Here is a 72,089-nt window from a genome sequence, read left to right as displayed (position 1 = left end):
ACACCAGGTCTATTACAACCTTTATCCATTCCAAGCCAACGTTGGGAGGAGGTTTCAATGGATTTTATCACAGGTTTACCCAAGTCTGAGGGAAAGAGTGTCATCATGGTGGTAGTTGACAGACTTACCAAGTATGCACACTTTTGTGCATTATCACATCCATTTAAAGCCAGTACAGTTTCTACTGCATTTATGGAAACAATTCAAAAGCTACATGGAAACCCAAAGATTATTGTAAGTGACAGAGATCCCATTTTCACTGGAAATTTTTGGACAGAATTATTTTCTTGTCTTGGTACTCAGTTAGCTCATAGCTCATCTTATCATCCTCAATCTGATGGGCAAACTGAGATAGTAAACAAATGTTTGGAAGGATATCTTCGTTGCTTTGTATCTGATAAACAGACACAATGGGTCAAATGGTTGCCTCTGGCTGAATGGTGGTATAACACTTCCTTCCATACAGCAACAAAAATGACCCCATTTATGGCACTTTATGGGTATCAACCACCATCCATCACATCATATTTAAAAGAAAATTCTAAGGTTCAGGCAGTGGAACATCACATCGAACATCAACAACAAGTCCTCCAACTCTTAAAGGATAACCTCGTGTTGGCACAAAATAGAATGAAACAACAGGCAGATCAACATCGCAGTGAAAGAAGTTTTGATGTAGGTGATTGGGTATTCCTACGGCTACAACCATATAAGCAAATGTCCCTCAAGCAAGCTAAGAAGGATAATAAATTATCACCAAAGTATTATGGTCCATACAAGGTGTTGCAAAAGATTGGTACTATGGCATACAAATTGGAGCTTCCTACAGCTTCTCGATTGCACCCATTTTTCCATGTTTCATGTTTAAAGAAGGTTATAGGCGACAAGCTCCCAGTTCAAACAATATTTCCAGAACTTGACGAGGAAGGAAAAATTATATTGGAACCGGAAGCAATCACAGAAACAAGAACTCGACAACTACGAAATCGTTCAATTTCAGAGTATCTTATCAAGTGGAAGAACTTATCCACTGAAGATTCCACATGGGAGGATGAGAATTTTATGCAGAAGTATCCAGAACTACTCAAGCGTTGAGGACAACACTTTTTTGAAGGAGAGGGGCATGTTGGGTCCCTATAATACTAGTGATTACCCCATTACTATTGTAGTTATACCCCTTATTAATATTGTTTTGCCCCTATTACCCCCATATTGTTACTACTGTGCCCCATAGAATCCCTCTATTATTATTTTTGTGGCTTTATATTATTATTGTTAGGTCAGCTGGATTATATTGTGACTCCTTAGACTCCTATATATAGAAAGGAGGTTTTGTCATTTGAATCATCCAAGAATTGTTCATTTATGTAATGTAAAGGAGGTTGCCCCCTCGAAGAGGCTGAATTCTAAGGCATTGATCTATCTTTTCTATCTTTTCTTGAGCTGGTTTCATAACAATAAAACATGAGAGTACAATTTTTATTAACAACTGATATACATTTATAGTACATTGTTTGACCTTTGGGTTTCACATCCCAAGGTCTCTTGGACTTCTTTTTGTCTATTCGGCTTCCACACTAACCCATTGAGGATTAGGTGTCCAACATTCCCCCCCTTAATCCGAAGGGTTATGTATGAGTCCAAGAAGAGAGCTATAATACAAAATGTGAAAAAATGCAAGGCAACACTAGGCTGAATGTGCTCTCTGAAATGTTGGTATGAAGGGCAGTGGTTTAAGTATGACCACCAACACTAGAATGCTTAGTGCAGTTCCCGGAACTCTTCCAAAACTGGCAAGAAGCTGAAGTCTTCTGCTAGAGGAAGTGCTCCTATTGTTTTTAAGAGGGAAACCTTCAACCATGAAAGCGAGGTCTCACCCCGCATAAAGGGAGAACTTCAACCTGAAAAGGGAAGTCTCAACCTGTGATGGTTTAAGGATGACCAACAACTCTGGAATGCTTAATGCAATTCCTGGAACTCTTCCAAAAATGGCGAGAAGATGAAAGCTTTTGCTAGAGGAAGTGTTCTCAATTTTGTTCCTGGAATTCTTCTTAGGCTGGCAAGAAGCTGAAGTCTTCTGCTAGAGGAAGTTTCTTAGATTACCAACTAAAGGCATGCTCAGGGGCATCTTTGTTTCTGGCTACAACTCTGAAACTGGTGTGGCAGGTTGTGGCTTAGGCTTGCTTGATGTGACTTTGAAGCTTGTAGATGACCATCATTTCCCCCCCTCTCAGATACAAGGTGAGATGATGGAGAAAACTCAACTGCAAGACTGTTCAATACTCTGGAACAAGTTCTGACATGTGTTTGGAATATCTTCTTGGCTGTTGATGCCCATTGCCAAGAAGCGATCCATCCAAGATGAATCTTTGTTCTTGCAGGACGTTTGTTTTTGAAGCATCTGTGTGAAGAATGGGTGGTTTTATGACAGTGCTTACATGGATGAAGATCAAAACAATGATATTTCAAATGGCCAACTCGGTCACAGTGTTGGCATTTCACAATCTGTTGTTGTTGTTGTTGCTGTGGAAGAGGGGCAGAATCTGGAACAACTGGATGTGAACTGTCATGAATGAATCTAGCACTCTGAAACTGAATGGGCTTTGAGTAGTCTGGAATATGAAAGGACAAGTCCTTCTCATATCCAAGACCAGTTTTGTGCTTGTTGTGGACAAGCTGTTCCCAAGGTCTGATGATGGGCTTGGGAAGTGCACACTGAGTTTTTGCATCTACATGTACAACTGCTGCTTTATTGGGTACTAAATCTGAACCAACTATAACATTATTGACTTGCTTCTGATGGGTTGCAGTTTCAATGTTCTGAACAGAAACATGTTCAGAATGACTCCTCTGTTTTAGTTCTTCTTGCTGTAGCTGAGTTTCGTGCTGCAAAAATTCTATCTTCTCTTGTGCATTTTGCAGACAAATTCTAATATCAGCCAGAGAGGATTTGTTGATTTTTACTGTGTCATTAGTAGTATACTGTATCATAATTTTCAAAAATTCTAATACTTCATAAGCTTTCCCCATTTTCTCCAATTCAAGAGTGCCAAGAAAAATGCAAAATAATGACAACAATTTTAAGCACTTGAATTCTCTAGAAAGAAATATGTAGACACTTGCAGCAGGGTCGATATAAAACAATCTTGTCCTCTTTGAAATAATTCCCTTCCTCCTTAATTTAATGGCTTCATATTTCGAGTATTTGAAGGAAATTGAAAGCACTTCAAGTTAGCACACGCTGGAATTTATACATGTGTTTGTCCTTTACTGTATTGCGATGTCGAAAACAACAAGCAAAATGCTCATAAATCTGAATTGTTGTTGCAAACAAATAGCAGACAATCTGGTGCATATAATGCTGATATCACCCCAACAATTAAAGCAACCTTCTCATTAGAATCTGTTGAGAAAAATAAATTTGTTCAAACCACACCATTCCAACACGCGGTGATGGAAATGAACTCAGGACTATTTTGTTCATTCCACGAGTGAGAGAACTTTGGTCATTTGCTGTGGTAAAAAAGCTTAATATAACTTCATAACTTGCTGAAAGTAAGAACCTTGGATTGGCTTCCTTTATTCCTTGGGTTACAGAAACTGCTCTTTAATGTGGAGAGTAATTGCAAAATCTTCCTGACATATGCGCTGCTGTAGGGTTCGCGTTTCACGTATTTGATCCCGATATAAAACTTAGAAACAAAAGCAATCGAAGAAATGTAGGCCATCCACTGCCGAGAACGGGGACGACATCACAGTTGCATTTAAGAAACAATCGCCCTAAGAAAACATGGTTAAGGAATCATACAAAGCATTAAATGCCCTGTGCTTATTAGCTTGGTGCTTATTGTTTCCGTTTCATTGAACGCTGAGAAACCAATGGGAGAATAATAGCAGTCCCCGTAATCAACCAGCGGAAAGATGAAACAAAACTGAAGAAAACTTCCATAAAATCAAAACCAATGAATAACTGTATAAATTTTGAATAATAAACACTTATTCACAGAGATTATCCCGATTATACACTATTGCGGAAAACATGCATAATACATAACCTCCTCTATGTTGATCATCAATTTAGCAGCATTAAAATCAATGAAACATCAATCGCATGCACACATTAACACAATATGTAACCCGGGGAAAGCTTATAGCTGAAAACCCCACACTATTTGTATATTAATGATTGAGAACATGTAACAATACATAGTACAATACTCCTCTCAAGTATCCAGCACTGTCTCTACCTGTTACACACAAAACTAGCTCAGATCTGAACAAGTCACAGGTTCAAATCTTCTCCACTGCTTTGCCTGCCTCTATTGCACAATACTAGGTGAAAATCACGTGAGCACAAGCTACAATTGCCTTGATATTGGCCCACACTGCGCAATCCTCATTGGCATTACTCAAATCCATGCATGTGCAAATCTCATGCACAACTGATAGTCACAACTCACCCTTTCACTTACCTCTAACACCTGTCTCTGTTGAACTGTCCATGCACTGAGTTAACTAATGTATTCTTTAGTTTCTTTATGAGTTAATAATTAGTGAATTAATTAACAATCAATTCACACAACTCATCACTAGTGTATTCTTTAGTTAGACTAAATACAACTAGTTCAACTAAGTCAAACTGAACACAACTCCATCAACTCCACATCCAACTCCACAAAACTCACATGCATGAGTTCTAACTGAAGTCCTCCATGCAATAGCTCAACTAAAACATAAGAAACCACGTGATTCCTTCTGTCAGCTGCATGTGCCACATCCGTAGCTCGGACTGAAGTGCTCCAAGAGAATAAGATAATGTTTAGAGTCCAAATATTACTAAGGGCTAATAATATTTGACTGTTTCTATTTTTAGCCTGGCAGTCTAAAAATAGACTCTGATCACTCCGCTGTGAACCAAAAATAGAAGTCCATCTATTTTTCCCAACATGACCAATCATCCATAAATAGCATCCTGCAACTCATAGACCATGATCCATATGTCTAAAAATAGACATAGTCTAAAAATAGACTTTGTGCCAAAAAATAGCCTGCGGACTCACTTAGTGAAGGTGACTCCTTTCCACTAAGCTCCATCATCTTGTTGCATTTTCAACAATAACGACAGCCGGGGCATATCTATATTCGAGAAAAGAACTCCTCGAACATACCATAAGTTATGTGTCATATGTTTCCAACACCACAAGTAGTAGTATTGACTATGAGATCAAAAGCACATTCGAACTGCACTGGTGTATGAAGCTACCTAAATCTACGACAGCTTTTTCAAGTAGATTTCATTATATTGAATTACTAGGTGACACACTCCGAAGTTTTGGAGACAGATTTCGAGCACTGGGTGATAAGCTTGCACGTGTAGGAGACCTAGCAGGAGGACTAGACTGATCTGGACTTCGCGGCTGTGGCGTGGCACTTGTAACGAGACTGACTGTGCCGAACTGGGGAACCACTGTCTATAGAACGACTCCGAGATCTTTTCCTTCTCTCATCATCCCTACTCCTGCTTCTACTAAGACTGTATGAAGGACTCACACTACGGCTTCGTCTTCGACGGTGATAATATCACTCTCTCTCATGATATCTATGATGTTCATATCTATCACGACAATTAGAAGAGGAACTGCAGCGACACGCCCGAGTGTCAACACATTCGGCATGTAAGAGACTCGGGCGTCGAAGAAATTGGATTGCAAGGAGCATATGGAATCTGATTATCAAAGCGTATGGAGCTTATGGCAGCATATGACATGGAATATGGACTAAGCGTATGTATTACTACTATGGATAGAACATCATATGCAGTGCGGTGTTAATATGAACAACATATGAATCATAAAATAAATAGACACTGCAGAATAAACTAATAGTCCTGGCCACAACTTACAGACCATTGAGGAGGGCGTAGAGACTTCCAAGTGTGACTCAGAGCCACCACAACATGGATAACTGGGACAGGTGCGGTATCACATGTTAATGAACAACCACGCATATGTCAGGCCACTGGATTGATCCTGACACCTGTTCTATTACTCCTCTTTGTCACGACAACAATGAATGCAGTTGGGCAACAATCCGGCAACCGATTGCATTTCTCGGCATCCAAATGAAATTTTTCGATACCCAAATAAATCTTCACCAGCTCCAGATCGGTTCTCGTGTCCAAGAATGAGCAGTAGGTCCAGCGTGGAGGCACCACGAAGGCATTTCTCCGGTTTCTGAATATGTGGTTATGGGTGGTAGCGTCGCTGGGTCTATGCTTTGCAGAGTTATTGCTCAGCACTGTGACTCATTTGGTTTATGGTATCAAACGCCACAACAGAGCTGAATCATCCTCAACAAACGATACTAGTTCTCAAAACTTTTAGGTACAGAGAAGGAACAGGTAAATAACCAAAAGATAGAGCTGTTACGAGAGCCAAGTGCTCAGGGGATTAGCACCAAAACGAAAGGTATAAACACAACGACTTTCAAAGCTTAATGCACAGAGAAATGGACCAGGAGTTTCAATGCGCAAAGATGTGGAGATTCAATGCTCCTCTTCTGGAAAACTGAGAGTAGAAGTGGGTAAGGAAACGTTACACCTATACAAGAAAACCGTGCCAACTGTTAGGAAGATGGCACAGACAATGATTATGGCAGAGAGGTCAGAGATGTCAGTCAGGAGAGGCAACGGATTTCTGGCAGACAATGAATTAATGAAGCTTTACGGGTAATGGGCAGAAATGGCAGGTTTGAGATGGCAGGTCTGAGCAAGGAGCGGTTTTAACGCACACAGTAAAACGCTTGATAAGGTAGAAATTCTGATCAACTCTGATTAGGAGAAAGGCAGAACTGACATGTATATAGAGACCACAAAACAAGTGGCTAATTGGAGCAGGACCAATAATCGCCCGCTCTGATACCATGTTAAACACACATAGGCAACAAGAATAATCTGAAGGATAAAACATGAGAGTACAATTTTTATTAACCACTGATATACATTTATAGTACATTGTTTAACCGTTGGGTTTCACATCCCAAGGTCTCTTGGACTTCTTTTTGTCTATTCGGCTTCCACACTAACCCATTGAGGATTAGGTGTCCAACAAAAACCAGGCCCGAGCCGATCTAGAGGTAGAAAGTCCTAGATCTCTAAGGAACAATTAAAGGCTTGTAACGATATTGCTGAAGGGTAGCATAAATATCTTGATGGGGTGCTTAGAGAAGCACAACCCCCTAAGTTGGTTCCCCTATGATTGTTATTTATTTCAATTGTAGGGGTTTGGCAAGTCCCAAGAAGAAATCAACGTTGCAAAGGTTGGTTCAAACTTCAAGTCCAGACATCTTGATGCTAGAAGAAATCTTAGGATATGGTGATAAGATCACTGAAGCTCTGAATAAAATGTTCACTGGATGGTTTTTATTCTCTACTTATGTGAGAGGTCACTTGGGAGGCATGACTATGGGCTTCAATATAAAGTCCATTAGAATGTCTAGCACGTGGGATACAAAACTGATTCTAGGAGCAGATATATTCTTATCCAAATTAAGCATGGATCTTTCTGTAGTTAACATATATGGACCATGCCATGAAAGAGCTCATTTTTGGAAAAAATTAGTGAGAAAATATTTTATGAAGAAAGACAAACTCATAGTTAGGGGGGATATAAACTTCTCATTGGGTTCCTTAGAAATCTAGGGACCTCAAGCCCTTCTGAACCCTATGGTGGTTTTTTTTATACGGAAACTAGTTGAAAATCATCTCATTGATGTTAATCTCATCAAATACAAACCTTCTTGGAGAAATAGGATAAATGGTAATGCAATGGTATCCAAATGTCTTGAAAGATTCCTCATGGGGAAGAATTGGTCAGAAGGCTTCCCTTGTTTAGTTAATGGATCAGAATTAGTGGAGCTTCTGATCATCACTCAATTTTCTTGGAATTGAAAGGAGGTCATTAGAAACTAGAAAGTCCTTTTAAATTTAATCCTTCTTGGGTGATTGATGAAGGTTTCATGCAAATGGTTAAATATACTTGGATCCCATTCAACCAAGATCTGGGGATTCTGATTGCTCAATAGTTTGCAAACAATTTAAAAGAGGTAAAGGGTGCTTCCATACAATGGGTTGTGTAGAAGAAATCCAAAGATGATGCATAACTCAAATCAGTTGAAGAGGAATTGGAAAGACTCGAATCTCCTAAGGGCGACGACTATGAATTATAGGAAGCTAAACAATGGATTATGTAGTTGGAGGCATCTAAGAGGGAACTTTTGACCGAAAAGTAAGAATAATAGAGATTGAAGAGTTGAGAGTTATGGTTAAAAAGTGGGGATTAAAACACCAAGTTCTTTCAAAATTATGCCAAAGGTTGAAAAAATTGTAATACGATATGAAAAATGCTAAAACTAAATGGAGGTAGAGCAAACAATTTTGATGAGCTAGCCTCCTTGGGGAAGGATTATTTCAAAAATATTTTCAAGATGTCAAAGGATGTCACTATTGTTGAAGTGGTCCAGTTGGCTCAATTCTTTCCTCGTTTTGCAGATAAAGAAGACAATCCGAGCTTGATGGAACCTATCTTGTCTGAAGAGCTTGAGTCTGTTCTAAAAGGAATGCAAAAGTATAAGAGTCCCAGACTGGATGGCTGGACTGTGGAGTTCTATATAGGCTTCTTTGAATTGATGGGGGGTGATCTACTACGGGTAGTAGAGGATTCTTGCTAAAATGGGAGAATTTATGACCCTTTCAACTCAACATTTATCACCCTTATCTTGAATATAGATTATCCCCAATCGTTTAAAGAATACATACCTATTTCGCTGTGCAAATGTATCTATAAAATTATTGCCAAAATCATAGCCAATCACCTCAGACCAATTCTATCCAAGAACGTTTCTAGAGAACAATTTGGATTTTTAGAAGGGCGTTAGATTCATGGAGCTATAGGAGTGGCATAGGAAGGAGTACATAGTATTAAGATCTGAAAGATGAAAAGAATCGCTACCAAAATAGACCTATCAAAAGCCTATGATAGAGTCAACTTGGTTTTTATCTAATTAATTCTCACCCACCTGGGGTTTGAAGTCCCTTTCATTAATTGGGTATGAGTTGTATGACATTTGTCTCTATTGCAATTTTAATTAATGGATTGGCATCTCCCTTTTTTCACGCCCAAAGAGGATTGTGATAGGGATGTCCATTGTTCCCTCTCCTATTTGTTTTAGTGGCAAAAGGTTGAGCAGGTTATTACTGACAGCTAAAAGACAAGGTGATCTCAAGGGTATTGAGGTGGATGATAACCTTATTATCACACACTTATTTTTTGTGGATGATATACTAACTTTTTTGTAATGACTTGAGATAGGATTTGGACTCAATAAAGGATGCTCTTAATTTGTTCCAGAAAGAAACTAACATGGTTATAAATGTGCAAAAATCCACACTTCCTATGATGGAGTGTCCTGAAGAGAGGTGCGAAGGGTGCAAACACTCTTTCCCTTCACTGTCAAAACATTTTAAGACAATTTAAATTATTTTGGTTTTTATTTAAAACCTAATTCGTACTTAAACCTTGATTGGATGTGGTTATTGACTATGGTATAAAAGAGGCTAAAGCATTGGAGCTACAAATGGCTTTCACATGCAAGGAGATTGGTATTGATTAAATCGGTACTCAAAGCCATTCCAGTTTACTGGATGGCTCTTACATGGGTCCCTAAAGGTATTATAAAATCAATCAGAAAACTATGTGGGAATTTTCTTTGGGCAGGATCTAAGACAAAGTTGTTCTCCCGTGGGCACAATGGGACACAACATCCCTCCCAAAAGCATGGGGTGGTTGGGGACTAAAAGATCTCACCGTATTTGCAAAATCCCTTGCTGCTAAGGTTGGGTGGAGGCTACTATTAATAGACAACTTATGGACATTTGTGGTGTATAGGAAATACATCTTCCCTCTCTCTCTTGACGAATGGGTAAGAATACCAAACAAAAGGATGACAAATCCTTCTGTTATCTTGAAAGCGATCATCTCTTCTTTTAATGTAGTCGACAATGGCCTTGCATGGAAATTTAGGAATGGGGAAGAATTCAGAATAAGAATGGACCCCTAGGATCGTTGTTTTGAAAACTTCTGTTGGGTCCCTATAATACTAGTGATTACCCCATTACTATTTGAGTTATACCCCTTATTTATATTGTTGTGCCCCTATTACCCACATATTGTTATTTCTGTGCCCCATAGAATCCCTCTATTATTATTTTTGTGGCTTTATATTATTATTGTTAGGTCGGCTGGATTATATTGTGACTCCTTAGACTCCTATATATAGAAAGGAGGTTTTGTCATTTGTATCATCCAAGAATTGTTCATTTATGTAATGTAAAGGAGGTTTCCCCCTCGAAGAGGCTGAATTCTAAGGCGTTGATCTTTCTTTTCTATCTTTTCTTGAGCTGGTTTCATAACATTTGGTATCAGAGCTTTGGATTCTAGGGTTTCGCTGCTCCAAACAGGTCATAGTGGAATTTTCGCTATAACTTTTTTTCCCTGACGTTTCAGAAGTCGCAAAAAAAACCCATTTGAGAAGAAATCACGCTGAACCTTGGGTCCAAATTTCAGAGTTTTTTGCGCAATATTTTCGGAGATATGATCTGAGGAAGTTGGTCTTTTTGCAGACTCCTGAATTACACTCAAAACAGGTGACCTGGGGAAAATCGTCATAACTTTCTTTCTGAGCATCGGATTGAAATTTCGTAAGAAGTTACAGAAAGAGGACGGACTGTAGTTTTCTTTTATATATTTTTCAGAGTCAAAGGTTGAAACAGTGACACGTGGCACGTCGTACAAGTTCGCTCTACTGAACTAGTCTATAATCAAGTCACTGTGGGAGATTTCACATAACTCTTCCTTGGAGAATCCAATTTGGGTCAGACTTGTGGCATTAGAAAGAGGACACAGAGGGCTACTATAGGTCACAAATTCAGAACTAGATAATCAAAAAGTACAGAGATACATCGGAGGCAATATCGAGCTCCTACAAAGTGAAAAAAGGTGTGTAGATTTTCTTTAATTTTTGCTTAAGCTTGGTTTGAAAATTTATTTTGAAGGAATTCAAAGGGCATATTAGAGAATTATTATCGGTAACTGATGCCCCGAGGAAAGAAAATGCAAACACCTAGTAAGGAACCTGAAAGCTCTAGCATGACTCATGAAGAAGAAGAAGAAATGCTATATGATATATCAAAATTACAAGAACAAGTGCAACGAGTGTCACTTGCACAAAAGCAACAGAATCTAAAATGGATGGTTTAAGGAAAGATGTAGAAGCTAAGATGGATGGTTTAAAGAAAGGTGTAGAAGCTAAGATGGATGGCATGGAAGCTAAGGTGAATGGCATGGACGCTAAAATTGATGGCATGGATGATAAGATGGATAAGTTGCTACAAGAAATGGTCACTAAGGTGAAAGAGTACTAAAGGAAACTCATGATGAGAACAAAAGAAATGTTAATCATGATTCCATAGACTCTAATGTTGGATCGAAGACTCACCATGTTCCAAAAATCGATATGAGGAAGTTTGATGGCAAGGATCCCGCCACATGGATATTACAGATGGAGCAATTCTTCGATCTCAATAATGTGCAAAACACACAAAAGGTACGTATGGCAACTTTATATTTGGAACCAAATCAGTTTGTATGGTATCAATGGCTTTGTTCTCGTAAACAATTTATCACTTGGGCAATTTTTACGGAAGAATTGATAGCACATTATGAGGATACAAAAAGCAACACTTTTTTTAGCCAATTGATAAGTCTCAAACAAAAGGGTTCAATAATGGAGCACATTGAGGAGTTCCAAAAATTGAACATAAGGGTAAAAGATATTCCAGAGGAGCATAGGATTGATGTGTTCATAGGGTCTTTAAAGGATAATATCCAACATGATGTGCGCCTTTGGGAACCTGATTCATTAGAGAAGGCATTCAGGTTAGCAAGAAAAATGGAAAGCAAAATTATGGCAACTAGGAAGCATACCATTCACAACTATAAAGACGGAAGTGTTGTTGCCCATAGTCTTCCACAACCTACAAGGTTGACACCACAACAATTGGAAGAAAAAAGAGCAAAAGGGCTTTGTTACAATTGTGATAGCAAATACACAAAAGGTCATAAGTGTGCTGAGAAGAAATTATTCTACATAGATTGTGAAGAGGAAGAAGAAAAGGAGCAAGAAAGGTCAAAAGAAGAGGATATATTCCAGGAACAAAGCCTAGATGAAGAACAAATAAATCCGACCATATCTTGTAATGCATTGGCGGGAATTACCACTCCTCAAACCATCAAGATAGAAGGACAAATCAAGAAGAAAAAGGTAATAGTGTTGATTGATTCAGGAAGCACCCACAATTTTATTCATTGTAGGGTAGCAAAAGAATTGAATTGCTTCCTATATCCAGCACCAGAGTGTCAAGTGATGATTGCAAATGGAGGAACAATAAATTGTTCTGGAAAGTGCCATAATATCAAGCTATCCATGGGAGAATATGTATTGACTAGCCCAATGCTTTCCATTCCAATGGGAGGTGCTGATGTTGTACTAGGAGTCCAATGGCTACAATCCTTGGGTACAATAGCTTTTAATTTTCAAGAACTTTTCATGAAATTTTCTGTGGAAGGAAAGGAAGTTGAATTAAGGGGTATTGCAGGGAAACCAGGAAAGATAATCAGCTCTAATGGCATGACAAAGCTTCTAAAAAAGGAGCAAAGAGGTGTAATTGCACAATTATGTTCGCTAGATGTTTCCACATTGGAATCATCTATTTCTCCAGATCTCCAAAAAGTCTTGGACAATCATTCCAAGGTATTTGAGACTCCCAAAGGTCTCCCACCTATGCGTGATCATGATCATGCTATTCATCTGATTCCAGGAAGTGTTCCTCCAAACATCAGGCCGTACAGATATCCATATGTCCAAAAAAGTGAAATTGAACGTATGGTTGCAGAAATGCTAGAGGCTGGTATAATTCAACCGAGTCAAAGTTCTTTCTCAGCTCCAGTAGTATTGGTGCACAAGAAGGATGGATCATGGCGCATGTGTCCAGATTATAGGGAGCTCAACAAGCTCACTATTAAAGATAAGTTCCCCATTCCTGTCATTGATGAATTACTGGATGAATTGCATGGATCAATTTACTTCACCAAGTTGGATCTTCGTTCGGGATATCATCAAATCAGAATGAAGATTGAAGACATTCCGAAAACGGCATTTAGAACTCATGAGGGTCATTATGAATTTTTGGTCATGCCTTTTGGCCTTACCAATGCACCTTCAACATTTCAAGGTTTGATGAATTCAATTTTCAAACCATTCCTTAGAAAATTTGTGTTAGTATTTTTTGATGATATACTAATCTACAACAAGTCTTGGAAGGATCATGTTGAACATGTTGACAAGGTGCTACAACTATTGGAGGAGAAACAATTATATGCAAAAAGATCCAAATGTTTCTTTGGAGTCCAGGAGGTGGAATATTTGGGTCATATTGTATCTCATGAAGGAGTTAAGGTAGACCCTAGCAAAATTAAAGCCATTAAGGAATGGAAAATCCCCACATCCATAAAGCATCTGCGAGGATTTCTTGGGTTGACAGGGTATTATCGCAAGTTTGTTAAGAATTATGGGAGAATAGCAGCACCTCTAACAACATTATTGAAGAAAGATTCATTTTCATGGACTCCGGAAGCAACAAAGGCCTTTAAACATCTTAAAGAGGCAATGTGCCAAGCACCGGTCTTAGCTACACCGGACTTCACAAAAACCTTTATTGTGGAATGTGATGCTTCAGGAAATGGAATTGGTGCTGTTCTAATGCAAGATGAAAGACCCATTGCTTTTGAAAGTCGTCCAATCAAGGGAAAGTTTTTAAGCAAAGCTATTTATGAGAAGGAAATGTTGGCAATACTCCATGCACTTAAGAAATGGCGACCCTACCTAATGGGAAGACACTTCAAGGTAAAAACGGATCATGATAGCCTTAAATACTTTTTAGAACAAAGATTATCCTCTGAAGAGCAACAAAAGTGGGTCACAAAGATGTTGGGTTATGACTTTGAAATCATCTACAAAAAAGGGAAGCAAAATGTGGTGGCAGATGCACTCTCAAGAAAGGATGAGGATATGGAAGCATTGTTGTGTGCCATTTCTATTATCCAACCAGATTGGATAAACGAAGCAAAGGAGGAATGGAAGAATGACGAAGAAGTGTGGGCACTTATTCGAAAGCTACAACAAGATTCCAGTACTTCTGATACATTTAGCTGGAAAAATGATTCGTTATGGTACAAAGATCGCTTATACCTCTGTAAGAATTCCCAGCTAAAACAAAAGATTCTTATGGAATTGCACACTTCTCCCTTAGGAGGGCACTCAGGATTTTTAAAAACTTACCACAGGGTTAAGAAGGAATTTTTTTGGGATGGCCTTAAATCAGATATTCAAAAGTTTGTGGCGGAATGTTTGGTTTGCCAACAAAATAAAGTTGAAACAATTAAAACACCGGGTCTATTACAACCTTTATCCATTCCAAGCCAACGTTGGGAGGAGGTTTCAATGGATTTTATCACAGGTTTACCCAAGTCTGAGGGAAAGAGTGTCATCATGGTGGTAGTTGACAGACTTACCAAGTATGCACACTTTTGTGCATTATCACATCCATTTAAAGCCAGTACAGTTTCTACTGCATTTATGGAAACAGTTCAAAAGCTACATGGAAACCCAAAGATTATTGTAAGTGACAGAGATCCCATTTTCACTGGAAATTTTTGGACAGAATTATTTTCTTGTCTTGGTACTCAGTTAGCTCATAGCTCATCTTATCATCCTCAATCTGATGGGCAAACTGAGATAGTAAACAAATGTTTGGAAGGATATCTTCGTTGCTTTGTATCTGATAAACAGACACAATGGGTCAAATGGTTGCCTCTGGCTGAATGGTGGTATAACACTTCCTTCCATACAGCAACAAAAATGACCCCATTTATGGCACTTTATGGGTACCAACCACCATCAATCACATCATATTTAAGAGAAAATTCTAAGGTTCAAGCAGTGGAACATCACATCGAACATCAACAACAAGTCCTCCAACTCTTAAAGGATAACCTCGTGTTGGCACAAAATAGAATGAAACAACAGGCAGATCAACATCGCAGTGAAAGAAGTTTTGATGTAGGTGATTGGGTATTCCTACGGCTACAACCATATAAGCAAATGTCCCTAAAGCAAACTAAGAAGGATAATAAATTATCACCAAAGTATTATGGTCCGTACAAGGTGTTGGAAAAGATTGGTACTATGGCATACAAATTGGAGCTTCCTGCAGCTTCTCGATTGCACCCAGTTTTCCATGTTTCATGTTTAAAGAAGGTTATAGGCGACAAGCTCCCAGTTCAAACAATATTGCCAGAACTTGACGAGGAAGGAAAAATTATATTGGAACCGGAAGCAGTCACAGAAACAAGAACTCGGCAGCTACGAAATCGATCAATTTCAGAGTATCTTATCAAGTGGAAGAACTTATCCACTGAAGATTCCACATGGGAGGATGAGAATTTTATGCAGAAGTATCCAGAACTGCTCAAGCGTTGAGGACAACACTTTTTTGAAGGAGAGGGGCATGTTGGGTCCCTATAATACTAGTGATTACCCTATTACTATTGTAGTTATACCCCTTATTTATATTGTTGTGCCCCTATTACCCACATATTGTTATTTCTGTGCCCCATAGAATCCCTCTATTATTATTTTTGTGGCTTTATATTATTATTGTTAGGTCGGCTGGATTATATTGTGACTCCTTAGACTCCTATATATAGAAAGGAGGTTTTGTCATTTGTATCATCCAAGAATTGTTCATTTATGTAATGTAAAGGAGGTTGCCCCCTCGAAGAGGCTGAATTCTAAGGCGTTGATCTTTCTTTTCTATCTTTTCTTGAGCTGGTTTCATAACAACTTCTAATTGCCCCAAAGCTTGTGACAATCCTAAATGATCAGGGGGTTATCTTTCTTAACCAAATTGCTAATGAGGATAGGACAACATTTTGGGCACAGGGTTGGAAAAATGCCACTCAATTGGATTTACATGGTGATTTTTCCGACCTTTGGACAAATTATATAATCTCCCTTAAACTATCTCATATTAGAATTAGATATACAAAGGAGTCTTTATGCAATGTACATTCGCCTTTTGGGATTTCCACGCTAAAAACTGGTTATAGTTTCAAGATTGTTACTAGAGAAAGGGTAAAACCTGAATGGTGGTGGAAGCTAATATGGAAGCTTTCTTTCCTTGCAAATTCAAGACTTTTTCTTTGGTGTCTCATCAAAAATAAAGTATCAACATGGGAAAACTTACAAAAGCGCCACAAAGAGGGTCCAAAATGGTGCACTCTGTGCAAGGATGTAGAGGAGTCAGTCTCTCATTTTTTTCTACTTTGTCCTTTTACCCTGAGTATATGGTCTAAAATCAAACAACTCCTTTGTTTAAATTTGGAATGGAAGGGTGACAATTTGTTTGATTCTTGGAAGTATTGGTGGGACTCATCAAATGATGAAGCTCTTATAAATTTTTTGTCCCTCATTTGCTGGGTGGTATGGTTGGCTAGGAATAAAGCCATCTTCAGGGACATTTCATCCACTCAAGATCTCATATTATATGAAATATTAGCGATCTATGCCCTCTTACCAATACAAGAATTCCATCATGTTCCTTGCATCATCTTTGAAGAAGTGATCAATAGACAAATCCCATGGTCCTATTTTGATGAAGCATCCAATGAAGATGATATATGTGGGGGTGGTATTCTTATTTTCTTCAATAAGCAACGTTTCTTAAAATCAAAGATTGGTTTGGACAAGGGTTCAAACAACCATGTAGAACTACTCTCTCTCAAACTCCTACTTTGTTGGGCTCACGAAAAAAACTACCGCTCTCTACAATTTTTTTGGATTCCTCGAATGTTATAAATTGGTTTAATACCTCACAAATATGTCACAATGACACATTACTTCCAATAATTGAAGAGACTTTACAGCTAAAACAAGATTTTGACTATATATCTTGTTGTCACATCTACATGGAAAGAAACACTAAAGCAAATATTTCGTCTAAAGAAGGCTCTAGGTAGCATATGGGTTTTTGGCAGATCTTGGAGCACATAGATGAGACTATTTAGGAATATTAACATCAACCATTCTTTTTTTTGCTGAAGCAAGAGTCGGACCTTCTATTTAATTAATCAGTAAATAAAATACATATATTACAACATTCCACGAAGATCTGTGGACTAGGGAAAAAACCAATCTCAATCTATTAACGGGCCAAAGGCAAAAGCCCTGACCCCTACAAACCAAGCCTCAAAACTCTCAAAAGAAAAACCATGCTGAAGCGGCTAACAAGAATAAAGAATCAGACTCAAAGAGGAAAAAATGTCCCAATCTATAAGGAAATCATGTCCGAATATCTCACAAACCCGCGAACCTGTAGAACGTACAAAAAACAATGATTCCCGCCAAGAACATTTTGCGTCCCACCAAGAATAAAATGCATAAACGCCTCTCGCCGTCTTCCTGACACGCATCTTTGATCTCAACCGCCGAACCTCCTCACCCGATCCAATGGCTATGGCTGATATCGCAGTACTTAGAAGCATGATGCTTACCCACATGGACCCACCAACATGCTCGATCGATCCCAACTGTAGATCCGCCTTGCTTAATCTGACAGCTGAGGATCATATTGCACAGGTATACATCATCAAACAATAATGCGCGATGAGGGCAGTATTCTATCTGACCCCACTGCCACGTGTAGCTCGCTGAATGGAATCACTCCCATTTCGAAAAAACCACTTCCCACTTGCAAGGTCTGCAATCACCGAAAAACCGCCCCAGACACGGTATTGCGATCAAAGAAGGAAAACCCAGGGTTTTGAGGCCACCGAGAGTTCCCAGATTCTGGCCTCTCGCTGTATCTACTCTACTAGAACCAAAGAAAGATGTAATTCCCGCCATCCTGCCGATCATCCAAAAACCAGAGTCTCCCAGGCTGCTACCACTTGGAGCCTCTATGAATGTACTTACCTGGGTTGTGAAGGTCGATAATGGCCTACAACCCACTAAAGACCCGACTATGAAAAAACCGTTAATCATAAAGCTACTGAGTCATCTGGACCCTGTCTCCATGGCTCTGTTCCGAAACACCATCCTATCTTCATCTGCTTGGTCGTAACAATTCGCCTTTAATCTGTTCTGAGGCAACTCTTGCCAACTCATCGCAACCCTATTTTCTGTGCAGATCACTCCTTGATTGGCCAGAAGATCCGCCAATTTATTGGCCGTTCTTCGCACATGTTTAAAACTTACTGTTCGAAGGCACTAGAGGTGATGTTGAATCCATTGAAAGACCTGGATCAGCCTCCAGTTTCTTGAGGCTTTTTCCGGCTTTATACCCCAGCTGATTCTCTTAACCGAGTTAATGATTAACTCTGAATCAACTTCAACAATCACATTTTGGCGGTTATCCTGTTCCAGGAAATCTAAACATTGCTCCATAGCCATTAATTCCACCATATTGTTGGTGGCTCTTCCTAAATGGCCATAGAAGATGAAGAGAATACTTCTGTTCTCATCCCTTAACACCCCTCCATAACCAACAATACCCGGGTTGCCTTTTTAAGCCCCATCAATGTTGTATTTCAAAAAACCCTTAGGGGGAGGATGCCGAAATCTTGCTCAGATTCCATTGTTATTGCCTTCCTATCCAGGCCCTGAGGAATAAGTCCCTGCAAACCTAGCTTATTGAGAATCCACAATTCTGCTGTTGAAGGTGGGTTTTTAGGGAGATTTAGCACTATAGTGCCAATTGTCTCCTTGAGCTGTTTTAAGATCTGCTCATAAAGGCGTTGGAATGGCTTCTTTTCATTTTTGAAGATTCTATTGTTCCTTTCTTTCCAGACATTCCAAATAATGAAGCTTGGTGTGAGAGTCCATGCTGAGCCAAGAACTTCATAATCTGAAAAGTTTCTTCTCTATTTGTTTAGGGTGTTGATAATACTCCCTTTGTCCCTATCAGTCTGTTGGAAAATGGTGGCAAAAGAATCCCACAACCTGGAGGTAAAAATGCAATTGTTGAGAAGGTGCTCCATTGTTTCCTCTTGGGCTTCACAGAGCTGGCATCTGGAAGGCCCCAGGACACCCCTCTTCCGAATGTTATCCCAGGTCAAAATTTTCCTATGCTGAACTAGCCACATGAAGAGTTTAATTTTCATCCAGCCTTGATGCCTCCATAGGTCTTGCCAAATCCTATCCGGAACATGGGAATCCAGTTCAAGGAGAATGAGTTTTGCCTCCTTAAGATTAAAGGTACCCTCATTATTGTTGCCCCATCTCAGTTGGTCATGCCCCCCTGACATAAAATCTTCCTTTGTTCTAACATTTATATTAGTGTCTCTGCTTTAGCTTTCAAGGGGCTGTCCTCGCTAAAATCAAAGTTCCTCCAGGTTCTCCATTTTCCTATACTGTTGGTTTGGTCCCAAAAATCTTTTACCTTAGATAACCCTTTAGTATCTGTCTCTTCCTTGAGGTCCCTCAAGTCCTCTTTTAACAGTATAGGTTCTTGTTGCCATTTATCCTCCCAGAATAAAGCTAAGTCTCCCTCTCTGATTTCCCAGAAGCTGTTTTCTTATACTAAGCCCCTGTTCTCCCAGGCCTTATTCCAAATGTGTGAGCCCTTTATATTTCCAGACATCCTTATGTGATCATTATTTTTCCAAGTGTTGGCATATTTTTCTTTCCAAATAATAGCCCACTGAGCCTCTGGGTCTTTTACCCATCGCCACCATAATTTTTCCCCTAAAACCTTGCTTAGAATCTCAGGATCATCCAATCCAAGACCCCCATGGTTTTTAGGTTTGTAAATTTTTTCCCAGGCAACCAAGGCCCATTTATTTCTTTCTTCCTCCTTGCCCCAAAGAAAGTCTCTTTATATGGTTCTGAATTGTTGCAGGACTCCTTTTGGTGCTGGGAGAGCTGATAGCATGAAGACTGGGATTGATTGTAGGATAGCCTTAGTAAGCACCAACCTACCAGCCAAGTTTAAATATCTAATAGTCCATTTCCTGATTTTATCTTGCAACTTATTAATCACCGGCTCCCAGATGCTCTTGTGTAAAGGTTTGGCAGTTAGAGGAACTCCCAAATATTTTGATGGGAGGATCTCCCTTTGAAAGCCCAGAATTCTGGAGATATTCCTCTAAATAGCAATATGAGTATTAAAGAAAAAAATCTTAGATTTGGAGAGATTAACTTCCATACCTGAAGCCATGGCAAAGTCACTCAGGATTTGCTTATACGCAAGAGCTTCTTTGACTGTGGGGATTCCCTGCAGCATGGTATCATCAACAAATTGTTGATGAGTCAAGGCCTGTCCATTTTCAGAAAGTTGGAGACCTTTGATCTTACCAACTTCTTTTGCATGCTTGATAGACCGACCCAGTCCTTCCATCATGAGGATGAAGAGAAAGGGAGAGAGTGGGTCTCCCTGCCTGAGGCCTCTTGAAGGAATAAAAGTCTCCGAGGGAGAACCATTAACCAAAATTGAAAAGCTGGAAGAAGTAACTAGGGCCATTACCCATCTAACCCAGTTGTGATCAAACCCAAAAGCCATGAGAACTTTCCTGATACAGGTCCAATTTAGCTTATCATAAGCATTGGCTATGTCCAATTGCATGATCATTCCAGCCTTCCTATTGCTAGTCAGAGAGTGCACCACCTCATGAGCTTGAATGATGTTATTGAGAATTTGTCTACCTTCCACATATCCAGATTGTTCCACAGAAACTAGGGTAGGAAGAAGAGGTTTGAGTCTATTGGCCACAACCTTGGATATTATCTTGTAAACCACATTGCACAAAGCTATGGGTCTAAACCTATCAGGAGTTTGAGCCAAATCCTGTTTAGGGATCAGGGAGATAAAGGAGGTATTTAGCGCCTTCAAAATAGTTCTATTCATCCTGGAATCTTCTACTACATTCAGAATATCCTGTTTGACTATATTCCAACAAGCTTTAAAGAAATCTACATTGAAACCATCCGGGCCTGGCGCCTTACCATTCTGCATTTCTTTGAGGACCTCACTAACCTCCTCTTCAGTCACTGGCCTATTAAGGTTGAAATTGTCCTCTCTAGACACCAACCTAGGTATATGTCTTGTTAAGTCCCTAATGGAATGTTCTCTATCTGAACAGGTTTCCTTTGCTATACCTCAAAAGTGCTGAACTAGCACAACTTATATTTCTTCATGAGAATTGAGAATATTACCTCCCTCGTCCTTGATCGAAGAAATCTTGTTGTGAGCTCTATTTGCCATAGTGGATCTATGGAAAAATCTAGTGTTACGTTCTCCTTCTTTTAGCCATTGAACTCTAGATTTTTGTCTCCAAAATATTTCCTCTTGTTTACATAAATTCTCCCAGTCTTGATGATATTTGGTGACTTGATCACTTCTAACTTTATCAAAGCCATCCGTGATAAGAGCTTGGTTGAGTTCCTGCATTTTACCTTCAACAGATTTTTTTTCTTCAAAAATATTGCCATATTCATTGTTGTTCCAATCTTTGAGCCTGAGCTTGCTATGTTATAGTCTTTTTTGAAGAAGGAACATTCTTGTGCCCTGAATATTCAAATCCTCTGACCACCAGTTGGCTATGTTGCTGATGAAATCTGGGTGGGAGAGCCAGATATTCTCAAATCTAAAAGGTCTATTCCTGGGGGTACCAATGCCTTGAACCTCCAGTTGAACCAGCCAGTGATCGGAGCCTCCAAAGGGGAGAACTCTTGCTACCATTTCCTTGTTAATGAGCATAAGGTCCTCTGAGATTATGAATCTATCTAATTTTTAGGCCACCTGAGATTCTCCTCCTCTTTTATTGTTCCAAGTAAAGATACCATTACTAGTTACAATGTCCACTAGCTTCATATTATCTATAAAGGTTTGAAATGCCAAAGAGTCTTTACTTAGAATTCTGGTTCCCCCTTTTTTCTCCGAAAGTGATTTGATCATATTGAAATCACCCCCCAAGATCCATGGTATTCCTGCATGTCTATCTTTGAGATCCTCCAAAGAATCTAGAAACTTGAGTTTACCATCCATTCTTTGGGGGCCATACACATTCGTGACCAGGTAGGTTTCCTTATCTCCCACAGGCTGAATGACCATTGATAAATAATCCCTAGATGCCTCTGCATCTATAATGCCAATTTTTTGGGGGTTCCAAAGAGTGAGTATGCCTCTTGCTGTATTCTCTACTTTGACTTCCAGAAACTCAAATTGATTGAGCCATTTGCTATGAATTTCTTTTATTTTTTGAATAGAACATTTAGTTTCCTGGATGAAGATCACATCCAGTGTTGCTTGTTTCATTCTATTACTAAGTAATCTTTGTTTTCTTTTACTACCTAGACCCCTAATATTCCAAGAAGTGAACTTCATTATTAAAGATTTGTAAAGGAGTAACTGGTTAGGTCTTTCATCTTACCTGAATCTATCATTAGCTTTCCACATTCCATCAATAGCTCGTTCTGCTTTTTCTTGCCTCTTTTCTTTCCTGGGTTTCTAGGTGCTAATCCTGGTGTGGTTTTCATAGTTTTCACACCTTCGCTGCCCTGCCTTTCATTGTTTCTTTGCTTCTCCAGCCCTTTGGTTTGAGTTTTCCATATAAACAACTACTGAACTCTATTGAACTCCTCTGGAGGTAACAAGTCCACCCCCTCCCTGGTTCCTTGTTTCAAGAATCCTTCTAGATCTAGATTCTCTTTATCAAGAATCTCCTATAGTTCGCAGTCCTCCATCTCCATCTCACTCTAGGTCATTTCCTGGTGCATTTCAAGTTCTGTATCACTCATCATAGTTTCTTTCTGTTTATTAATATCTTGTGTTTTTTCACCATCTTCTTCGTTCTCCTCCTCCACTGGACTTCCTCCCTTTGCCTGATCTTCTTTTGCTATCTCTTCTTCTTCTTCTAGTACTTGGAACCTGTTCTGACTGGCCTGTTGCCCTTCTGTTTGATGTAGCTTTGGCCCCCTTTTGCCTCCTTTTCCTTTATGTACCACTTTGTGAAAGCTTTCAGTATCTTTCATGGTGTTAGCTTTACTCTTGTTTTCTATTTTACTGAGAGGGCAGTCTCTAAATAGGTGCCCATGCTCATGGCATTTGCGACATCTGAATGGAATATGTTCATAATCCACTGTTTGCACCCATTCTTCATCAAACACTTCCAAGATTACCTCATCTGGTAGAGCTCCAGAGAGATCCATCTCCACACATATTCTTGCAAAGGAAGTATATTTTCCCCTTCTAGTGGCCTCAGAAGCTTTGACAAAACGCCCTAACTTATTTCCTATGGCAGATAAGGATTCCGTTTGCCAGTAATCAAGAGGTAGAGAGTAGAGTCTAACCCAAACTGGGACCGAGGTAAAAGTCTCATGCTCTGGGACAAAATTCATAATCCATGGTCGCATATAAAGGCCTGCTGTTGCATAAAAGTAGGGCCCTCCTTCAAACACTCTGTCCTTATCTTCAATATTTGCAAAGACCACAGTAAAGAATCCCTTTGACCCAAGATGTAGGTCTATGCTTCCTTTTGGTTTCCAGTGGTATTTAATCCACGTTTGTAAAGCTTTTTCAGTGGGCCATAAGCCCATGAATTTACAAATGATTGCATATGTCTGCATGTGGTCCCTGTGCGCCTGTAGAGCAGGATCATTTAAAACTACTCTGGGTGTGATCGTAGCTTTGGGTTTACATGGTCCCTTTTGTGCTTTGTCTTTTGTTCCCTGTTCCTTGTCTGCTTCCTCATTTTCTTTAGTGCTATTATTCTCCCTTGATTTAGTACCATCTTGCTCCTCTTCACTATTCCTTTTCCTTCCATCTGAAGGACCTCTATCATATTCTATTGGTTTTTTACCTCTGCTGGCCACAACCTGCTTGTAGGAGGGAGTGGAGCTCCCTCCTTTGCGTCCTTCCATGGAGAACAACCTCTGCAAAAGCCTGTAACCCTAGCTAATCGTCCGCGCGATCGAAATTATCTCATCCCATGGTAATTTTCTCATCACACTTCATATTAACATCAACCATTCACTAAAGTCCAAAATTTTATTTCCAAACACTTTTCTTTTTTTGTGTAAGTCAGCTTTTGATATTAACAAAAGAAAATATAGTACAAAACTTTTGCATCTGCAGACTACGGGCCGCTTTACAGCAGGCCTAACTTCAGGAGACTAAAAAGAGTAGACAGAGAAACTGAAAACTAGAAACAGCACGCCTTGCAGGGCGACAGAAAACCATAACTATCAGAAGGACAAAACAAAAGAAGACCTGTCGGAGAAGACACTAGACACCAAAAGGATCTTCTTCAGAACCCCGAAGAAGACGGGCAGCCGGAAAGGATAAACTATCCACCTCGGCCCCGAAGAGAAGTCAAGAAGTGAGCAGTGCTAAGCAGGAAGAAACCAACGAAACTGAGAAACAAGAGCCGAACCAAGGATTCTACACATCGTGGGTAGAATCATTTGTTCGACCTTTTTTTCCTTTCTTTTTACCAACTTTGACCCAACCAAGATGACTCTGCTCGGCTGGCATGATTTGTAAACTGAGCTGGGCTGATGGAGAGATCTCCTTGTCTGAATCCGAAGGAGATGACTCATGAGTTCTTTTCTGTGAATTAGGAGGGACAGTGGATTCCTCAGGACTAGTCGAGGGCAAATCCTGTGCCAACGTTGCGTCCATGTCTCCCTCATCCTCATCCTCTTCATCTGAGCTGGAAAAAACATCCCTTGGGGGAGGATCACGAGGTTTCCAGCTTTTGGATTTTGGCTTAGAGTTGGCTTTCTTTTTTTGGGCAGGCATCGATGGACATGAGCTCTGAAGGTGCCCTGTAAGACGGCAATTTCGGCAGCGAAAGGCTGTGTTCTCGAAATCCAGGGTCTGAGTCCAATGAAAGTCTCCAATTTTGAGAATAATCTGATCAAGTAGACCTTTACTTATGTCTATTTCTGCACAGATTCTAGCGAAAGTATATATGCCCTTTTCCCCTCTAGAGGTGTCTGTGTCGAGAAAGCGTCCTAGAGAATTGCCGATTCCTTGAAACACAGCAAAGTGCCATAAATGCGCTGGGAGGTTGGGAAGTCTGACCCAGATGGGGAGTTTGGTGATGATTGCTGTAGAAGGATTGAAATCTGGGAACCAAGGGGTTATGAATAAACCCGCTGAGTCCCAAAACCATGGGCCTTCAGTTAATACTTTTTGGTAGTCCTCACTGCAAACAAATATTACAATGAAGAAACCTTTTGAGAAGAGAAGAACCTTGCAATTTTTGGTCCAGTTAGAGTGAATCCATTGGTATAGATCTGCTGTGCATGGCCATAGCCCATTGAACCTGCAAATAATGCCAAGCTCTGCAAACAGTTGGTATTGCCTATCCGTCGTGGGATGCATTATTTCAATGGAGGGGGTTTCCTCCATTTTGTCCACCAAAAAAGGTTTTGGAGTCTTAGCTGGTGGAGCTGTTTTCTTGGGCATCTGAGCATGGACAGCTTCTTTGTATGAAGAAGCTGCAGCTGAAGATGACTGTCCAACAGCTCCCCCTCTCAAACGAAAGGAAAAGATGATGGATGCATTTCTTTGAATGTTGTAAAAAGAAAGGGGATAGAGATCCTCTAGTTGTTTACCTTCGTGGAGGAGTCGTTGAGATGCCGAGGGAATCCCCATCTTGAGTTCTAGGATTTGCTTGAGGTCCTGCACTAGATCTAAAGAGATCACCCACTGTAGCAGAGTTTTTCCAGAGAGGAGCATAATCATGATCTGGAACGATGCAGAGAAATCTAGTTTCTGCTTTCCTCTGCGAATCTGAGACGAGAGGAAACTGGTGCATGCATAGCTTGCTGAGGGCCCAAACTGTGCCTGTTTCTTTTTTTCCTTCACAGGGCAGCATGCGATTTTAATCGCTAGGTATGGCTTGCAAGGAGTCGCGTCCCCTCTGAAACACACGGCTCCATTTTCTGCAGGGCTAAGCATAGGCCATCCGGCAGCTGAACACTGCATCTCACGCAGGTTTCTCAAAATCTCTTCAGAAAATCCCTTCTGTGCATAGAATGAGATCAGGCTCCTCCATGAGACCAAATCTCGGTAAGGCATTTCGTCAAACATTTGCCTCGCATCCTCCTTGGATTTGATATATGAAGGCATCCGATGCTGGTCCAGGAGATCCACAAACCGATTTCCCAGAACCTCCAGGTTCAGCATCTCTGCGTCACCATAGTTTTGCACCAGCTTAGAGAACCTCAACAAATGCCGCTGCTGCACTAAACTTAGCGTCCTGTCCTGGAAAAAACTCGCACGGAATCCGGCACCGGCATTAACCCTTGGCCTCCCGACCAGGTGACGCTGGCCTTCATACTTTTAAATTCGAGATAGTTGCTCGCACTGGCCTTCACTGACCAGTCGACCAAGGTACCTCCGCAGAAAGCAATCTTCGGCCCCGCTGTGTCCAGATTGAAGTCTCTGGCAGGACTTAAAGGTTCTGAGCCCAGGCTTGAGATCTTAAAGTCTGAGTGCAGAACTCGATTGGTTATGGGTTCGATTTCTAGGTCCTCACCGTCGGGTGCTTTGATGGGTTTAGCCGAGCCATTGAGATACGTAACACTTGGAGGCGTGAATGGTAAACTCCTACCTGCTATAGCCCATGCCGTGAAGTCGTCGAGAGATAGAGAAGTCCCGTGGAGGCCATAGAAGGGGCATGGAACTAAATGAAGGACGTTGTGCCTTGCCGAGGCCATAGTGGCAGCTTGTAGCCCAGTTCCTATGACAGTCGTGTCGAGTGTTGAAGGTTCGAACCCTGGGAAATCGCCTGCCATTGCTGATCACTTCTCTGCGCTCTCTCTCACCAAAAAATCTTATTCGACAATATCTGTATATTTCCAAACACTTTTCACCACAATATTAGTCTATGCTATTTTTTATGATCATTAACATCTGCTTTTATATTTATGTGTACATTTCATGCTTTGTGAATCAGACTATATGCAACAATTTTTTCCTATGTGATCATTTATTTTGTGGATACAAACAAAGACTCTTTATTTTTTATGATGATAAAGCTTATTTCAGGGCTCGTTGTTTTGAGCTCGATTTTGTCTCGGTCCTAGGGACAAAGGCTAAATGCACTTGATGTATATAATGTATGTAACTTTTTACATTAATAGAAAGTTGCAATTTTTTCCTCAGTTTTTTTTTTTTTTTTCATTTGTTTTAAAGAATATCTTACTTTTATCGATATGTTATAAGTTAGAAAAGGCGATGTTTGGTTATATGAGAAATGAAAAAAGAAAAAAGAATTTATTTATTAATTTAATAATAAATTATTATTATTGTTTTGATTAGAGGAATTGGGTCTCATGTTCCTATGCCGAAGCGTGGATTCTCATTGCTACTACTATAATTTCTAATGGCTTGACATAGGGTGGATTCCCACCACACTACTATAATCTCTAATTGAAAATACGTAGGTGAGACACCCATAACAATAAAAAAATGATAAACAAAAATATTTATTAAAACTTAATATGTGTGTTATATTAAAATTGAATATAAGTTTTACTTATGAAGTAGCTTAATTAGTAATTGCCATATAATTATGAAGTAATATATAAACCATGAGATTCAAAATTCAAATCTCTAATCAACCAAACAAAAACAAAAACAAAAAATGATATAAATTTTAAATATTATAATACTTTATTTATTATTTCAAATCTAATTGACTCATTATTATTATTTTACTTTATTAATTAATTCACTTAATAAATTATTTTTGTTGTTTTTAATATCTATCTTACTGTTCATTTTATGACTTATTTTTTAATATTTATAATGTGATATTATAAATTATAAATTTAATAAATATTAAATTTTAAAATAATATATAATAATTAACTTTAATTAATATAAAATTAAGATTGATATAATTCACAATATTTATATAAAAATTGTCTAAATATTTGTGAAGCATGAGTGCGTCTCGGGACATATCAAGTTTATCTTACAAGACAACTTTGTTCTCTAAATAGTTGAAAGTAAGATTAATGATGGAGGAAATGGTTGGGATTAAGATATTGTGTATGGAATTCATTTGGGTTGATAATGACCTTCATATTTAAATGATTTTTAATTTGGAATTGGTTAATAATTTTTTAAATTAATTATAAAAATAGTGTAATTAATTAGTTTAAAAATATTGTAAATAATATTTTTATTTAAGTGATATAGTTTTTGAAATAAGATTAATGACCGAGGAAATGGCTGAGATTAAGACATTGTACAGGAATTAAAATGGGTTAAAAATGATTTTTATTTGATAATGGTTAAATAATTTTTTAAATTAATTATAAAAATAGTGTAATTAATTAATTTAAGAATAATGAAGATTGTAAATAATATCTTTAATTAAGTGATATAGTTTTTGAAACTCATATAATTAAGTATATATTATTATTAGATTAAGTTATTATGATAAATGTAGTTTTTTTGTTTTTGTTTTTTGTTTTTGTTTTTGTAAGGTGATGTGGATTGAGATAGGTTGGAAGGGATATGGTCTCTATCTTATTAAGTAATGATGGGAAGATACGTGCCATGCGAAAGATACATGAGTGACCTCCATTTATTAACCACCCTCACCGTGTGATAATCCATTGCGGATGTGTGATCCTGCATGGAAAAAGGATGTTGTAGAGCTTATGTTTGATGGCCACTTTAATTGGGGCTTCCCTCCTACACTTGACGCTGCTTGGAGGTAAGGGTTTCTCTACAAGGCACCCTATGAATTTCGGTCATTTTGTCAACTATCAAAGTTATTTCCTCCCCTTTCACCCTTAAAATTAGATCACCAACTTTGGTTTACCTCTTGCGGTGCCTTTCCTTCAGTCTGATAGTTCCAAAGGGACGTTCTCTCAAGTGAGAGTCAACTAGAGGAATGTAATTGCACTAGCACCACACCAGCTAACACCCTATGACGTTTTCTGTCTTTCCTTCGTAGGTTAGACTGGATTCCACTCTTAGCCCAACCACAAGTTATAGTAACATCACATCAATGAGAAAACTATAGAGGAGGAGCGACATACTATGGGGCCAGGGGAGGTTTGAGAGCTTGACTGAGAAAAAAACCTGGGTGCAACAATTTTAGGAGCAGACTCAATCATCCATCCAAAATGAACTCAACAAGGGTGAAGAGGGAATTGTGGGAGAGAGAGATGTTTCTCAGACACACATATTGCTATTGAGGTAGCCACATGGATCTTGAACACTCTAACACTTGAGGGAGGAAAAATAAATACTTGCATACAATAGACTAGAAGGATGCCAACGAGGAAATATTGCTCATGCTAGATGAGTTACAACTTCAAATGAAGAACTTGGATTATAGAATGCAAAGGATTGAGGATCACTTGGGTATCCCATTTAATCCACGAAAGTCCAAACAACAAGGCAAGGAACCCATTGAGGTGGAACCATTTGACACCTCTTAATCTCCATGATTTTCTCCTAGTTAAATTTTTTTTTCCCTTTATCTTTAATTTTCTAGTCTAAATAATTATGTTGCACGAGTTTCTGGAATGGGGAAACGTTGGGAACTTGGGTACGGGTGTTGGGAATGGCTAGAAGTTTCTCCAAAATTTACAAGAAGCGACTGATCGAGAATGACAATATTATATAATAAAAAATAAAAAGTATAAAAACATAAAAATAAAATAAAAATTAATTTTATAATTCAAAATTCTTATATTTTAAAAACTTTTTAACAGTAATTACAGTACAACTAAAGATAAGAATGGATTATTGCATATTTTTAGAAGTTGTGTAGATAAAAACCATGTAAACATCTCGCTTGCAAACATGAATTTACATCAGGTTGGCTCTCCAAAGCTAAACACTAGCCAAAATAACATAGCAATACAACTTAACAAGATCACAATAAGCCTGAAACTGTCTAATATGTAAAATCATTTTTAATAGGATAAAAAGAGGGAGACGACCAATCCATTTCATAAATCAACCTTAAAGAATTAAAAATAATATGGTATCTAGTGGGATGAATTATTTAACATATGCTTCCCAGTTTTAAAATATTCAAAATTCAATTAGTAGTATGCCAACGTATTTATCAAGATTGGAGAGCAACATAAAACATATGTCATCAAGTTCTTACTCTTAACCGATATGAATTATGGACGACAAAAAGTAAAGAAGATGCAATCAAAGGTATGCTCAAGACATACTGCACTAGAGCTCAATATGCCTTGTATCATCCAACTGTCTATGACAAAAAGGACGCTCCCACATTCCTTGTTCAAAGTCTTCCACGTGCCAGAAATGTGCTCGGGCTCCTATTGCCGTTTTGCAGGAAAATGGAACGTTTTTCTCTCGTTCCAAAGCTCCCGGGAATGCAGGAATGACTGGAACGGGTTCCCTACATGTCAAGAATGGTTCCCATGTAACTAATCTAAATACACTAATGGGTTAGATTTCACACACTTCTAAAATAACTCTTTATGATAGTAAAAAATCTTATAAATTGGAATTAAATTTGTAATAAATTGTGTGTCTAAAGCACTCCACAAAATGTTGTTTTTTCCTTTGCACTTTTGAATCAGGTCTATGTGTAAAAACATGATCACAAACACACTAAAATTCCACAACACCAATAAATTTACACAACGGAAAATGTACAACAATGAATAAATGAAGTATATAAGAATTTATGCAACCCAAATCTTGCTTGTATTACAACTTTAATGCAACAAACATATGGCTTTCGTACCAAGGATCATGACCCTTACAATTAGCCTTGATTCAAGGAAAACCAGGGCTTGATGTCAACAACACTTGACAATCAATCTTCCCAAGAACAAGAACAAAATTGACTTACTTGTTGAAGAAGCATTTACACCTGCCCTTTCAGTCCACTTGCCTTGAACACTTGGTAGGTTCTTTGCCAACTACATTTGCATAGAATATGATCTCCAATACTTTTAACCTAGCTATTCACAAGGTCTTCTACTGCTATAGATTTGCTTGCACACATCGGCTTCACACTTCTACATTCATACAATGATTTACTTCACTAAATGTCACTATACACAAGGTGTCAATAAGCTTCCTTCTTTTAGTGATCTAAGTTTCTCCAAAGGAACTGATCACAGGCTTCACAAATCTTCCCTCTCATAATGAAAAATCTTCTTCAATATCACTGTACATAGGGTCTTCATCAAACAACCTCCTAACAATGGTTTGGATCCTTAAATGACACTGTACGTATGCTTCACAAATCTGCCTTCACACAATCCCTTTACACCATTAAAGTGATTGAACATAGGCTACTATTGGGACTATCAATTGTTTGAATAAACAACCAAATTACCAAACACTAATCTATCAACCAGGGATTTGTATTTTTATCCCAAGGCAGTCTGCAAAGTCTATGCAAGAGAACTACCACTGATCAAGACTAATGATGGTACTAAAATGATCTGTTGCTCACAAATGGAAATCTAATGAGTAATTAAATTATGAATCAAAGAATATAATCAAGAAACACCATAGAAACCATTCAAATTTTATTTTAACTTATTCAATTGATTATAAATCAACCCAATAATTCTTAAAAAGAACACTGTGTCCTAAGAAATGAAAATTGTAACTAAATAAACAATAATAACAAAACTATAATCAATAATACGAAACAACAGTAAAGATTAATGCAAACAATTCTATTGTACTTCTGGGAAGGTAAACATAATCTCAAGAAACTATTTTCTAATCCAAACACATAAATACCAATTACTGTTGGCATTATGACACATATTTGGCACTATGACACAGGTGTTGTCCTTGATGGAAACTCACTTAGATGACAGATCACAGTTCAGACTCACAGAATGAAGAAAAAGAGGTATACGTAGGTTCTCCATTGACCAAGCCGCGTGTACATGCGGGTTCGCAAACCAAAAGGCACATATAGCGTACACACGCACTTTCATAGAAGGAAAGGCGCGTACACGTTGGAAAACTTAGTTTGGTCCGTGGTATTTGGTCCATGGTATTGGTCCAAGGTATCTTGTCTGAAGTGTTGACCCCAGGTATTTGGTCCAAGGTATTGATTCTAAGTGGTTTTGGACCATGGTATTGAGTAAGGCCTAAGACTATAAAAGGAGGAGAAGATCGTTAGGCAAAGAAACTCATGAATTGAATATCTAATGAAGAGCAAGATCTAGAATACAGGTTATTGGGTTATGGTGCACAGCTGGATCTGAATCAAGGATGAACCTGAGCGCTTGATGAAGGATAAGTTCTATTGATGGGTCAAGATCTTAAGGCTTGAAGAGAAGTATCTTTGTGTGGTTTTGATCTTTTATCTGAATAACTGGTGCATGTTGTAATCTGTCTATATGATGATCTGGGTATAACTAATGTTTGGAATTGTTGTAAAGTTTAAATCATCATTTACAGATCTGTAAGCAGGTTCACTTTAGCGGAGGCGCGTATACACGCCAGTTCTGCGTATCAAAATAGCATATACGTAGGTTCGCCTTGAGAAAACAGCGTATGTACATAGGTTCGACACATTGAAGTAGCGTATACCTAATAAAATATGCTTTAGCTACTTCTATTTACTGTTGCAGTGTTCTGGGTTCTAGCTTGGGTTCTGGTTACTGTTATTGTATTCTGGTTACAACATTCTGAGAAGTGATTGATTGATTCATTTTTTGTTGGTGCAAAGGAGATTGATTGATGCAGATATATTTGATGTTTGATTGATGTTATTGATGGATCCAGTCTGAAAATTTATGAAACGTGGTCCTTGGAAGAAAAGAGAAGGTTGTAGCCTTTTGTAGGCCGACACCTACGTACTAGTAATCATATCAGCTAGTACAAGAGCTAGGGGGTTGTAGCTCCCTTCCAGGAGAAGCTGGAGAATGAGAGAAGGTTGTAGCCTTCTGCAGGTAGAAGCCTGCGTACTGGTATAAGACTGCACCAGTACAAAAATTTTAAAAAGAAGTTTCTTATTAAAAAGAAGATAGAGACGATTGCAGCAGGTGGTTTTCACCCACATTGGGTTTCCACCTTATATCTTGTGTTCATGTGTGTGTGATTGTCTGTTCTATTTTACTGCACCTGGTTACTGTTTATATGGTTCTGATGCACTGATTAAAGATCAACATATGAAAAATTAACTGAATCAAAAGTTTGCAGGATATACGCTAGTTGCCTTAAGAAAAGTTGCGTATACACGCAAGTTCCATTAACTGAAGTAGTGTATATGAATCTCAGTATGGAAATGAAATATTATTAACTTGCTAATACTGATTCACCCCCCCTCTCAGTATCATTTCCAACAATTACACTTTAGAAGGAAAACATAATGCAATTGAACTAGTAATAGAGATGAAAAACAGGGTCTCGTCAAAGAAGTGGGCTCAACCACCAGGAGCAGACTGTCTTTGAAATAATTCAGATCAAGACACGAATGATTGAAATTTGAAACTAATTGAAGAGATTTATCATTTCGATATTTGAAAATGTAATTACAATAAGTACTCCAAGATTATTGTCTGTCTCAAATTACAATTCTTCATCATCTTACTTTCAACAAGTCCTCTCTTTTTATATTACAAAAAGGAGATTAAAATGAAGAATTTTGTTGATAAGGGACGACCTGAGAATCGAAGATTCTGAGTACGTCCTTTCTAATTAAGATGGATTTAATATCTTCGAGCGAAGAAATGAAGAATCATGTCTCTCAACCAACTCATTGGTTTAGAACAACCTTGCTTGAAATCTTTCTAAATCTCCTTCAAGAATCCTTTGTCCATCCTCACAGTCTATTCATAATAAGAATTCTCCCAATAAATTATTAGCTCTTTTTAGAGATAAAATATCCTTCATTAAAGCACAATCAAATGAGTGAACTAAATCTATGAAAACCCAAACTTTATCAAAAAATAGGTCATGAATTTAGAACAAAAGGATAAGGAACCATCATAGAAAATAAGAATTAAATGGAAGAAGTATGATAATTTTGAGACCCAACATCACCCCCCAACTAACCTGATTGCACGTCTTCATGCAATAACTATCTATATGCAAATAAATAGTTGACATGCATGGTAGTAAGAGAATAAATTCATAAGTCTCTTCTCCTCTGCTTCTAAATCCACACCTATCCCTGATTCCCTGACAAACATAATATTCACTTTGCTAACATAGTTCATAATAATATTGATAGCGAAACAAAAGGTACCAAAGCATAGGGCATCAATATCTACACCCCATCCATTTAACTCCTATTTCCATCACAAGGGTGACATAAGCATGAATTCTAGTGCTATTTCTCTGTCAAACCCTTGAATCCTTTTGAAGTAATCCAACCATCCTACATGGTTCAAAATGTTACGTTATTTGTCTTTAGTTCACAGATGGATTCGTTCATGCTGAACAGATTGTCCTCCACTGTTGCAACATCGTCAATTATTCCGGAAGATAAAAATTACAAACTTTGCAAAATAGAGTTAGCCTTACTAATTGTCTTTCATTCACAAACAAAGTTACAACATATAATTTCGATAGAGTATAACAACATATGAATAATAGTTTTACATGCATAAATATTCATTCATTGCACCCCCGCACCCCCGCACACCCAAATGAAATTAAAGGCCGTCCTTGGCCAAAAGTCACATCATTAATCAACGAGGGGTCAATTGGTTGGTTATTTCAAATGATTAAAGGGTATGGCCTTACTTCGTAATGATGTTGCCACATAAAACTATAAGGGAATTACCACCAAAAATGTTTTCAAGATCTATATAATGATTAATCCACCAAATATTATTTTATGAACAGAAAATAAATAATAATTGAAAAGCATAAGTGGATAATTGCGAATATGAGGAACTTGCATTTGAATAGTCATCCTAATTGATATAAAGGATGTGGGAAGAAAAGTGAACTTTTGAAAAATTTAGATGAGAGCCTCTCTATTCCACCCCAAAATAATAGGAGTGTTGTTAAGTTACCGACAAATGGTGATTGATTGGGCAATGCAACTATGTTTGGTTAAAGATATTAATCTTATAAAATAAAGGAATGATAAATTAGATGATACAAAATGCCAAATATCAAATATCCTAAAAGCTTTGCCCCTAACATGTAAAAACATAAACCATTAAACCATAACCGTCATCATCTAAGAACAATTAAAATTTACCCCATAAATAATATATTCTAGCAAACTTTATATGTACAACAATAAGCTTTTGTCGGAAATCAATTTTGAGAACAAAAGTTAACCAAGTAGATCATAGTTTGCAATTAACTTCTATACCATAAGCATGGCCACTACTACCAACAGGCGTCCATAGCCTCGACAAGGATTCCTCTTTAACCCTTTGAGATGCCAGTGTCCCATATATTAGGAACAAATATATATTTACTAAAGACCATTTAGATGTCCAATGAAGATCATTGTTTTGGCTTAGTAACCAGTTAATAACAATGGCATTCACGAGAGCTAACAAAAGTGAACAAGTCATCTCATGATGTTATGAAACCAGCTCAAGAAAAGATAGAAAAGATAGATCAACGCCTTAGAATTCAGCCTCTTCGAGGCGGCAACCTCCTTTACATTACATAAATGAACAATTCTTGGATGATTCAAATGACAAAACCTCCTTTCTATATATAGGAGTCTATGGAGTCACAATATAATCCAGCCGACCTAACAATAAAATATAAAGCCACAAAAATAACAATAGAGGGATTCTATGGGGCACAGAAATAACAATATGGGGGTAATAGGGGCACAACAATATAAATAAGGGGTATAACTACAATAGTAATGGGGTAATCACTAGTATTATAGGGACCCAACATGCCCCTCTCCTTCAAAAAAGTGTTGTCCTCAACGCTTGAGTAGTTCTGGATACTTCTGCATAAAATTCTCATCCTCCCATGTGGAATCTTCAGCGGATAAGTTCTTCCACTTGATAAGATACTCTGAAATTGATCGATTTCGTAGCTGTCGAGTTCTTGTTTCTGTGACTGCTTTCGGTTCCAATATAATTTTTCCTTCCTCGTCAAGTTCTGGCAATATTGTTTGAATTGGGAGCTTGTCGCCTATAACCTTCTTTAAACATGAAACATGGAAAACTGGGTGCAATCGAGAAGCTGCAGGAAGCTCCAATTTGTATGCCATAGTACCAATCTTTTGCAACACCTTGTACGGACCATAATACTTTGGTGATAATTTATTATCCTTCTTAGCTTGCTTTAGGGACATTTGCTTATATGGTTGTAGCCGTAGGAATACCCAATCACCTACATCAAAACTTCTTTCACTGCGATGTTGATCTGCCTGTTGTTTCATTCTATTTTGTGCCAACACGAGGTTATCCTTTAAGAGTTGGAGGACTTGTTGTTGATGTTCGATGTGATGTTCCACTGCCTGAACCTTAGAATTTTCTCTTAAATATGATGTGATGGATGGTGGTTGATACCCATAAAGTGCCATAAATGGGGTCATTTTTGTTGTTGTATGGAAGGAAGTGTTATACCACCATTCAGCCAGAGGCAACCATTTGACCCATTGTGTTTGTTTATCAGATACAAAGCAACGAAGATATCCTTCCAAACATTTGTTTACTATCTCAGTTTGCCCATCAGATTGAGGATGATAAGATGAGCTATGAGCTAACTGAGTACCAAGACAAGAAAATAATTCTGTCCAAAAATTCCCAGTGAAAATGGGATCTCTGTCACTTACAATAATCTTTGGGTTTCCATGTAGCTTTTGAACTGTTTCCATAAATGCAGTAGAAACTGTACTGGCTTTAAATGGATGTGATAATGCACAAAAGTGTGCATACTTGGTAAGTCTGTCAACTACCACCATGATGACACTCTTTCCCTCAGACTTGGGTAAACCTGTGATAAAATCCATTGAAACCTCCTCCCAACGTTGGCTTGGAATGGATAAAGGTTGTAATAGACCCGGTGTCTTAATTGTTTCAACTTTATTTTGTTGGCAAACCAAACATTCCACCACAAACTTTTGAATATTTGATTTAAGGCCATCCCAAAAAAATTCCTTCTTAACCCTGTGGTAAGTTTTTAAAAATCCTGAGTGCCCTCCTAAGGGAGAAGTGTGCAATTCCATAAGAATCTTTTGTTTTAGCTGGGAATTCTTACAGAGGTATAAGCGATCTTTGTACCATAACGAATCATTTTGCTAGCTAAATGTATCAGAAGTACTGGAATCTTGTTGTAGCTTTCGAATAAGTGCCCACACTTCTTCGTCATTCTTCCATTCCTCCCTTGCTTCGTTCATCCAATCTGGTTGGATAATAGAAATGGCACACAACAATGCTTCCACATCCTCATCCTTTCTTGAGAGTGCATCTGCCACCACATTTTGCTTCCCTTTTTTGTAGATGATTTCATGAAGCATCACATTCCACAATAAAGGTTTTTGTGAAGTCCGGTGTAGCTAAGACCGGTGCTTGGCACATTGCCTCTTTAAGATGTTCAAAGGCCTTTGTTGCTTCCGGAGTCCATGAAAATGAATCTTTCTTCAATAATGTTGTTAGAGGTGCTGCTATTCTCCCATAATTCTTAACAAACTTGCGATAATACCCTGTCAACCCAAGAAATCCTCGCAGATGCTTTATGGATGTTGGGATTTTCCATTCCTTAATGGCTTTAATTTTGCTAGGGTCTACCTTAACTCCTTCATGAGATACAATATGACCCAAGTATTCCACCTCCTGGACTCCAAAGAAACATTTGGATCTTTTTGCATATAATTGTTTCTCCTCCAATAGTTGTAGCACCCTGTCAACATGTTCAACATGATCCTTCCAAGACTTGCTGTAGATTAGTATATCATCAAAAAATACTAACACAAATTTTCTAAGGAATGGTTTGAAAATTGAATTCATCAAACCTTGAAATGTTGAAGGTGCATTGGTAAGGCCAAAAGGCATGACCAAAAATTCATAATGACCCTCATGAGTTCTAAATGCCGTTTTCGGAATGTCTTCAATCTTCATTCTGATTTGATGATATCCCGAACGAAGATCCAACTTGGTGAAGTAAATTGATCCATGCAATTCATCCAGTAATTCATCAATGACAGGAATGGGGAACTTATCTTTAATAGTGAGCTTGTTGAGCTCCCTATAATCCGGACACATGCGCCATGATCCATCCTTCTTGTGCACCAATACTACTGGAGCTGAGAAAGAACTTTGACTCGGTTGAATTATACCAGCCTCTAGCATTTCTGCAACCATACGTTCAATTTCACTTTTTTGGGCATAGGGATATCTGTACGGCCTGATGTTTGGAGGAACACTTCCTGGAATCAGATGAATAGCATGATCATGATCACGCATAGGTGGGAGACCTTTTGGAGTCTCAAATACCTTGGAATGATTGTCCAGGACTTTTTGGAGATCTGGAGAAATAGATGATTCCAATGTGGAAACATCTAGCGAACATAATTGTGCAATTACACCTCTTTGCTCCTTTTTAAGAAGCTTTGTCATGCCATTAGAGCTGATTATCTTTCCTGGTTTCCCTGCAATACCCCTTAATTCAACTTCCTTTCCTTCCGTAGAAAATTTGATGAAAAGTTCTTGAAAATTAAAAGCTATTGTACCCAAGGATTGTAGCCATTGGACTCCTAGTACAACATCAGCACCTCCCATTGGAATGGAAAGCATTGGGCTAGTCAATACATATTCTCCCATGGATAGCTTGATATTATGGCACTTTCCAGAGCAATTTATTGTTCCTCCATTTGCAATCATCACTTGACACTCTGGTGCTGGATATAGGAAGCAATTCAATTCTTTTGCTACCCTACAATGAATAAAATTGTGGGTGCTTCCTGAATCAATCAACACTATTACCTTTTTCTTCTTGATTTGTCCTTCTATCTTGATGGTTTGAGGAGTGGTAATTCCCGCCAATGCATTACAAGATATGGTCGGATTTATTTGTTCTTCATCTAGGCTTTGTTCCTGGAGTATATCCTCTTCTTTTGACCTTTCTTGCTCCTTTTCTTCTTCCTCTTCACAATCTATGTAGAATAATTTCTTCTCAGCACACTTATGACCTTTTGTGTATTTGCTATCACAACTGTAACAAAGCCCTTTTGCTCTTTTTTCTTCCAATTGTTGTGGTGTCAACCTTTTAGGTTGTGGAAGACTAGGGGCAACAACACTTCCGTCTTTATAGTTGTGAGTGGTATGCTTCCTAGTTGCCATAATTTTTCTTTCCATTTTTCTTGCTAACCTGAATGCCTTCTCTAATGAATCAGGTTCCCAAAGGCAAACATCATGTTGGATATTATCCTTTAAAGACCCTATGAACACATCAATCCTATGCTCCTCTGGAATATCTTTTACCCTTATGTTCAATTTTTGGAACTCCTCAATGTGCTCCATTATTGAACCCTTTTGTTTGAGACTTATCAATTGGCTAAAAAAAGTGTTGCTTTTTGTATCCTCATAATGTGCTATCAATTCTTCCGTAAAAATTGCCCAAGTGATAAATTGTTTACGAGAACAAAGCCATTGATACCATACAAACTGATTTGGTTCCAAATATATAGTTGCCATACGTACCTTTTGTGCATTTTGCACATTATTGAGATCGAAGAATTGCTCCATCTGTAATATCCATGTGGCGGGATCCTTGCCATCAAACTTCCTCATATCGATTTTTGGAATATGGTGATTCTTCAATCCAACATTAGCGTCTATGGAATCATGATTAACATTTCTTTTGTTCTCATCATGAGTTTCCTTTAGTACCCTTTCACCCTTAGGGACCATTTCTTGTAGCAACTTATTCATATTTATCTTCAATTCGTCCATGTATGTCTTCAAATCTATCTTCAAATCATCCATCTTAGCTTCTACACCTTTCTTTAAACCATCCATCTTAGCTTCTACATCTTTCTTTAAACCATCCATCTTAAATTCTGTTCCTTTTTGTGCAAGGGACAGTTGTCGCACTTGGTCTTGTAATTTTGATATATCATGTTGCATTTCTTCCTCTTCTTCATGAGTCATGCTATAGCTTTCTGGTTCCTTACTAGGTGTTTGCATTTTCTTTCCTTGGGTCATCAGTTACCGATAATAATTCTCTACTATGCCCTTTGAATTCCTTCAAAATAAATTTTCAAACCAAGCTTAAGCAAAAATTTAAGAAAATCTACACACCTTTTTTCACTTTGTAGGAGCTCGTTATTGCCTCTGATGTATCTCTGTACTTTCCAATCATCCAGTTCTGAATTTGTGAGTTGTAGTAGCCCTCTACGTCCTCTTTCCAATGCCACAAGTCTGACCCAAATTGGATTCTCCAAGGAAGAGTTATGTGAAATCTCCCACAGTGACTTGCTTTTAGACTAGTTCAGTAGAGCGAACTTGTATGACGTTCCACGAGTCACTGTTTCAACCTTTGGATCTGAAACACACATACAAGAAACTAAAGTCCGTCCTCTTTCTGTAGCTTCTTACGAAATTTCAATCCGATCCCTAGAGAGAAAGTTATGACGATTTTCCATAGGTCACCTGTTTTGAATGTAATTCAGGAGTATGCAAAAAGACCAACTTCCTCAGATCATATCTCCGCAAATGTCGCGCGAAAAGCTCTGAAATTTGGACCCAAGGTTCAGCGCGATTTCTTCTCAAATGGGTTTTTTTTGCGACTTCTGAAACGTCACAGAAAAAAAGTTATAGCGAAAATGCCACGATGACCTGTTTGGAGCAGCGAAATCCTAGAATCCAAAGCTCTGATACCAAATGTTATGAAACCAGCTCAAGAAAAGATAGAAAAGATAGATCAACGCCTTAGAATTCAGCCTCTTCGAGGGGGAAACCTCCTTTACATTACATAAATGAACAATTCTTCGATGATTCAAATGACAAAACCTCCTTTCTATATATAGGAGTCTATGGAGTCACAATATAATCCAGCCGACCTAACAATAATAATATAAAGCCACAAAAATAACAATAGAGGGATTCTATGGGGCACAGAAATAACAATATGGGGGTAATAGGGGCACAACAATATAAATAAGGGGTATAACTACAATAGTAATGGGGTAATCACTAGTATTATAGGGACCCAACACATGATGAGACCTCTTGTCCTTCAGTTGATGACCGAAGGCCATTACCCTAGCTTGGTGACTAGTAGTGGTAATGTCACTTCATTAGGACCTATGATTATGGAAGGTCGGCTCGTGATGAGACCTTCTATCCTCTAGTTGACTTTTCGTGTTTAAAATTCGACTATAATTATTGTTAATCAACAAAGATTACTTAATAGATGGGGTGGTAATCTACTCCTTAAGAGCTAGGGATGGCATAAAAAGTTTTTCTAGTAACTATTTTCAACTTGGTTGTTTTTGCTTCTCAAAAGATAATAACCTTATAATGAATGTTGATAAATATATTTTGTTATACTAATATTGGCGTTGAAAAACAATTCATTAGAGAGTGACGAAAAGAATTAAATACAATTTTTATCATAATCACCATAGATTTTACACGATCATGAACTTAATAGATTAAGGAAGTTGAAAGTCAGCATAATGAAATAATATTTGTAAGATCATCCGTTAAAAATAGCATTTTGTTTATAGATAAACCAGGATAGACTGGTTGTCGAATCATCATGTCAAAGAATACCCAAAAATGTTAAAAGTATTCCCATTTAAACTAAAGGGAGAAATATTAGAAATACTTATAAGTGTCAAATCAAACAGAAGGGACAAAACCATGAAAATAGACCGAAGTAGCAATAGCTATGACCAAAGTAACAGTAACTGCAACCTAAGTAACATCGACCGTGATAGGTAAAAATAATGACGAACCAACAACTGCAAGTTAGATTGGGAGAATTATGACTTAGTTAACAACAATAACTATTACAAGTTAAGGTTACAACAATTGCGACTTGACTAACAACAACTGTATCTTAGGTAACATCAATCGTGATTTAAGGAATCAACATTTTAGGACTCCAGACAAAGTAAATTATTAAAAAAAGAAAAGTACAAATATACACATCAAACATTAAAAACAAATCCAATCAAATAGAAAATCCTACTATATATACATTACTAAGGAAAACTTCAAAAGGAAATATTTTACCCGGTCGTAGTGATAGTGATATTCCCCTGCCTGACTACGATCTGCAAATCAATGTCATTCGTAACTTCATGGAAGAAAGAATCATTCGTAATTGATTGATGGTAAAGACACAATTGATGACCATTAGCAAGAAAAGAAATGCTATATCCATTAATAGTAGTGAGACAGACAATGCCTTGTCATACACTGCAATAACCTCATAGGGGACCAACCATCTCATTTGAAACTTCCTTGGGAAATCCTGAAACCTAGAATCATATAACAATCCCCAATTTCCTTTTTGGAAGGTTTTCTTTTTAATAAGACGATCATTCCATTTGGACCTTTGCTGCTGGATTGTAGACATTTAATGCAGAGCAATAAGACACATTTCATCCAACTCATTAAGCTGATGCAGACATTGTTTTTGTGCTTCTGTAAGATCTAGGCCGACTTCACGGGAAATGTTAAGAGTCTTGATTTCAAATTCAATCAGAAAAATTGGATTCTTACCAAAAACAAGTTGGTAAGGTGAGAAGCCAACGGTGTTATGACAAGTCATATGATAAGCCCATAAGGCTTCAGAAATTTTAGACACCCAATCTTGACATTTAGCAACCACTATTTTAGTTAAGATATTTTCTAATCTTTTATTTGTGCTCTCAACTTGACCGTTCAGTTGCGGATAGTACGACCAAGTAACCTTCTGTTTAATATGATATTTTATTAGGGTCACAAAAATATTTTGAGCTGTAAATTGGGACCCTCCATCAGTCCAGGTAAACCACATCAAACAAACAACTCAAATAAGAAATTTATAACTACCTCCTTTGTGGCCGTTGAAACAACTATTTCTTCTACCCATTTCGTCATGTAATATGTACATACTAGAATGTACTGATTTATGGTTTGAAGGGGGATTAATGGGGCCTACAAAATCCATAGCCTACCTTTCAAATTGGTCCAACACAATTTGTGTATGAAGAGGCATTTTGTCATACTGAATGGGATGGCCCATTCTTTGGCAGCTGCCACAACTTTGTACATATTTCTTGGCATCCTTAAATATTGTGGGCCAAAAGTAACCCATCTGCAAGACTTTATGCCCAATTGTGTGATCAACGAAGTGTCCTCCATAGGGCTCATCATGGAAGGCTCTAAGATATCATAAACCTCATCTTCCCTAATACATCTACGAATTTGAAGGTTTGTTCCAGTATGGAAAAGACAACCATCTATCTAGTAAAATCGAGCACTTTGCTAGATAATATGTTTCTTCTCTCGAGGTGAGAGGTGTGATGGAAATTTTCATGTTGCTAAGTAGTTTGTGACATACACATACCACTGTGTTTTAACGAACACTGCAAATAAATGTCTGTATGGGAAATTGTCTTGCATAGGAGAGGAATTAGTTGCCGGTGGAATCCTAAACAGGAAATCCGCAACAAGATTCTCTTTAAATGGTCAATCATGAATTGTAATATCGAATTCCTGCAACAGAAGCAACCAACAAATCAATCTACCATTAGTAATTGGTTTATTATATAGATATTTAATATCAAAATGATCGTTATATAAAAATACATGATAACCTGTCATATAATGACAAAATTTATTAATAACATAAACAACAACCAAAAATTATTTTTTCAGTCACAATATAATTTAGCTATGTAGGTGTTAAGTTTTTCCTAATGTAATAGATTTAACGGGTATTCTTGTCTTTTCTTGTTTCAATACTTCTCCTACAGTCATGTCAGATGCATGTGAAGATATGTGGAATGGAAATTTCCAATTAGGAACTCGTAGTAATGGTGTTGTTGATAATAATTTTTTCAATTATGCAAAAGCATGATTACATTTTTCAGTCCAGTCCAATTTCATATGTCCCATTAATACATACAACGGTGCTACAATATTTGAAAAGTGAGCTATAAAACGATGATAATAACCGACATAAACAAGAAAACAGTGTACCTCTTTCTATGTCTGAGGAACAAGAAGCTTAAGAATTGCCTTGATCTTTACTGGGTCCATTTGGATGCCTGTGATAGAGATAAATTGTCCTAGAATGATGACTTCTGTCATCAACTAGTGACACTTTTGATTACTAAGGCACAATCTCGGGGCTATGCACTGTGGTGAAGTAAAATTATAAGTGTGGACACAAACAAATTCCTATAGCCCGATAATGTGTTTAGCCACAACAGGTACATTCTGTGGAAGATTTCCTTAGGTTAGAACCAATGAAGAGGGCCTACCTCTTATTACGTTTATTCCGTTTGATGATGTCCTTTCTTTCTCACTCCAACTATCTCTTACTTCCTTCTCCAAACACCTGAAACAAGTAAACAACAGCAAACAACAGCCGTGATAATAGACAAATTGTAATTCAACCTACTTAACAAGTCAAGAAGCATTAAGACATGAACATGTAAGATGAGAAATCACGTAGGAAATCAATCGGTAATTGCATATATATTGAATCAAGAAGAGATTACAACCATTGTCTTGACGTTGCTGTTCTCCTCTGACAAGACCAGGTTCCCACACACTTCTGCTAGCATTCCATGATGGCCTCAAGAACAATAGTTTTGAGGCTCTTCCCTTTAGGCTTCATTCCAAACCAAATCACACTTCTCCGTCACACAACTAGAGAGCTACAATTATGAATAGCTTGTTGTTTACTCTAAACCAAAATAGCACTAGCACACCAACCTTCACACTAGCTTACGCTTGGGAAAAAGGGCGGTTTATATAGAACGAATGGATGGGAGATGGACCCTCTTCTCATGGGAGAAGGTATTATCCCTTGAGGTAGTTCCATCATTATAGGGGAAAGGAGCCCAAACTGAGATCCTCGACCCCATCTGGCCAAACCATTTACTAGACTTCTGTTATGAAGCTCCTAGAGCTGGAAGCTTCAGATCTTAATTTAAAAACTTTCCATAACAGGATCGACGCAACTGGAACACAACTCAGTCGCTTCGATCAGCGCTAGGGGCAGTGCTAATCCCTGCATACCGGCACAAGGAAGATAAGGGCCATTAGCGTCGGTCTTGCAAACTGGGAAAAACATAAATTTTTGGGGAAATGGTGCAAAAGGAAATTGCTCTGCTCATGAAGAGGGACACAATGGGAGTTTCTTCATGAAGGGTAAGCATGTAGGGTTCACTGTAGAGTTCCTATAGGATCAAGGAATGGGGAGTACAGGGACAGTGACAAAATGCTGTGTAACAGATGCCCCCTAAACCGTGAAGACCGAACTAGAGTGAGGGATGAAATGCTTTATGAATTAGTTAGGGGAACTGTAGTCTGCCATCGAAAAACTTGCAATCAAGTACATATACATATACATAACTGAGAACTCTGTCAAATGATACATGAATCGTGGCATGGATGCAGCCATCTAGAGAATGATCATGTAAATGGATCCAGGTATGGGCACACCATCTGTCAAGGAGGATCATAATGAAACCAAGGTATGGTCACAACCATCCAATAAAGAGAATGGTCACATATGATAACTCATGGTATGGTTGCAACCATCCATCTGAAAGAGATATGCATATCAATATAACCGTGTCACATCACTTCACAACCTGGAATTTTGTGATCTGAGCCCAGGGTCTTGCGCTCCAACACGACCTGATCAAAGTACAAATTCTAACATGCGAATAGATGTGTTGACATCGAACATGCTAGAAAGTCACTTGATTACCAGTCAATGATGTAAACTATTAACAAGCACGAGAGAAACCACCAATAATGGTAATGGTCCTCAAGGTACTATCAACACAATCCATGGAATATGAATAGAGGAACTAAAGTTGAACACCTATGAAATCACTCAATTGAAAGCCAATGATGTGAAATTGTCTTCGAGTGTGAAGAACTTACCATTAGGGCATGCAAGCTCTAATGTACTGGAAGGGAGTCTCTTGCTCAACTTCCTGGATAATGAGCTGAAGTCGACAGGAAATGACCATGTCGAAGGAGGGCCATAATGTTTCCCACATCATCGACATGAGATGAAAGGATGCAAAATGATTTTGGATGATACAGAGAATCAGAGGTAAATGTAACTGCAGAAGGACAAATCTTGAACATATCAGCGACACAACTGGAAGTTTGGTAGCTTTTGGATCCATAGGATCGGTGGTCATGATGACGTGGCAGAGATCAAATGGAAGGCAAAAATGAACGGCCCAACCCAGGAAGGTCAATGATACAAAGGAGGATATCCAAACTCGACATGAAACAAAAAGTGTCATGTTCAAGAGTGAGCTGCCGACACAACTGATTAGATTTCCAAATTTTCCCCCACCATTTCTGGCAAGTACCCCAATTATTTTTAATCACAAGATTGAAGGGGATAGCATATGCTTGCACTGTAAGTTCATCCTTCAGATGAATCCGACCTAATAAGTTTAACGAGCCCTAGGAAGGAGAAGCTCATGTTCATCATGGTGACGAATATGATGTCGTTTAATATTTTAACGAGTCCGACAAAGGTGTAAATGGGTATCTTTTTCATGTTTAGATAGTTTGAAAAAGACAAAAAAATAAAACTCCGCATGGTCCCTTTTCATACATTTGTGTCTCTCGAGCCTGAAAAGGTAGAAAACGATACTTGAGAGAACCACTTGACCATTTCAATCAAGGAGTACCTTTTTCATAAATAGTGCCTCCCAGCCCGAAAAAGGGGTAAACTTATATTGGGCGCACAACGTTTCGCATCCGTTAACGAGTTCGAAACGACAAGGGCTCGGCCATTTTTTCGCTTTTAAAGGGTCGAAAACGAGCTTGAAAGTGGACCCCCCATTTTATTCTCTTTTTACGAGTCAAAAAGGGAAAAATACTCGGCAATCTTTTCATATGAGCTTAACAAGTCGAGAAAAGAGCTGAAACGTGACTCGTCATCATCGTTGAACATCCATCACTTATCGATGCGCAAAAAGGTAAAGTGTATTATCTAGTTCTTGAGGCGAAATATGTTAAAATATTTACAAAAACCTAATATTTTCATGAAAAAATGAATAAAAAGGAGAAAAGTAAATATATTTTTTACCATTTACCATTTTATATTGCTATGAAGACTTTTTACTCACTTTTTCCCTAATTGTTCTGGAGTAGATTGCGGGAGATCCGGGAGGTCATTCGCTGAGCCGCCAGTTACAGGTAAGAGCCAAAGCCCTGAACTCCATTTTCATGTCTTTTATTCCTGTTTTTAACCATTTTTTTGGTTTTTTGAGGGGGGTTTTGGAAAACGTTTTTCGCCCTCGGTCGGCGTGACTTCCGGGCATGGAATCATGCTGGCCGAGGATGATTAACAAAGCCTGTTGTACTGTCGACACAATTGTTTTTAAAACAGGTGTGCCAGTGTCGTGAACAGGGAAAAAACCATATTTCTTCACAAAATCACCGTTAAAACTTAAAATTTATGAGCCAATAATGATTGTTGACTCAAATTAATGTCTTTTGTAGGAAATAATTGTTGAAAATGGTAGACTGCAAAGAACGGGAACACGAGGATGTGGACACCCAGGCATTGAATGATCCAAATTGCATGGAAGTTTTGACTGCTTGTGGGCTCCTCAAATTCTTTCTCACGCCAGGGATGCGGGCCCAACCTGAGTTGCTTCGGTATCTGATTAGTCTTTGGGACATTAATAGGGAAATATTTGTCATTGGTGACCAGGATTTGGAGTTGGAAACTTCAGATATATATTTCATCACTAGACTGTCCCGAAGGGGGGAACCAGTTAACTTGTACGGGTCATGACCGATTAGGGAAAGCATATCTTTGTTTCCTGCTGAACACTGCCCTGAGGCCCTAAAATAGAAGAGTGGGAAGATTGAGATTTCCAGTGTTCAGGATTTGACACTGAGAGTGCTTCTATTGACCATCAACAGAGTGGTGGGGGTCAAAGTTCCTGTATGCTATCGACTGTACAACACCTACGATCTTCAACTGGGCAGAGGCCATGAAGATCAACATAAAGCGCCAGTTGACCAAAGCTAAGGCGGGGAATCTGAAGCAATTTTGCTTCGGATCCGTGCTCGTGACCTTTTTCTTGGAAAAGGTGCCATTGTTCTAGTGTCAGCTGACTGAGGTAGATCTTCCAATGCCACATGATTCTCAGATGGCCTGTTGGAGTCGTTTGATATCCAGGATCACTGGGGGTTAGCACATGTTGTACATACTTGCATTCTTTTCATGGCTATGATGACAAAATATCATCGTGGAGGACTAGCCATACAGTGGCACCGACTTCCGTGGAGATCCAAATATGCCCTTACCAGATGGGGAGGATTTTGATGATGAAGGTAAAAGATCAATCTTTTAATTTTGAGATATTTTAATTGTTTTTGGTATATATGTGATTATAAAATTTCTCTTGTTACTTATGAGGAGGGGAGCGACAACAAGGAGGAGATCGTGAGGAACCTTGAGGGGTTGACTCATGGTATCCCAGAGTATGCTCGGGTAGGAGACATTCCTCGTCAGTACCAGAGACACATGGTGGGAGTCTCGGATCAGATCTGCCGATTGCCGACTCCTGTTGCACAAGCTGTATCATGCTACCATGATCACCATGCTGATTAGTTCCTAGGTCTAGCACTTACATTTTTTAGGCCTGCATGCCACTGATATATGAGGCTTGCAAGCCACCGATGTTATTTTGGACACACATATTATTTTTTGGGGTTCTCATGTATCAAACATATCACCATATATATATATATGTTGTATTTTCTTGCTTACTATGGTACAAATGGTTTGTTTTATCTTTTCACATGTTTCGTAAATGTCTATCCAACACATAATTAGCTAATGCATCTGTCAATGTATTCATGTGCCTAGGAATATGATGATATGTAATGTAATCAAAATGTCTTTCCAGTAGACGAATACGAAGATACATTCTCAATATTTGAGGGTTTCTGACGGAATATTGTCCGTTGAGTTGAAGGACGACAAGATGTGAATCTAGGTTGACAACCAACTCTCTAATGTCAAGAGCAATGGATTTTGACAACAGTTCAATGACACAACTATATTCAACAATGTTGTTAGTTGTGCGACCTAGATAGATACCTTGAAGGTCAATCAACTCACCGTTAGGGTCATAAATAGCCCATGCCGCGTATGGTAGGTTATGGGTACTACAACAAGCACCATCAGCGAAACCGATGTGAGGAGTCACAGACATCTGCAAAGCAAAAAAAGCATAGTAAACAGGGAATCTGTTTGAAAACTAACACACAAAACCACACTGCACAAAAATGAATGACACACTAATGTACACAAGTAACCATGCAAGATGACCTAAGCATAATACTTCTTGAGGCAGTCCATGCTGGGACTCAGGTAATCGATCAACACAAATGAACGCCGAAGTTTTACCGTTGACATGATGAGTAAGCATCAACTTGGCCAAATAATAGAGTAGAACTCATATAAGGCTTTGCCCCCATGCCCCCTGGGCGAAGGAGGGTTACGACTCAGATGAAAACCCCATGGAAATAATGGGAAATCGGTGAAAATTCGGGGAGGGTGAAAAGTCCTGAATCCATGAAGGGATAAAGGGGCTATTAGTTGAAAGATCTTGATCATGGCAGGATAAACTGACACATCAATAGAAAACAGAGAAGAGAACTCTCCAACAACGGTAGACATGACCACTGGACGAGGCAGGAACGAGGAGTGATGATGGGTGTCGATCCAAGGTGGTTCCTCGAGAGACATGGTTTCCATGATACCTTCATCAGCAAGGAAAGTCTCGGCTAAGGGATCACGTGATTCCAAAGTGCCAAGCCACGGGGATTGAGAGTACGTATCGAGTGAGGTCTTCGAAATAATAGAATCAGAGGATGCAAAACTTGAAGCTGAGATAATTTCCACGTAATTGACTTCGGTGGGACTAAGCGGCTTAACCTCGCCCCAGTTATCAACAAGATCAAGTGAAGGTATGACCCAAGGATTAGATTTAATCGAGATCATGTTGACAGAGGCAACATGAGGAGGTGGGAGTGAAAAAATCCCCATTAAGGCAGAATCTTTAAAAAGACCTGCTCCCACACTCTCATAGGGAGCACCAGTGTGCTTGATGTACATAACATTGCCATCCAAGGAGGAAGAGGCAAAGAAAGACAATTGGTTGATAGTGACAATCTTCCCTTGGTGGGGAAAACGAATCACATGAAATACGGAGGATGCTACGACATGCATAGCATGGGTCCAGCTCCGACCGAGTAGAAGCTTATAATTGAGATTGGCGTCAACAATCCATACCTCAACTTGCATTGTCTTTCCCTCTAGAGTAATGGCAAGGTTAGGTAAGACACTGAAGGGTCACAAATCGCGCCCATTGAAAGCTTCCAAAGTGTTCAAAGATTGGTTCAAAGTAGGAGAACCAATAGCCTTCCAACATGCGGTTGACATGATGCAGGTGGAAGCACCTTCATCATTGATAGTCCGGTGGATGGTATTCTCATTGATGATTACCTGAATGAGAAAGGAAATCTGATGAGGGAGGCGTGAAACATGGTTCTCTAGATCAAAACATGACAATTTGGAACCTGTGGGATCGATACCCCCGATAGCTGACAACAAAGATTTCCGCTGTAGTGGGGAGGTTTGGAGCACCTCGAGAGCGGACATCACTGATGGTGCCTGAGCCAAATCCTCAATAATACTATAGTGCTGATCGGCTCAGGCATTAGGATTGTACGATGATTTCTGCAGCACACCTCGAGAGGGCAGCCTGATAGCGGAATCAAGGTTAGGGCGCTCGATATGAAGAGTGCCACAACTAAGGGTAGAAGAAGAAGGGGTGGCTTCTTTCTCTTTCCCAACTGTTGAAGTAGGAGTTTTATAATATTTCTATCTAGTAGCCACGTTAATAGGCGTACTCACCATGAACACTTGAGATCCTAAGGAAGCAGATGATTGGGGTTGGTCTACCATTTGGGTATGCTGAGACGAAAAAGGCTCTTTGAGGACAACAGGGTCCCTTTGAGCAAGTGAATAACTTCAGATCATCATGGAAAATCCTTAGTGTAGTGATCTTCCTTGCAAATGAGGCAGGGATACTTACGTTTTCATTGCAAATATTTGCCAACAGACGATTTGGGAGGACCCTATTTTGGGGCATCAGCTTTACCCTTGCCTTTGCCTTTCTTCTTACCTTTCGAGGATTTGTCCACTGTGGTAGACTAGACAACATGGACCTCTGAGGTTTTACCAGGGCTAGGTGGATTCTAGGAAGAACTATTAGGAACAACATTTGAGACCAACTTCTGTTTGGAAGAAGATTTAGCAGGGGTCTGAGATACTGAAACAATAACTCCATCGACAAGAGGTATAACTTGCGACTTGGAAGCTGCTGGATTGGATGATGGCTGCGGAGCATCGGGTAATAACTCAGACAAAGTGCCAGACTGAGAGTAAACTAGATCTAAGTACTGGGCACGAGCAATGGCTTGCTCTTCAGTGACACATCCACCCATAGATATATCATGAGCAATTGGGGCTACGAATGATTTAGTGAACCATTTAGTGAGCAACTGATCAACAATATCAAATTTGATCAGGCGATGTCTACGTCTCCATTCATGGATGTGAGCGGAGATGTGTGTCGCAATATCTTGCTTAAGTGATGTGAGAAAATAGGTGCCAATTTCATAGTGAACCGACAGCTGAAAATGAGTGAGGAAAGCCATGGCTAAAGAGTTAAAGTCATGGTAAGTACTTCGAGGCAGCTCGATGTACCACTTGGCTGCAGCGCCTGTGAGGGTTTGTTGGAAAAGATGGAGACGAATGGAATCATCAACGTACGAGTTAGACAAGCACTAGAGGTGATATGTCATCACATGGGCCCGAGGATCTTATTTTTCTTTCCCTTCGAACTTTGGACAATCGCTTGGTATCTTGGATGACACCGGAGGCTAGTATGGCAAATGAAGGATTGGATCATTCGCAAGGAGAGATACATCTGGCAACTCGAGTGTGGCCAAGGATAGAAATTGGGTGTTAAAAGGCACAGGAGGTCGATAAGTAGATCCGAACAGAGGATCCCATCCCTGTTGGTAAGGATTTTGGCCATATGGCATCTGATGCCGCCCCCCCATTATGGATTACCTTGACCATAAGGAGGATTTTGACCTTGAATACCTTGGAATTGTACGGCGATAGATTGCTGATAAGCAACGTACAAGTTAAAAGGATGTTGACCCTGTTGACCTTGGACATATGGGTATTGGACCTGTTGTCCTTGAACATACGGGTGATGAACCTATTGTCCCTGAACAAGAGGATTTTGGACCTGATGTCCTTAGGCATATTGTTTCCCTTGGACATATGGATTCTGTACCTGCTGCCCTTGACCAAAAGGATTTTGAACTTATTGACCTAGGGTGTTAGGGTTTTCTACCTAATGCCCTTGGTCAGAAGGATTTGGACTTGTTGATCTAAGACATTAGGATTTTGGGCCTACTCTTGCAGGACTTGACCTTGGCCCTGCCCTTGTAAGGGTTGACCCTACTGATACGTATACAAGGGTTGCTGCTGCCCGGGTTGGTTTTGCTGCTGCAAGGGTTGGCCTTGTGGTTGAAAAATTTGTCCCTGGGGCTGCAGAGGTTGGCCCTACGAGGACATGGGATGGAAGGTGTGCGGAGCATATTACATCTACTGCTGCATGATTTTTTGCAACCGTTGTAGGGGTTGACCTTGCTGCGGGATCATTTGCCCTTGCTGTTGCGCAGAGAGCCCTCGCTGCACCAAAGGTTGCCCTTGTGGAAATAAAGGTTTCCCTTTTTGTTCTAGAGGCTATCCTTGATGTTGCAAGGGTACTTGAACAGTGCTCGGAAAATTTCAAAACTGAATCTAGCCATAACCACCCTGGAAGGTGGATGAGCTAGGCTGAATGTACTGCCTAGACTGAAGGGTGTAAGGTTGATTAATCATTCCTTGAGAACCATATGGAACGTAAGGAGTTTGGTATTGGACCTGAGTCTCGTAGGGCTGCTGATACTGGACATTGCTCAATCCAGATGGACCAACGGGATTCTAAACCTTCTGGTATTGGACATTGCTTGATCCAGTAGGATCAACAAGGTTATGAATAACACCAGAAGAAGGCTAGTTCATACCAACCATGTGAGCTTGTGAGCCACTCACATTGGTGGCACCTGACACCATAGAAATAGTCAGATTCCCCCCCCCCCCAGGCGATGGCACAGCCTGGCCACTGACTAGAGGGATGGAGGAACTGACAGAAATGTTCTTCGAAATTGTTGGTTGTTCTTGATGGGTAACTGGGATTGATGATACAAGGGTGTTCGGAATGGTGGGTTGCACCGGGACTGAGGTAACAACCTGTTGGGAATTCATGTTCGCAATGAACGGACCTAAAGTAGGCATGGCGCCTGACGCCCAAACAGGGTTATGGTAAGGTGATGAGGCACTAGGTGTACGTGAAACCAATTGTGCCAAAGACACATAGTTGGGTGGCAGACTGGCATGAATACTCGGTATAGGGGAAATCCTCAGGAGGAAAAGGCTGCTCTTCTTCCTCGACAGTGTGTGGAGTAGAAACTTCAGACTCTTCCAGAGAGGTGACTGGAGCATCGCCTTTGAGTTCCATATCCGGGAACAAAAGACGATGAATGGCCAAAGAAGTATGAGGGGTTAGTTCCAAAGTAACACCCGGATAGTCGTACGTACTGTAAGGACGCTGCGGTGATATCACAACAGGGTCAAACAGAGGATTTAGAGGGTAAATAACCAGTCCAAGCTGACCGTTAATGGTCGATGAGTTCTCAGGAGTTTGAACGGGATTGTTTGGAGATTCCGGGCCGAGATCAACAGATGACCCAATATCAAAAGTAGGTGGAGGATGAGATGACAAAGGTTGAATGCTCAGAACAATTTCGAGTTCAACACCTTGGTCCTTGAGTGACTCTGGTAACTTATGAAATGACTCCTCAGACAATCTTTCAGATAAAGGAGAGGAAGAGGAACTGGGTGAACCAGATGGTTCAACCACGATGACCTTGTCTTAGTCGACAGAAAAATTAACTTCAAGGCTTTAAAATGTTCTTTAAGGGAAACTCACGATTTGGTCTTGAAAAAGACTAACATGGTGTTATCAGATCGTGGGCAATCAATTGTTAAGACGCAATAAAAGACTGATTCTCTTTCATTTTTTAAGAGTCGAGTAAGAAACAAAGATGACTCTATCACTTTCGATTAGAAATCAGCTCGAAAGGACAAGTGCTCGAATGATATTTTAAGTTTAATGAATCAAAAAGATCAAATGACTGCTCTGGATGATCTAGGTAAACAGGATTACTAGGCAACCGTGAACTGTAGAATACCTCCCGACGAACTGAGAAGTACGAGTAGACAATCTCCCTGAATGCTGTGTTTGGTGTATCACATTTGCAAGGCGGCTCACTCAGCTTCCTAAGGATAAATTATTGCAGCCTAGAGAGGTCTCCCGTTATATACTCGATGGTACGGGGAGAAAAAATCCGTACTAGCACTGTATAACGCTGAAGCTAACGACAACTGCTAGGTTTAAAGACACCGAAACACGTCTCTAGCCTAGAGTTTCTAGATATGATTGTTAAGTGTCAAATGCGCCTTAGGTTAATTGGATTCGTTTTAAAGTTTATCTTGAGTTATGTTTCAGTTTTCAGGTCTTAGCGATGCGACTCGAAAAACCTTAAATGCAACTAAATGAGACAAGACCCTTTCAATTCGATGAATGCCTACACTAGAGAGGGTAGAAACTACACAATCAAATGCAAACAAACAAGCAACTGAAAATGAAATGATCTTTTACTACTTCACTTTTCGAAAAAATAAACTAATGAAAAATGCATTCCAATTCCTAATTTCCTGACAAACACATTTTTTACAGTCCTTTCAAAAGCAAAAAGAGTTTTTCAAATTCCAATGCAACCCTGGTCTCTAAGTGATGCAAGCTATCGTAGCACAATGATGCAACAAACTAGAATTTCATATTTTTCATGAAGCAACGAAATAAACTTTTCGTATACAACAATTCAATGAAAAAGGTTTCGAGACAATCAACTCTTCAAGAAAATGAAAACATGAAAAGAGAGACTCATTCAGACTAATGAAGCACCAAATTTACCAACAACAAGACAAGCAACGTAATCCATGTCGGAAAAGAAACGCTTAAACAAGCAAACAAAAACTTTTCAAACTTATGTAATGGAAGTCAAAGTCGTAAAAGGACCGCAAATGAAATGCAAGGAGTAAGTACACCTACAACTCGACTCACTGAGTTCACAATCGGCTGAATGGATGACAATCTAGATTCCCTAGTGTTACTGACCACCCAATGACTCAAGAAATTGAGCAGAAAGATGATAAGCCAACAAGCAAACAAAACCAAATGAAAGGCAACTTTCTAGTCAGGGAGAAAACAATCTAAAAGGCTTACGGGGTCAAAATCATAAGAGAAAAACACACTGGCCAAGATTGGGGACAAACCCTAATCTTCACTTACAGGCATTGACGTGACTGCCTAACTAACAACAAGCGCCAGAGGCTGGTCAACGCAACTGTTTCTCAGCAAATCACGCTGATCACTGTGACTGTCAGCGGATTAAGCGCGTTGGTCGAGGGAGCCAAGATTTTTTTTTTTTTTTTGAAACAGGGACCAGATTTGCTACTATGAATTTCAAACTTAGGCCAGTAAGTAGGAGAAAAGAAACAGAACCAAAGGCAAAAAGTGGAACTGGAAAATTTCACATGAAATCCAAGACAAACAAAAGGATGTAATCCCCAGGGGAGTCGCCAATTTATGGTGAAGTAAAATTATAAGTACGGACACAAACAAATTCCTCTAGCCTGATAATGGGTCTAGCCACAACAGGTACATTCTATGGAATATTTCCTTAGGTTAGAACCAATTAAGAGGGCCTACCTCTTAGTACGCTTATCTCGTTTGATGATGTCCTTGCTTGCTCGCTCCAGCTATCTCTTACTTCTCCAAACACCTAAAACAAGTAAACAACAACTATGATAATAGACAAATTGTAATTCAACCTACTTAACAAGTCAAGAAACATTAAGCCATCATGTAGGAAATCAATCGATAATTGCATATATATTGAATCAAGAAGAGACTACAACCATTGTCTTGAAGTTTCCATTCTCCTCTGACAAGACCAGGTTCCCACACACTTCTACTAGCATTCCATGATGGCCTCAACAACAATAGTTTTAAGGCTCTTCCATTTAGGCTTCACTCCAAACCAAATCACACTTCTCTCTCACACAACTAGAGAGCTACAATTATGAATAGCTTGTTGTTTACTCTAAACCAAAATAGCACTAGCACACCAACCTTCACACTAGCTTGTGCTTGGGAAAAAGGGTGGTTTATATAAGATGAACGGATGGGAGATGGATCCTCTTCTCATGGGAGAAGGTCTTATCCCTTGAGGTAGTTCCATCATTATAGGGGAAAGGAGCCCAAACTGACATCCTCGACCCCATCCGGCCAAACCATTTACTAGACTTCCATTATGAAGCTTCTAAAGCTGGAAGCTTCGGCTCTTAATTTAAAAAACTTTCCATAACAGGACCGGTGTGACTGGAACACAACTTAGTCGCTCCGGTCAGTGCTAATCCCTGCATATCGGCGCAAGGAAGACAAGGGCCATTAGCGCCAATCTTGTAAACTGGGAAAAACAGAAGTTTTTGATGAAATGGTGCAAAAGGGAATTGCTCTGCTCATGAAGAGGGACACAATGGGAGTTTCTTCATGAAGGGTAAGCATGTAGGGTTCACTGTAGAGGTCCTCCAGGATCAAGGAATGGGGAGTATAGGGACAGTGACAAAATTATGTGTAACATGCACCTAATGAAGACATTTTCCAGATCACTCAATGCTTCATTTAATTCATTACCATAGGGCATAAAATCATCCATGTAGATTTCAATTCCTTCATTAATCATAAAAAAAATATACTTAGCACTACTCTTTGAAAAGTTGTAGGTGCATTGCAAAGGCTGAAGGGAAGAACACAGTATGTGAATGTTCCCCAAGGAAAAGTAAACATAGTTGTTTCTTGGTCTTCCAGGGCGATTCAAATCTAGTTGTATTCACTAAATCTGTGTAGGAAAGAAAAATACTTCTTCCCAACAAGAGTGTCAAGGGCTTGATCAATAAATGGGAGAGGAAAATGGTCTTTCTACACGACCTTGTTTAATTCCCTATAATATACATAGATATGCCATTTTCCATTTTTTTAGGGACAACAACCAATGGCAAAACCCATTGACTATATGATATAGGGTATATACAATTGATATCAACCAGTTTTGGAGTTATTATTTAACTACCTCCCTAAGGTGTGATTTTAGTCTCCTTTACGGTTGAAAAATAATATGGGAATCCTTTTCTATATAAATATGATGTGTACAAAGTTTAGGGTCAATACCCTTCATGTCTGTGTAATCCATGCGAAATGTTGTTTATGTTTTTGGAGAACTTCCATGAATCATTCCCATTAGGAACTGATTAATTTGACATTAATATTTAGTGATTTTCCAGGTTCTATTTTAATGAGAACATTGTTGTGAACGACTATTGTGGGAATACAATCACTGAAATAGAACCTGGAAAATCACTAGTGGATTCCTCCATAGCACTGCCTTGGGCTTCATTACCCAAGGAAACTTCCAATTTTTGGCATGTCAGGTAATTTATGATAGATGGTTGACTAATAAAGCTAGTGATGGTATCATCCTCAATCTTCTATTTAAAGCTAAGGGATTTTTCAATAGTGAGGATAGGTCACAGGTTTACTTCTTCATGACCAGGAGAAAACCATTTTTTATGACAAAATTCCATACTGGATTTAGTAGGTGGGTAAAGAGTGAAACTCTTAATGGTTGTTCCTTTGGAAATTGTGATGTTCCCAGTTCGATGCTCGATATGTGCATTAACAGTGGCAAGCTAAGGTTTGCCTAATATAAGAGGGTGTCCTTTTGATTTGTCTTTAAGATTAAGAACTAGGAAGCCAACTTGGTATTCCCAATAGTTCACTAACACAATAATATCCTCAATGATTCCTTCTGGCTTGATTACAGACCTATTAACTAATTCTTGCATAATATGTGTTGGTCTTGGTTCATGTAATATGAGGAGAGCACAATATTTTAATGTTATAATATTGATAGCAGATTCAAAATCCACTAAAGTATTTGGGAAACTATTGCTTCGTACCTGAACGATGACTACAAGATTTCTAGGATCATGGTGGCTTGGGTGCAAGCGATATGGACAACCTCTCAAACCTGGTTACAATTTCATCAATATCGGGCCAAATTTCTCCCTCTACTTCAATTGGCGTATCAATCATTTAACTGACAACTTCATGGATTTTCCTCTGATCGCCACAACCCTTGTTAATTGACAAACAGGCCTCTATTCCTATCGGAACTGTAATTCCAAAAGAATTACCCAAAAACACTATCGGCGGGATTTTAGTATGGAATTCATACAATACACTATCGGCACTTTATCAAAACATTGTCACGGATTATAAACAGTCTTGGTGTAATTCCAAAGGAATTACACTATCGACACTTTTATATTCCAAGTTTTGCGTTATATGCAATATACACTATCGGCATGTTTAATGCCCTTCCTCCTTCCTTTTCCTGATAAAGATTATCGGCAATCGCTATCAGTGACCTCCAAAGCACCAATACTTAGTTCCTCCTGCCTCTAGACTTGCAATGCGATCGTCCTCGCGGACTCGATGCTCCTTTCCACCCTTTTTTATAATGTGTCGGGTCCGAAATGTCGGGATTTCGCACTTGACAGTTCTAAAGGGCTCTCTACTCCTCTTGTGCCTCTCCGATGCGATATTGGTTTGGACCCGATACAGGCATGAACCAAATCCAATAAAGGTTCAAGTCCGGAAGTGAGTTCCGCTTAAGGAATTATCATGATTTCTTTGTGTAACACAGAGTTTTGTCTACGGGACTTAACAATGCAATTAAGAAGCCTGCGCTCGTTGATATGAAGGGAAAACTCCCCAATAGGTCTAATATTAAGAGTTAATCGAAAAACAACGATTGAATCTCCATTAATACACACGAAAAACAACAGGATTAGAACTGATACATGCATAAATACCAGTTAACAGGGAGTCATTAATTTCGATGAACAGAGAGAGATTTTTTCTTCTCAAATGATAATTCTTCTAGGCTCTCTCTTTTGAGATTCCCGTTGTTTATTATTTATATTTAATAGATAAGCCTTCTCGACCTTTATCTTTGTACAAAATCATGCTTTTATATAGGGTGATTTAAAGCATTAATGCATAAAAGTTATTATCGCTTATCTATGAGCGATTATTATAGAATGTTTTATTCTTAATTCTATCCCTGTCTTAAACTAGGAAAGCATGGAAACTGCTGGCTAAAGGACCCCATTGCCTTTAGATTTTTTTTGGATTTTTGGAATATTTTTGAAGACTTTTTCCCTCTAAGTCACATGCTCCTGCATCAGATTCCTGAGGACAAAATTGTTCATGGGCTCCTGTCCATGAGTTTATCTACAGAACTGCCCATTTTCTCTAGCATGTCTTCTGTAACCCAGGTAGCTTCGGCGGTTGGTTGATCCTTCCACTTTACCAAATACTGGAAGTACTCTTGTCCCATTGTTTTCTTAAACACCTTCTTTTCCAGAATTCTTTATGGCTGCAACTCCTTTGCTGTGTGTAACTGTTTTACCCAGTCAATCTATTGGATCTCTTGATCTTGTGATGTATCATTTGTAGTTCCACTTTCATACTTGTACAGGTCTACAACATTAAAAATTGGTGATATCCCAACATCCAGGGGTAACTCAATCTCATAGGCATTTGCAGAGAATTTCCTCAATACTTTGCATGGTCCAATTTTCTTGAACTTCAATTTATTATACTCCCTCTTTGGAAACCTCTCCTTTCTTATATGTGCTAAAACCAAATCCCCAACTTCAAAGTTCACCTCTCTTCTCCTCATATCTGCTCTGGTTTTATACTTGATGTTGCTATCCTGCAGCTGCTGCTTCACTTGTTCATGTATTGCTTGCATTTCTGAAGCAAAATTTTCACCCTCTACACTTCCAATTTCTTCTTTTCCCAAATTTCTTAACTCAGCTACTCCTCTTGGATGCATTCCATAAACAATATGGAATGGAATCTGTCCTGTGCTCCTGTTAGGTGAGTCATTATATGCATACTCAGCTTGTGCTAACACTTGATCCCATCACTTTGGATGTTCTGCAGTAAGGCTCCTTAAAAGATTGCCTAAACTCTTGTTCACCACTTCAGTTTGTCCATCAGTTTGTGGATGATAGGCATAAATGAAACTTAATTTAGTTCCTAGCTTCTTCCATAGTGTCCTCCAGAAATGTCCAACAAATTTGGAATCCCTGTTTGAGACAATACTTTTGGGAAACCCATGCAATCTTACAATCTCCTTAAAAAACAAATTAGCAATGTGAGAAGCATCACTAGTTTTATAACATGGAATAAAGTGTGCCATTTTTGAAAATTTGTCCACTACAACAAAAATTGAATCATTACCTCTTTGAGTCTTTGGTAAGCCCAACACAAAATCCATACTTACCATATCCCAAGGCCTATCTGGAATTGGTAATGGGATATACAAACCTACGTTTTGGCTTCTTCCCTTTGCATATTGATAGATTTTGCAAGTTTTCACATAATTCTCCACTTCAGATTTCATCTTTGGCCAGAAATAAAATCTGTTTAGCTGTTCAAAAGTCTTCTCTATGCCAAAATGTCCTGCAAGTCCTCCACTATGTTTCTCTTTGATTAAATTTTCCCTCATAGAACAGTTTGGTATGCACCACTGATTTTTCTTAAATAATAACCCATCTTGTAAGAAGTAATCCAACCATTTACTCCTATCCACCAAAACAGGATTTTTACAAGCCTCAAATGCCTCTTTAAAATCTGAATTGGTCTCATATAATTCCTTAAGAAAATCAAAACCCAACACTTGGATTTGACTCTCTTGAAGCAATACATTTCTCCTACTTAAGGCATCTACAACTTTATTTGATTGGCCATTTATATGTTTCAAAACAAAATGGAAACCTTGAAGATATTCTACCCATTTAGCATGTTTCTGGCTGAGCTTTGGTTGCTACATTATAAACTGTAATGCATGGTTATCTGAATAAAGAATAAATTCTTTTGACATTAAATAATGCCTCCATTTCTTCAATGACTGCACAACTGCGTAGAACTCCTTATCATAAGAAGAATACTTCTTTTTGGAATCATTTAGCTTTTCACTAAAGTAAGCTATTGGTCTATCTTCTTGGCTTAAAATGCCTCCAATTGCTTCTCCGCTGGCATCACACTTCACTTGAAAATGTTTGTTAAAATCAGGCATAACCAAAATAGGCTTTTCAATGATTTTCTTCTTTAACAGCTGAAATTTTTTCTCTGCTTCAGAAGTCCATTTAAATGGTTGTTTGTCCTTCTTTATGGTCTCAATTATAGGTGCATTAATCTTACTAAAATTCTTAATGAATTTTCTATAAAAGCTAGCATGACCATGAAAACTCCTTACCTCAAAAACACTCTTGGGTGAAGGCCACTCCATAATTTCCTTGATCTTCTCTAGATCCATCTTCGGCCCTTTAGCAGAAATAAAAAATCCAAAGTACACTAGCTCTTCTTTCATGAATGAACACTTCTTCAAATTCAACAGTAATTTTTCTTACTGTAGCCTTTGTAAGACATAATTTAAATGCCTCACGTGCTTCTCCTTAGACCTGCTGTAGACTAATATATCGTCTAGATATACTATTACAAACTTGCCAATGAACTCTTTAAGAACTTCATTCATGAGTCTCATAAATGTACTTGGTGCATTTGACAACCCAAAAGGTATTACTCTCCACTCATACAGTCCCTCATTTGTCTTAAAAGCAGTTTCCGCTCATCCCCTTCTCTTATATTTATCCGATGATACCCACTTTTAAGATCTAGTTTTGAAAAATATTTTGTTCCACTCAAGAAATCCATTAAATCTTCAATTCTAGGCAAAGGAAATTTGTACTTGATTGTGATTTTATTGATGGCTCTTGAATCTGTACACATCCTCCAGCCTCCATCTTTCTTTTGGCTCAACATTGTTGGCACTGCGCAAGGACTCAAGCTTTCTCTGATAAGCCCTTTGTCAAGCAATTCTTACACCTATTTCCTAACCTCTTCATTTTCTGTAGGAGTCATTCTATAAGCCGCTTTGTTAGGTAGACTTGCTCCAGGTATCAAATCTATATGATGACTGATTCTTCTAATGGGTGGTAATTCATTAGGCAAATCATCAACAATAATATCACAATATTTCTCCAACATTTCTTGAATTTCAATGGGTAAATCAGAAACTTTAGTAGAAGTAATTATTACCTTGGGCTTGCAAATTACAGCAAAATTTACCTATTCTTTTCATTCTGCTTCAAGTATTCCTTTCCTCCAAGTAAAAGAGTTTTTAGATCAGTCTTCTTTCCTGGTACATCTTCTTCTTGCAGAGGCAACAACGTATGATTGACACCATCCTTTCCAAACTTGTAGGTGTTTCTTTTTCCGTCATTCATGGATTCTCTATCATATTGCCAAGGTCTTCCAAGAAATATGTGACACACATCCATTGGAATCACATCACAAACAATTTTATCTTTATACTTGCCCACTTGAAATTCCATTTCACACTGTTCATTTACCAACAGTTGATGTCCCTTTTGCAACCATGACACCTTGTAAGGTGTAGGATGTTTCATTGTCTTGAACTTCAATTTCTCCACCACTTTTGTAGAGACCAAATTATTAGTGCTGCCACTATCAATGATCATCTGGCAACATTTCCCTTGGACTTTACACACTGTCCTGAATAAAGTCTTCCTTTGTGATGGTTCAACCATCTCCTTTGCTGGCTTGAGCAGAACTTTATTAACTACCAAAGATTCTCCTCTCTTTGGTATATTTTCTTCTTCTGCTACTGCTGCCACTGGTGCTTCTCCCTCAATTGGAGCAACAATTGCATTCCTCTGATTTGTTTCTGCATTCTCTAGGCACTCAAAAGCTCTATGTCCTAGCTTGTTACATCTGTAACATCTTATTTCTCTGCCTCTTCCTCTGCCTCCTCTTCCTCTAGAAAAAATCCCTCTGCCTCTTGCATCACCTCCTGTGGATGCATGCTAGGTTGAGCTGCTGCTAGCTCCATCTTTAGGTGCTGCAAATATTCCTCTACCACCTTGACTTCCCCTTACTTGGAAAGTACCTCGCCCTCTGGTAGACTTCTTCCTCATGAGTTTTTCTTCGGCTTTCAGTGCTATCTGATAAGCTTCCTCTACTGTTTTAGGAGACAGTAGAATTATCTCATCTTGAATGTCCATCCTGAGGCCATTCATATATCTAACCACCTTCTCATCTATATCTTGGGCTTCTCCAGCTCTTATGCTTACCTTATAGAACTCCTTTGTGTATTCTTTCACTGTCAAAGATCTTTGTCTAAGATTTTGCATTTGTCTAAACAAAGTTTGTTGATAATTACTTGGCAAAAACTTACCTCTTAGCTTTGTTACCATCTTGCTCCAATTCTTGATTGGTTGCTTGCCAAGTATCTTCCTTTATGCCTGCACAACATCCCACCAAAGCACTGCATGGCCTTTTAGCTTGGTGACAACAAACTTCACTTTCTTCTAATATTCTATTTCTTCATAGTCGAAGAATTTCTCCATGCCATTAATCCAGTCTATAAATTCTTCTCGATTCAGTCCTCCTTCGTATATCAGAACGTCAGTCTTTGGCTTGGCTGTGGATCTCAACACTGACTGAAAGAATCTCGTCTCAGGAGTAATTGCTACAGCTTCCTCCTCTGCAGCTTCAACCTCAGGTTCACTAACATCTCCATCATCTATGTTCCTACCCGTTGTTAATGCATCCAATCTAGCTTGCATTTGTTGCAAAACTTCCATTACTTCAGCATTTGCAATAGGCCGTCCACTTCCACCACGTTCTCGTCCTCTTCCAAATCTGAAAGCCATAGTAACTTTCCTTCTCCTACTTCTGAGATTCAATCCAATGTCATATGGTTGCTCTGATACCACTAATGGTGGCCTGGGTGCAGGCGATATGGACAACCTCTCAAACCTGGTTACAATTTCATCAATATCAGGCCAAATTTCTTCCTTTGCTTCAATTGGCGTATCAGTCATTTAACTGACAGCTTCATGGATTTTCCTCCGATCGCCACAAACCTTGCTAATTGACAAACATGCCTATGTTCTTATCGGAACTGTAATTCCAAAATAATTACCAAAAAAACACTATCGGTGAGCTTTTAGTATGGAATTCATACAATACACTATCAGCGCTTTATCAAAACACTGTCACGGATTATAAATTGTCTTGGTGAAATTCCAAAGGAATTACACTATCAGTGCTGTTATATTCCAAGTTTTGTGTTATACGTGATATAACTATCGGCATGATTAATGCCCTTCCTCCTTCCTTTTCCTAATGCAATTGTCAGCAATTGTAATAGCCAAATAAACATGTAATTAATAAACTAAATTCAAACTATGAATAGTGCTTACCTGTGGTAGAAGTAGGCTTACCGCAACAAGATTTTGGGGACGACTCTCCACCCAACCGTAGGCTCAATTGTGCAAGGATTTGCTACAACTAGCCACCCCTGAGCCCTTAATCAACGTACTACTGCTAGTGACTCCTATGTCTTAGAACACCATTCTCCCAAGAGAATGAAAGATAGAATCTCGGAATGATGGAATGCCTCCCATCCTCCTCACCATCTAATAAATAGAGCAAACATTGGATGGGAAACCACATGCACACACTCCATGTGTCTACATGTGAATTTTAATTTTTAGCTTTCTCGTTTTATTTCTTTACTTTTCTTTTGATTTTTTTAGCTTTCTTGTTTTATTTTCTTCTTTACTGATTTTTTTTTATTGTTTTCTTTGTTTTATTTCTATTTATTCTTATTTAGAGCTTTAGTATAGTTATTACTATTTTTTTTTTTATTATTTTTATTTATTTTCTTGTATATATTTTAAATATCATTTATTTATGATTTATGATTTATTATTATATTATTATTTATTATTTTTATTATTTATTATTTATTATTAAGGGGAGGGATATTACAACAATCGCTATTAGCGGCCTCCAAAGCACCAATACTTAGTTCCTCCCACCTCCAGACTTGTGATACGATCATCCTCACAGACCCGATGCCCCTTTCCGCCCTTTTTTATAATGTTTCGAGTCCGGAATGTCGGGGTTTCGCACTCGGCAGTTCCAAAGGGCTCTCTACTCCTCTTGCACCTCTCCGATGCGATATTGGTTCGGACCCGATACAGGCATGAACCAAATCCAATAAAGGTTCAAGTCTGGAACTGAGTTCCGCTTAAGGAATTATGACGATTTCTCTGTGTAACATAGAGTTTTGTCTACGGGACTTAACAATGCAATTAAGAAGCCTGCACTCGCCGATATGAAGGGAAAAATCCCCAACAGGTCTAATATTAAGAGTTAATCGAAAAACAACGATTGAATCTCCATTAATACACACGGAAAACAACAGGATCAGAATTGATACATGCATAAATACCAGTTAACAGGGAGTCTTTAATTCCGATGAACAGAGAGAGATTTTTTCTTCTCAAATGATAATGCTTCCAGGCTCTATCTTCTGAGAGTCCCGCTGTTTCTTATTTATATTTAATAGATAAGCCTTCTCGACCTTTATCTTTGTAAAAAAGCATGCTTTTACATAGAGTGATTTAAAGCATTCATGCATAAAATTTATTATCGCTTATCTATGAGTGATTACTATAGAATGTTTTATTCTTAATTCTATCCCTGTCTTAAACTAGGAAAGCATGGAAACTGTTGGCTAAAGGACCCCACTCCCTTGCCTGTAGATTTTTTTTGGATTTTTGGAATATATTTGAAGACTTTTTCCCTCTAAGTCACATGCTCCTGCATCAAATCATCATATTTTGTAGGGAACTGTTTCCATAATATCAAGTCAGAAAATTTTCCAATCTAATGAATAGTGGGTGGGTCCTTTGGTTTCCTTCCAGGCTTCTTAACACATAATTACTTAAAGGTTTTTGCGTAAATATGCATGTCTTTGATAGCTTGGAAAAGAGGAATTTTACACAAAGATTATGCAATTCACCTATAAAATCAAATTCAGGATACATTGGTTGCTTGAATATGGTCAATATTTAGTGATCCTTAACTTTTATTAGTGAATCACAAACAACATATTCAATAATATGATAGAAAATTCATTTATCTTCATATATCAAAATACCCTTAAGGTAGGGAAACATTGTACAATGATTACTCTATAGAAGGATTAACTCTTGTTCAATTTCCTATCTAAGGGGGCAACCTTTTGGTGATGCAAAATCCATTACAATATACTCCAATACATGATTCATAACGAGGACTCCATCCTTATTTATAGCTAGTTATAAACACTAATTATAACGTAATGTTAACTATAACCCAATGTGTTTTCTTTTATAAGGTCACATTGCATTTATTCAATGCTAACTACCTAGTGGGCCTTATTTAAGAAACACAATGGACCTAATACACCTTATAGTGAATGGCCACCATGATTATTACTTAATGAGATCTTTAACCCCATTTAACTGCCCATTACACCCCTAAGAGGATCTGAATATTCCATCCTCCAGCAACCATTGACCTCAATGCTTAGAGTGATATGTACATCCATAAGCTAAGGTCCTATGTACACGTTTCATTTGTTTTTTGAAGTAGTTCAAGGTCTCATATACAACTTCTAATGGTGATGTTGAAGTAGTCCAATAAAATGATACATAATCTTGGGTCCCAATTTCTTGGTGCTCATGCTGACTCCCAACCAATGTCAATGCATAAGCTCAACGAATGGTTGAGTACTCTACTCCAAATGTCCACCACGGTCACATGGATCCAAATAAATAGAACCATCCATGTCCAAAACATCATCCATATAAGAACAAAAAGTTGGTTGTGAATCTAAAAGGAACATTGCCAATATGGAATATGCAAGATGACAATGGGTAGTTATAACTTGCTCTTAATTTTGCTCAATGTTGTTTTTTTTCATATGGTAGGGGTAGAGTCATCGAAGAGCAGTTGTATTCCTATAAAAGACAACTTTCCATATACCAATCATTCCAAATCTCCTTTAAATCACACTAGGCATATGTTTCTCTATTATACTCTCATCTAATGAAAGGATATGATGTGTCAAGGACATCAAGCTCCTTAATTTGGTGCAAATTCTTCTAAATAATGGTCAGGAATTTGTTAAACACAATTTGATCCCTTCCTCCTCATTTTATCAACATTGTTATTCTTTTGTTTTGCTATGGTTTGAGGCAATGAGTTTTAAATGACACTAACATCCTTAATATTGATTATAATTTCTATTATGAACCCAATTTCTTTGCATCTAATGGTTTATCCCTACTGCAATTGGCTTCATAAATAGAGAAATAATTATGTGACGTTAATTTCCCAGAGGGTTTTCTTAGAATTCTTTACATGAAATGGGAATAACTTTCATGATATATCTTTAAATTTCTATTATAATTCCAATTCTAAAATGCCACAACCAGTCAAATTCAATTGGCATTGGTTTGGACACAACCTAGGCGTTATGTAAAGACATTTGCTTTGCAAAACTTGTGGTAACTTCTGAAAAAATATTATAATAGTTGATTTTAAATTAGCAATATGATTCTTCATTTCCTTGCCTCTGTTTTGAAAGATTTATTTTTCAAAATATGGTATTTTTTTTAGAGGAACCTATATCCACAATTTGCTTCTTCATATTTTAAATAAAAATCTATAGAAATGGATGTGAGTGTCATAGTCCTAGTTTTCTCTTTGAAAATGCAAAACCTATATTTTTTTCTTCCACTTTGGTCCAATAAAGACATCTGATATCAATAATTATGAATGTTAACCTTTAAAACATAATCAACAAAACATATTAGAAATTCCAAATACTTCATGTAATATCAAAAACCTTAACGTAGGGCAGTGACAATACAATGATATTTTTTTAATGGAAGGATCAAATCTTGTTCACTTGCCTCTTTGAGGGGACAACTTTCCAATGAGATAAGCTCCAATACAATATACTAGAATAAATGATTCATATTGAGGACTCCATCCTTATTTATAACTAGTTGGACAACCTTGATCATAACCAGAAGTTAACAATTTGGTGGGCCTTATTTAAGACTCACAAACATATTGGACCCAATCAACCTTACATTGAATGGATACCACTGTTAATATTCTAGTAGGCCCTTTGACCCTTCATTACACCCTTAGGAGGATCCCATCATTCCATCACCCTTTAAAAAGAATTGCCCTTAATGCTTATAATGAGAATGTATTGCCATAAGCTAGGGTCTCTTACAAGTGCTTGTTGCAACAATAAAGTAGTATAGGAAACCAATGTCTCATTTCATTATGCTAAAGTAATCTGATATGCTCATCCATAAACTTGGGTCCCATGTCTCAACGCTCACGTTGAACCCCAAATGATGATACCTAAGATCATCAAATGGCTAAGTACTATGCATCAAATGCTCCCCATAGTCATGCAAATCCAAATAAATAGAACCACCCATCTCCAAAAGATCATCCAAATAGAAGCAAAAGGTTTCTTGTGGATGTCAAAGGAACATTACCACTAGAAAATATGCAAGTTGAAAGTTGGTAGTTATAAATTTCTCTTGACTTATGTCATTGATGTTCTCTTCATATGGTTGGGTAGAGTCCTTAATACCGACTACAATTTCTATTATGACTCCAATTTGGAAAAAGAACAACCACTTTTAATTTAGTGATGTTAGTCCTACTATAATTGGGTTCATTAAAAAAGAGATAATTGTGTGGCAATAATTTCCCTACTTCAATTGTGTTCATAAAAAATGAGACAATTGTGTGGTGATAATTTCCCACAGGGGTTTTGTGGTCCCAACTTGGAAGAGGTATAAATTTCACGACTTTGCTATGAAATTCTATTATAAATTCAATCTAAGATGCCACAACCACTTTTCTTCAACTTGCATTGATTTGACTATAATTTGGGTCTTATATCAAAATATATTTTCTTTTGAAAACCATAAATGTCATAAAACAATTCCTATAGTAGTTGATTTTAAATTAGCAATATCTTGACTTCCTTGACTTGTATTTGAATTATTTGTTCTTTGAAATTGGGTATTTTTTCAATAGCATTTATATCTATAATTTGTTTCATTAACTTTCGCACAAAAAACTATAGAAATGCATCTCAGAGTTGCTAGCCCTAGCTATCCCTTTGAAAATATGCAAAATATTTAAAAAACAATTCTTCCACTCCGACCCAAGAAATAACTATGATATCATTTGTTATAAAGCTTAACCTTTAAAGTTAAATCATAAGAAATATATAGGAAATGCTCAATACTTTATTCAATATCAAAACCCTTGATATATGAGAACACCATAAAATGACTCTTTTATGGAATGATTAACTCTTGTTCACTTATCTCTTCAAGGGGTAAACATTCCAATACATGAATCAGAAGGAGAGATCCATATCTATTTATAAATAGATGGAAAACCCTAATACTAACAAAATGATAATTTGCTAACAACTTAGTGGGGGATTTTACCACAACTGGAAATATATCAACATTGGGGAATCCACTCCTAAGCACACTTGGACAATATAATATAATACCCAATCCTACAAACCCATAACAACAATAGGAAGAACCATGCACGTTAATGCTTACCAACACTGTGATGTATGTAGTGTGTAAAAGAAGACATGGAAAACTTGACCCACGGGAGCTAATATAATAATCATGATCATCAAATGAGCATGCAATATGAGGGTTTTGGCTTCATATTAAAATGGAGGTGCTAGGTCTAAGGATATGACTCTATTGGGTTGTGTTATATTCTTTCCACGTAGTTAATAGGGGGTTTGAGGGGTACCCGTAACCCCACTAAATTTTGGTTTTGGGCCCTATGTTAGGTTGGCAGACCCACCTATGATTTTGTGCATGATTTTCACACATGTTTTTTGGACACGATGGTTTTCGGTCCATGGTATTGGACACGATGGTTTTTGGTCCATGGTATTAGATGCTTCAACATGTATAAATATGTATTATTACATTGAAAGGAACATAATGAACAATCAAGCTGGTAGTCCCGATTTTGGGATCCAGGGGAAAATCTCTGTGTATATGTGTTTTATGTGTTCTGCTCTCGCATTATTTATTTTGTGTGTTTTAGAATTCATATGTAGGTAATTTCTGTATGGGGTTAAAACCTACATTTGGTATCAGAGTAGATTTGGCTTCAAGGGGACGCCTTTGTTGCTGAGGGGTTTTGCTCGGGCGTGTGGTAGACCCTGTTCAGTGGGAGATCTGCGAGATCGATTTTGGTGGTGAAAGAAGATGGCAAGCAGTGGAAATATAGAGATCGACAAATTTAATGGTCAGAGTTTTGAGTTGTGGAAACTCAAGATGGAGGATCTGTTGGTGGATAAAGATCAGTGGATCGCGGTAGATCTGGGTACTAAACCAACGGGAGTGTTTGTTGAAGAATGGAAGAAGTTGGATGAGAAGGTAAAGAGCACAATACGATTGTGTGTCTCAGATTCAGTATTGCTAAATGTATCAGGGGAAGCTACAACAAAGGCTTTGTGGGACAAGTTAGGGACTTTGTACCAATCTAAGTCTCTGGTGAATAAACTGTTCCTGCGGAAAAAGCTGTATAACCTGAGGATGAAAGATGTAGACTCGGTGACAGAGCATCTGAACGTATTTAATACTGTGGTAAGTCAGTTAGCATCTGTTGATATTAAAATTTTAGATGAAGATAAATGCATCAGTTTGTTGTGTTCTCTACCAGATTCGTGGGATAGTCTGGTTATTGCAATAGGTAGCAATGCAACTGCCTTGCAGTTTGATGAAATAGTCTCAGCCAGATAAATGCATCAGTTTGTTGTGTTCTCTACCAGATTCGTGGGATAGTCTGGTTATTGCAATAGGTAGCAATGCAACTGCCTTGCAGTTTGATGAAATAGTCTCAGCCTTGCTGACGAAGGAGATGAGACGGAAAAATATGGAGAGCCAAAATGGTGACGCCTTGTCTGTACGGGGATGATCCCAGAATAGAAACAAAAATAAGTCATCGAGTGGGAGATCTAAATCTAGAGGGAGATCTAAATCTCCAGGAAAACCTGTAAAGGTGGTGTGCTGGAAATGCGGAAAGGAAGGCCACTTCAAAAGGGATTGTAAATCTAAAGCTCTTGACAAAGGAAAGGGATCCGATGAGGCTCCTTCTGTAGAGGCAAAAACCACCTCAGATGTATGTGGGGATGTGTACTTGGCTTTTTCAAGTACACATGTAGATCATGAGGCATGGTTGATTGACTCAGGTGCATCCTTTCACTTCACTCCCCATAGAGAGTGGTTCTATGAGTATGAGAAATATGATGGTGGTGATGTCTTCCTAGGGGATGACAGGAAGGCTAGAATCATTGGTCGTGAAAAAGTAAAGTTGAAGCTGCAAGGTGGAAGGGTTAGAACACTTCCGGGTGTTCTGCATATTCCTACA

Source organism: Pinus tabuliformis, chromosome 2_2 (assembly GCF_031772625.1).
Source record: "Pinus tabuliformis cultivar Carrire ecotype Pingquan chromosome 2_2, CPIR1, whole genome shotgun sequence".
NCBI classification, from domain to species: Eukaryota; Viridiplantae; Streptophyta; class Pinopsida; order Pinales; family Pinaceae; genus Pinus; species Pinus tabuliformis.
Note: the sequence above shows the minus strand (reverse complement) of the source record.